Source organism: Pinus tabuliformis, chromosome J (genome assembly GCF_031772625.1).
Source record: "Pinus tabuliformis cultivar Carrire ecotype Pingquan chromosome J, CPIR1, whole genome shotgun sequence".
In the NCBI taxonomy this organism is placed as follows: Eukaryota; Viridiplantae; Streptophyta; class Pinopsida; order Pinales; family Pinaceae; genus Pinus; species Pinus tabuliformis.
This window is the reverse complement of record NC_142295.1, coordinates 1,546,063,496-1,546,135,584: the sequence shown is the minus strand read 5'-3', so window position 1 is coordinate 1,546,135,584 and position 72,089 is coordinate 1,546,063,496. Positions and strand designations below refer to the sequence as shown.

At 40.1% G+C, this 72,089-nt stretch overlaps 1 pseudogene; it reads left to right on the top strand.

Moving 5' to 3' along the window:
• Positions 1-20,308: 20,308 nt before the first annotated feature.
• LOC149233398 (putative acyl-CoA dehydrogenase IBR3 pseudogene) lies at positions 20,309-60,071 on the top strand (annotated as a pseudogene).
• Positions 60,072-72,089: the final 12,018 nt, after the last annotated feature.

Here is a 72,089-nt window from a genome sequence, read left to right as displayed (position 1 = left end):
ATGAAACCTTATGGTACTTAGAATTTGATGGCTCTGTAAACAAGCTAGGAGCTGGGGCAGGAGTCTGGATCCATAATATGCACAATGACCAAGCTGAGGGTCATGCATACAGGTTAAACTTTCGATGTACAAACAATATGGCTGAGTATGAGGCTCTTTTGTTAGGGCTCAAACTCATAAAAAATTTGAGGGCAACCAAAGTTTCAATCTTAGGAGATTCAGATCTAATCATACAACAGATCAAAGGAAACTTTACCACAAACGATCTAAGGTTGAGAGCATATAAGGCAGCAACTATTCAGGTACTTGATACCTTCTCACAATCACAGTTGACTAAAATTTCCAGAGAACTCAATCTACATGCTCACAGCTTGGCAACCTTTTCCAGCACTTGTAAGCTGCCTTTCAAACCCAATCATACTTTTACTGTTGAAATCAAACACAAACCTGCAGTTCCAGACAACATCAAAAACTGGAAAGTCTTTGAAAGTGACACTCAGATAAACATTTTCCTCACTCTAAAAGAGGAATTCTCTGGCATTAACATTGACTCAATCACTGGATATGATCAACAACAAGCACACACAAATACACAGAAAATATCAACTGAAACAGTTAATCTAGTTTTGCACCCTACCACCTTTAACAACGAAAGTATACAAAAGTTGAGGCAAATAGATGAAGATGAATTGGCTGAAACAGAAGCAGAGGTAATTGAGCTAAAAGATAATTTTCTGCCCACAGGTTTAACCCCTTTGGAGGATCTATTTGATTCAAATGATATCTCAGGAAAACCAAAAATGAAACCTCTGAGTGCCGAAATTGAAGATTGTAACATTGTAACTACAGAAAATCCCAAAATGATAAATTTATCCAAAGCATTACCACCTGAGGAGAAACTGAAATACATCGAGTTGCTTAAAGAGTTCCAAGATGTTTTTTCCTGGAGCTATGAGGACCTCAAATCTTATGATACCTCAGTCATCCAGCACACTATACCTTTAAAAGAAAACCAAAAGCCTTTTAAACAAAAACTTAGAAGAGTGAACCCGGTGCTCCTTCCCCTCATTGAAAAAGAGGTGAAACATATGTATCAAGCAGGAATCATTGCTCCAATCAGATTCTCAGAATGGATTTCAAACCTAGTGCCTACTAGGAAAAAGACGGGAGAAATCAGACTGTGTGTTGACCTAAGAAATTTAAACAAAGTCTCTCTCAAATACCATTACCCCTTACCAAAAATGGATCATATCCTGCAAAGGGTAGTAGGAGCCTCTAGGATCTCATTATTAGATGGTTTCTCAGGATTCAATCAGATTCTAGTACACCCGGATGATCAAGACAAAACTGCCTTCACAACACCGTGGGGAACTTTCAAATATGTCAAAATGCCTTTTGGGCTTAAGAATGCAGGAGCCACCTTCCAAAGAGCAATGGATATTGCCTTTGCCAAAGAAATCCATGATTTCCTGGTGGTCTACCTGGATGATCTTACTGCCTTCTCAAAATCAGACCAAGAACATTTAGAACACTTGAGGCAAGTTTTCACAATCTGTAGAAAATATGGCATATCTTTAAACCCAAAGAAATCACTGTTTGGGCTAGAGGAAGGTAAACTCCTAGGACATATAATCTCAAAAGATGGTATTAGGATCGATCCAGACAGAATTCAAGCCATCCTACAAGTACCACATCCAAGAAACATTAAAGAACTACAAAGCTTTCTAGGAAAAATCAACTTCTTGAGAAGGTTCATTCCAAATTTGGTTGAGCTCACAAGACTGTTAAACAACATGCTGAAAAAGGACTCCAAGGTCAAATGGACCATGGAAGCTAGACAAGCCTTTGAGGATATTAAAAGAGCATTGAAAAATACACCAGTCCTAACAAGCCCTAGGTTTGATAGAGATTTCATCATTTTTTCTTTTGCTTCTGAGCATACAATTGCTGTTGTTCTGCTACAAAAAGATGACCAAGGCTGTGAAAAACCTATTGCATATTTTAGCAGAGCCCTTAGGAATGCCCCCTTGAAATATCAGATTATGGAAAAACAAGCCTATGCACTGGTAAAATCAATCAAAGACTTTAGAATCTATATCTTGTACTCCCATATCATTTCTTATGTCCCAAATGCAGTAGTGAAGGACATTTTAACCCAAGAAGGAATTGAAGGTAGGAGGGGCAAATGGATTGCCAAAATCTTAGAATATGACATGGAAATCAAGCCTACCAAACTAATAAAAGGACAGGGTCTAGCCAAGTTGATGGCTGAAACCAATTTCCAAGCCCTTGACATTAATGAACTGGACAATGAACAGGAGATGGCGACTCCACAGATCAACCAAGCCTTTATGCAATCCCCCTGGTATACTGATATATGTTTTGTATTGTTAAACCTGCAAGCTCCTCCAGGGTTGTCCAGAACTAAGAGAAGGTTCTTGAAAATGAAAGCATCAAAATTTTGTATTATTGACAGTGTTTTGTTTTGAAGAAATCATGAAGGAATCTTACTTAATTGCTTAACGTTGGATGCAACTGACAATGTCCTCAAATAATTTCATGCAGGTGACTGTGGAGGACACTTATACTGGAAATCCACAGCTGATAAAATCCTAAGGGTTGGTTTTTGTTGGCCCTCCTTGTTTACTGATGTAAGAAAATTTGTAATGTCTTGTCACAAATGTCAAATCTTTGAAGGGAAGAGAAAGCTGTTGCCTTTACCACTCAAACATGTTTCAACTAAGAGACCATTCCAGCAATGGGGTTTGGACTTTATTGGTGAAATTCACCCCCCATCCTCTGGCCAACATAGGTGGATTCTGACTGCTACAGATTATTTCACCAAATGGATAGAAGTTGTCCCCTGTAGGCAGGCCAATGACTCCATTATTATACAATTTCTAGAGACCAACATCTTGTCCAGGTTTGGCTGTCTAGACAAAATTATCACAGACAATGTTGCCGCTTTCAAGTCCAAAAAAATGATCAACTTTTGCCACAAATATCATATGACCTTAGGTCATTCCACAGCTTATTATCCTCAAGGCAATGGCCTAGCTGAGTCTTCCAATAAAAGCCTAATCAACATCATCAAAAAAGTTTTGGAGGAAAACAAAAAGAATTGGCATAAGAAGTTAGTGAATGCTCTATGGGCAGATAGACTAACCACCAAAAGATCCATTGGTACAAGCCCATATGAACTGGTTTATGGAATGGAAGCAAGGTTTCCTTCATCTTTAGGTGTTCCTGTAATCAAGTTACTGCAAGAAATACAAGCCGAGCCAAATGACATTCAAAGAAGAATCAATCAAACAATTCACCTACAGTAGATGAGAGAGGAAGTTTATGAAAGAACCCAAGTACTGCAAGAAAAGATCAAAAGAATATTTGACAAAAGAACCAAAGCTGAAGACTTCTCTATAGGAAACAAAGTGCTGAGATGGGATTCCAGGAGGGAGGACAAAGGAAAACATGGGAAATTTGACTTCTTATGGAAGGGACCTTATGTAATTTATGTTGTACAAGGTAATAACACTTATTTTCTAAAAAGCTTGGATGGCTCAAACACTGAGGAAGGCCCAGTCAATGGGAGGATGCTTAAGCATTACTTTGATCACCTCTGATCAAGCACTGCTCAATTGTATATTGTACATAAATTTGTATTTTCAGTATGTTTATTTTCAGCGGATAGATAGAGGTCCAAATGAAGCAGATTTTGAGAAAAACTAAGGTGCTGCACCATTTTGATGAATATTATTCACCTTGTCATGGGAAAATAAGAGAAGGTACTTGGGAACTATCTGGGAGATGAGAAACAATCAGAGAAGCAAGGCAAAAACAAGGCTGTAATTTCACAGCAGATCAGCTTAATGAGTATTGCATGCAAGTTTCATGGATTCAGATGTATAGTCTTCAATAAAAAGGAAAGGTTAAACTGCAGAAGGGTGAAAAAAGAAGGCAATCTGACCTGCTGATGTTGACTTTTCATCTGGAAAAGTCATCCCCAAGTGGAGCCACTGTTAGCCTCCTATACCAATAGGGTTTCATATTTCATGATTGACAATGGAAATGCTAAAACTGATCATCTTTGGTGATACAAAGGTTCCACTTTTGTGGACAAAGCAAAAAGTTAAAAAATGTAAAGAGGGTATGCCTTAAAAGAATAATCAAAAGGCAAGAAAATGAAATGGTCAAAAGAAAAAAGAATTGAAATGAACCCCAAAGAAAGACCAGGAAAGTGGCCAATCAAAATGCCACTGCTATCTTGATGTATGGCTCGACAGTTCAAGCTGGGCCATGCCATGTTTTAAATTGCTTGTTTTAGAGTAGGTAATGAGTACCTGTTCAAACAGTTTAAGCTTGACAGATGACTAGATGGAGAGAGAAAGGAAGGAGCCCACTAGCTTAATCTGGGCCCTTGGAAGATATAAGGGTAGATTTAGATAGGAGGGCAGCAAAAAGAAAAGAGCATATGAGGGTTTGCAAATCTAAGTGCACCCTCCCTGAAGTAATAAAAAATGCTAGGTTCTAAGTTGGGTAGGTAGCCATAAGTTGCAGAATCCTGATCCTATTCAGTTTTGGCCTTGATCAAGAAGGCATATGTTAGTAGTTGCAAAGGTATCTATGCAGCATTTTGAAGGCAAAATATAGAAGCATGTCTAACTCCCCCTGTTTTCCCCCAAAGACTCTCTTTCTAACATCCCATGGAGGACCTCAGGATTTTCCTAAACAATCCTCCTTGTATTTCTTCTTGGAAATTTCATGACAAGTTCTCACTTTCTTCTCCGAAAAGAAGCCACATTTCTTGTGTAAAATCATTCCCCATCTACTTCTAAAAATCTAAGTTTAATCACTAAACTTAGTTTTCTATTCCTCACTTCCAATCTCTCATATCCCCAATTCACATTGACTTCTAACCCTATTATCTAAATCCCTATGTTCCCCTTTTCCCCTACTACTATAACACTATTGTGAAAAAAGCCCACAAAATATGTAAATACCCCCCATTTTTGGCAGTATAGCCATATTTTCAAAGTTTGGAGAATGCTATAGAATCAAAGGGTTCTGATATCTGGGTCACTTTGAAAGATTGGGGATTGGATTAACACTTGGTTAATTTAATAACCCGTTCCCACCCTTCTCCGTTTTGCAAACCTTCAACATTGTATTATTCCCGCCATGGTATAAATCTTGCAAAAACCCACTTTTGTTCGATTTTCCAAAGTATATATTTCGGCGCGCCGCACCGCAAAAAACAAAAAATATTATTAAAATCCCCGCCGGGACCTGCCGTATCCACCCATCACCTCCGCAGCCTGTCGACCGTCGGATCCGGGCCCTCCCATCTGACGGCCCACAGCAATATCGGACTACCCCCGATGCCTGGACGTTAGCGCCCGAAATTTGTCAGAGGGTGACGTCAGGGCTCGGACGCGTGTCGCTTCTGGATTTCGTCGGGCGGCCTCCTGCCAAAACCACACCCATACCATGAGCGGTCCGATATTACCGCTTACCGCCCTCCTATTTCCGCCATACGTCACTCCCACGTCACCCCCACGTCATTGTCGCTTCAGCATTACATTACCGCCCCATCCGCCATTGCTCCGAGCTGTCTGCCATGTCACCTGTCCACGTAGAGCCGCTCACTGGCCACCACGTCATCATTTCGTACCCGACCCCACCTATGACGTCATGCTGACGTCATCCAACAAAAGGCGCCAAAGGCCAAATTTTCCCTATTTTGCCCAAAAAGTCATTTTTTCGCGTTATTTGCAAAAATACTCACTGTACTCCTGCATGAGCGGTTACGTTGCTTGTCCGCCAACTCTGAAGACTGCTCCCTTGCTGCTGGCGCCGTGAATTCACCTGTATATCAACACCATTGTCATATTGTACCCAGGTATTTATCGGTTTCCCTCTGTGTGCCTTGGTTTTTGTATAATTCCCTGAAACAAGCAAGAAAAGAGAGAAAACACAGGAATTGCTAGGAATCCTCAGTAACCAGTGTTTCTTTTCCACACTGTAATCCCAAGTTCACCCACAGAGGTCCCCCATTGTGCCAAACTACCACAAATTCACAGCTTATGGCACATTTGCGAAACTAAACCATTGCCAGACAAACTCACCGAAAAAGCATTTCTCAATCCCAGCATTTGCTCATTGAATCTCCCCCAGGAGCATTTCAACTCAGTTTCACCCTAATTTACCTTGTTCTCTCTGCAAATAATTGCCCTGCTCATTGAAATCCACTGCTCTGTATTGTTGTGCCCAAGAAGCAAGTTCAAATATAATTCCAAGTATCAGTTAACCATGGAGACCCCTGTGGCATTAAACATTGCACCATTGAATGCCCCACACAAGAACCTAGAATGGTTGGCCCTTGCTGACAGAGATTATCAGATGAGAGAAACTGTAGAGAGGGGCATCACATACCACATAGAAATAGTTTGTGAGTTAAGAAAGAAGCACAGAGATGGTACGGACCTTCTGGGAATCTGGAAGTCCCATTTGCCAATCTACTATCTCCCTCAGGTCAATGAGTTCCCTGACTTGATTCACCAATGCTGCACAAACTATGACCCCAATAAAAGAGTTGTTCTAAGTCCTTCAGGCTCTGTCTTATTCCATATTACTCCTGAGGTCATCAACCAAATGTTACAATTTAAGCCTACAAAGCCACTGGTTCCTCTTTCTATGCAGCTTTTATTAGAGCAGGGTGCCAAGCTCTCCAACTCACAAATTACAAGAATTGGCCAATTATTTATGCGTCCAGAGTACCAGCCCGACAGCCTCCCCCTTATCTGCATGACGGGTTCAATGACATAGGGAGACTACTGGTAGACATCATATCTTCCATCCTAGGGTTCAAGACCAGTGAGTTTGTGGATGAGACAACACTGGTAGTGCTATCCATTTTTACCCCAGGACAGCCCCCTGTTGTCCAGTATGACTATGCTACATTTATAGCCAACAAAATTCATGAATAGTTCATGAACTTGGAGAGAGAGAGAGAGAGTATTCAAATACACCTCCTATATATATCATCTGCTATTGTACAATCAGCCTAACAGCTTCCTTGTCTTCCTCAAGAAGTTAGATGCAAAGGGAAACCGAAGATCTGTGATGTTCTGGACATTAGTCTGTCATCATATTCATTATTCACCATACAACTACTGTGAGTTTATTGACCTATTCATTCATCCAGCCTTGTCACTGCTGCAGAGTTCCCCTCCTCCTAGATTCACTGATGATATGCAGAAAATCCTCCAGCTCTCTAAGAACTATAGCATTGGGGATTGGTACTTTTACCAAGACCATACAGTGATCAGGATATATGGTTGTGAGTTAACACCATACAGGCTACCAAAGTATGTTCCCATGAGACTCTTTTCACTAGAATACTTCAGGCAGTTCGACAATGCAGTTATGATTCACTTCCATAGTAGAAACAAGAAGGCACAGCTGAAAATTAAGCATCAATTGGGTCCATTCATCCTTAGTAAGAGAGAAGAAGCTTGGGATGAGGCAGACCAAATGCTAAAAGCCCTCCACCTCAAGACAAGCTTCTATTGGACACCCTATGACCCTAACCATTTCATAAGCCTCAGAAGAATCAAGCATAGGCTTGCTACATATGACCACATTAGCATTCCAGAAGTTGAAAAATATGCTAACCAATTAGAGTGGAAAGAAGGCACATTAGTGGAAGATTATACTGAAGAAGAAATAGCAGAGAAGGCTATTAAAAGTTTGGAAAAGGCAGTTGACTTGGAATATTTTGGACAGGTTTGGTCTTCAGGCCCTCGGCATCTTGGAGAAGTTGCCTCTTCATCCACCGTTCCCCAGCAGCCTGCCAAAACAACTGATCCAGCAGCAGACATGGCTAAAGGCAAAACAGTGCAGGAAGAAGAATCACCTCCAAATGTGGAACATCAAGTAGAGTAGCAGGAAGGTACAGCCAAGGAACTTGCCTCCACAGAATAGCAAACACAAGAGAAAATCCCTCCAAGGCAGGAGGTAACAGTTGAGTCCTCAGTTTTACAAACACCTGCTAATGAGGAAAGAACAAGGAAAATGGATAGGCAAGAGGACACTCCTCTTACTACTTCAACGGACCAACAAGGAGAAAAAATACAGAGGCTAAACCCCTTTTCAGAGGAGGAATTACCAGAGAGACCAATTGATAATATGCCCCCTCCTAGCATTGAAACATCGGCCAGTTCCTTACAGCAAGGACAGGACATGCCACATGGTGCAGAGGTGAGCTCTTCAAGGCAGCGATCTAAGGCGGACTCTAACATCAAGCAGCAGTTCATAGATATCAAGAAAAGGAATGAGCCCCTCAAACACCAAATCTACAACCATATCTTGAAAATGGCACCAACTAATCAGTGGAGATTAATGTCTGCTTATGACATTCAAGAACAAAAAATGACTCTTAGTCATTTTAGGCCTAATATGCAGCAACCTCAAACAGCTGCCGATTATATCAGAACTAATATGGAAATTTTTGCTAAAGACATCCACCCCTTGGATCAGATTGAGCTACACAGGTAAACCGGGGAAACGATATATTCCACATTAGCTGATAAGACCCTACTGCCACACCAATTACAAAATTCTTTGCACAACACTGCTGCTCAACTGGAATTGGAGAAGGCATCATCTCAAGCCAAGGACAACAGAATCAAGTCCTTGGAAGAGATCATTATAGAGTTGGGTCGTGATCCAAAGGACCCCAGGGGTGTGCAGGCACTATTAAAGAAAAGAGATGAAGACATAGCAGCTATGAGAAAGCATATCAAGCTGCCAGCTACCCTTCACCCTCAAACTGGAGAGGTGGCAGAGCAAAAGAAGGATCAGGATGTAGTTGCTTTTACAAGAGATTGATGGAAACAGAGAGTGCATTAGAGGTAGCACTAAAATCAAGACAAGGTGAGGCGCCAATGCAGCCAGCACAGACATCTGGATCCACTGAAGGTGTGCAACTTTCTACTACTGTAGCAGGTCCTCCCACAGGACAAATATCAAAGGCAGGCCCTTCAACATCAGCACCAACTACAGGAGTATCAGTGCCAGCAACAACACCAGATCAGGGACCCAGCCTAAGCATGAAGAACATGATGAAGGAGCTGGAAGCTTTAGAATCACAGATGGCTGAACTGCAAGAGACCAAGGATAAATTGGCTGCCATTGAAGAAAAGTATGATAAATCCAAGCAAAGTGTAGCTGAAAAAACAAGAGAGGTAAGGGCTCTTGAGAAGAGAATAAAGAAATTGGAGAAAGAGCTCTCTCTTGATAAGGTTGTAGTTGAAATCAAGAAAATCCTGTGGGCCAACATTGGCCAATCTATTACAGACCAGTGGCAACATATTGAAACTATCCATGAGCATATGGATCTCATAGGCAGGGCGCAAAAATAAAGTCAAAGAGCAAGGGCATCTCTAGGCAATATGCCTGAAATAGCCATTAGGATGATCAATGTCCTTAACAACCACACTGGCCCTCAGCTGGCAGCAATGGGTATCACTAACAGAACTGATACCATTTTGCTAGTGAAGAGAGTGCTCACTTTGAGAAATCATGTACAAACATTGGACAGAAGGTGTCAAGAAATGCAGCAGAGGTGAACAAATTCATTGAGAAAATTACAACATTACATAATAGAGGTCTTCCCAGCTTGGTAACCAGTGCAGGAAGGTTACTATCTCATGAAAACTATGCCAAGAGGGTCAATACATATGCCACAAATCAGATCACTGCAGCAGTAAGTGCCCCAGAGGAAACAGGGCCTCCATCTTGGCAGAGTCTCTATGACAAACTAGAGAATTTGTTTTTTATTGTGAATGAGATCAGACATCTTTTTGAAGTGCCTCCAAACTATTACAAATATACTGAGGCAGATGAAACCTTAGGCATAATCCTAAGACACCAATTGCCTACACAGGAATGGTGGACGGGCATGATACAAACACTGCTGTGAAGAAACAGGTTGCTCACCATATTTTTGTATTTCTATCACAAGTTAGCATTTTCAGAAAATTGATATATTTGCTCTGATTGGGAAAGCAATGGAAAAGGCCAACTCAGCAATCAAGTTTGACCACCAAACCAGATGCCTACAGATGCAAATGACGAGGCTGAGATAGCCGCACCACGACAAAGCAGTAAAGGGCGTATTACTCAGAATCAATACGAAGCACCCGACAGACCCAGTTGCCTCCAAAAGTCAAAGAATTTCTGACAGAACTGAACAGTCATTCATTGTCCATTTAAAGTAGCAATAACTATTGTATCTGCTATTTTTGAAAGTTGGTAAAGACAGTTATTGAGAAAATGACTCATCGTTAAGATATTTTGTTAAACGATTGTATATATATCCCCACGCATAAACTTATTGGGGTTGTTGATTTTCCTTCTGGAGAAGCTATGCTGTAATTTCAGACTTTTAATACAAGAAGCGAATGGAATTTCTAAAGTTCTGAGTTGTTTGAAGTGTTGTGGTGTGCTTGCTTGCTGCTACAGGATTCCTACGCTATTTCATGTCACAATAAGTTTTTTGAACCATATTGTTATGTATTTCGTTCTTTCATAATCCACTTATGCTGTATGTTTCATAGGTTTAGCAGTAGAGAAAAAGAATAGTTAAGGATTTGTTCACTGAACACCCGAAACTCAATCTATGCTGTTATGAATGTTTTCTTCAGAATTAGTTATGAATGTGTAATTCTTAATTGCTCACCTTCATACTAAATCTTTCATAGTAAATACTGTTCAGGAATTCTAATCTGCTCCTGATTAATATTTCATTCCTCCACATCACCAGCTTAGTGAAAGATTCTTAGTTGCCTCTCGCTGGCTGGAAATAGTCCATATACCACAAATTGAAGATTGTTTCATGAGTACCCATATGGCCCTGCAGTTTCATCACTCTTACTCAATACCTCAAACAACACATAATCACAGACTCCATTGCCCAATGGACTGAAGCTCCTGAAGATTACATTTTAGCTGCTAGAAGACATCATTCAACCAAAACTTTAAACAAAATTTAGTACATCATAACTAGCCTAAACATTACTTAAACAAAGCTAAATTCTAAAGAGAGAGCCCTCTTTGATTGCAGGTAGGCTAGGACCTGTGATCCAAAGATTGGTCTGTAGTTACCTCGGTCGTATTCCCTTAGGAGTCAAAGGGAACAACCTGAGTGATAACACGAACAACTACGTGTAGTCTACTATTGCATTCTCCACAACTGCTACTGCCTCTATGACAGTGGTTTCTCATTGTTCCTTCACTTTTGGTGGTGTTCAAGGTTGGGCCCTCAACTGTAACTCTGTAATTTGCAGGTTCAACTCCAATTGAACCCGCACCATCTCAATCTGAGTGTCGGGCACCCCTGTGGCCAATTTGTGGATGTGTACCTTGACTGGCTCCTCCTTCGGAATGTCCAACTCTGGGACCATTCAACATGCCTCCTTAATGACCTGTATAATCCTCTTTCTCTGATTGGTCACTTTAGTCTCAGCGATGATGGCAACATTTCTCTGTTGGGCTATCTACTCATTGTTGATCCGTTGTTCGGTGATCACCTGAAGGGCACAGTGCTCTTGGGCCCTTAGGTTTGCAATTACTCCATCCTACAAGAGGTGGAGTGCTTCGCGTGGAAGTGCTACTAGGTTCAACCAAACTCCCTTTAGGGCTCTAACAGTGGGCCTGTTAGCCTCATTTTCTATGGTCAGTGCTCCATCTGGCAGCACTATCGCACTGGAAGCCTTTGTGCGCAACATATCGACAGCCTCTGAAGTGCCAATAGCTGAGCTGGTAAAAACCGTACTAGCTTAAGATGCACGGGTCTGCAACTCCTGCAACCCTGTCTGGATAGCCCCTAGGATGATTTTTTGTTGTTGTTCAAATTGATGCAGGGCCTCCGTGGTGACATCCCTGACTGTGTCATCGATATCATGTAAATTGCCCTCTGTCAATGTGATAGGGTCCAATGAGGTCTTGGTCACCTTTGATTTCTTCTTGGACCCTCCCTTCTCCAGCTCTCTTAGGCGCTTAATGCGGGCGAATGTCTCCTAAGGGTCCGCATTGTGCTGTTATGTTTCTTCCTCTACTGTCTCAGGCGAAGGCAACCTCACTCCTTTGTCAGAGCCATGCTCTGTTCCACCTGTTGGCTTCCCTACCTGGTCCACCTAGGCCTTATCAGTGGCCTCCTTTTCCCTCTTCTCGACCAGCTGTGCCATCTTCAGCTTGGCCTCCTCCTTCTTCTTCTGTGTGGTGGACTTGTTTCTGCCCACTGCCAAGTCCATGGTAGTGCCCCACTCTGCCAGCCATTGATCAAGCACCGCATCAATGGCATCATCTGTGGCCAGATACGGCAAGTCATACCAGTTCTGCACAGCGTCCTTCAATGCCTTGATGGGTACTCGATGGAAATCCTCTTTGAACTCGATGTAGCCCTGCAGGTTGGTGTACATTGTGGGCGACAATCATGGGTTGCAATTGATGGCGATCTTGATGTTCATCCCCTTCAAGATCTAGAAGATCTTGTTATCCCGGACTCACTGCGTATCCTTGGTCACCCACAACGAAGCGTACTTCACTGCTTCAGGGAGGTCTGGAATGACTGAAGAGAAATGGTTGTCCTCTGGTAGCTCCCATGCTACCAGCACAATCGAAAGCAAGAGCCACACATAGTGGAATTTCTTGCTAAGCTCTTGTGCTTCGCAGCAGTTTGCCAAGAGCTCTCTGTGAAGGTAGTTTGACTAGTTAAATTGGACTCCTTAAGAGCATTGCTATGTGAGCGTGATGACAGCCGCCGACACCTCATTAGCACGAAAATTCCTCATTACCTTCCCCACGAGGATCTGTGTGGCTACCTTCATTGTGGGGTCACATATGCTGGATATGGCGTACTTGCATGGCTTCTTCACCCATTTAAATTTTACCCTCATTGATTCTGCGAGAGCCTACTCACCACACTTTCTACCAAAGAGCATGACTGGATTCTCACCTGTATACAATAGGCATGTTATTCGGTGAATCAACCTATCTGTGATGGGTATCGGATCCTCCAGCCACAAAAACCCATCATGCACCAAGCACAACAGTTTCTTGATGACCAAAACTGTCACCGTGGTGCGGTTATAGTGCGGCACCTATAGAAGGTTGAGCAACCCTACCTTTTATACCCCCTTGAGCCACGTTTGCAGCTTCAATGTGGTCATTCTCACATTAATGTCAATGATGTGGTGCATCAGCTGCTTGATCGCCAGGTGTGGGAACTTCTAGTGGTCTGCCAAGTCCCAGTCTTTAAGCTTCAGTAATGAAACTCGGGCCAAGCGTGGACCATCAAAAAAAATTCATCCAGCAGCAGAGGGATTTGCAAGGGAGTCTTACTATCATTGATGTCCTTTGGTACCTTGGACTTAGGCTTGCACGGAGGGACATAATCTGACAATCAAGTAATAGGGTCCACACCCTGGGCTTCAACCTCCTCCAGTTTAGCTCCCACATCCTCATCGTTCATCGAGATGTCTTGAATATTTCCCTCTTCTGGTTCTAAGTTTATGGCTTTACCTTTCTCCTTGGTGATGCGTGCACCAGTATGGAAGGCTGCATGCCCTTCTTATCCTTCACAATCTCCTTAGTTGGGGTTGGCTTTGGTCTCGGCATTCTTAGCGATTTAGGGACCTCTGCCTATACTTCGGCCACTTTCGGAGCAGCTACTTTTGCCTTTCTTTCCATTTCCTGTGCCCGCTCCTCTACTACTTGTTCGGTAGTTATAATTTCTATGAGCACTGACATAACACTTTCTAACAATGATTGCGACATATTTGGAAATCTCACAAATGCGGGAGTCTCTTTAAAAACCTCAAAGAATTCTCGGTCCATAAGTGTCTGAGAGGTCAACAACTCAATACTCAAAATGATAAGTGTTTCTTACTAGATAACCACTTGTAATTTATAGGGCATTTTGAATTCAAATCCGATCATTCCCCCTAATTTAGCTCATTAATGCCTAATTAGTGGTAGATTTTTGAGAATCTAAGCCATAAATTTTGTCCTAAATGTCAGCCGCCTACTCCATTTGGCCTCACTACTGCTGTCAAATCATGAATAGTGACTTTAACTGTCACTTTCCGGCCGACCTGCGTGATTTCTCCTAGCAAAGCTCCCTTCGCGCTACCGCGAACCCTGTGATACTTCCTTTCTTTGCACCATCCTCCAATCACGCAACTCCCTAACCCGGGTAGTGTATTTTATAGTCCTATGCCTCCTTTTAGCTGCCTAGAGCATTAAGGCTGTGGTACCTTCATTTAGTCACATGGCAAAAGCGTTGGTGTATGGATTCAAGTGACTGCCATTCACCTTTCCTAGGAAAGGTTCTCGATTCAATTTGTCTAGCTATACCGATCCTCCATCAGTAATTTCCTTAATGAAACAGGGCCCTAACCAGTGCATTCTGAATTTCCCTGGAAATTTATCAAACTTACTATCATATAGCAAAACTAGGTCATTTACCTTAAATGTGCGTAGCTTAATGTGTCGATCATGCCATGCCTTTTCGCTCTGCTTTTGGACCTATTGGTGAAATCTAGTGAAAAATATCTCTTCCTCAAGTTCATCTAGCTGTGTAGGATTTTCCTCCAGGGCTCCATTATCCATCATAGTTGTGAGCTCCACTATGTGCAGACTAGGCACAATATATTCCATAGGTGTTACCGCTTCAACACCATAGACAAGCCTAAAGGGGGTTTGTCCAGTTAGCTTCTTGCATGTCGTTTGATAAGCCCATAGTATTGTAGGTATGCATAGGTCCCAATCACTTCATTAAGCATTGCAAACCTTAGCCAGTGCATTTTCAAGCACTTTATTGAATGCTTCCGCCATCCTGTTAGCCTGAAGGTCATAAGGCATGCTCTTTTGGTGATATACCTGAAATTCCTCCATCAACGCGCTGATCATCTTGTTGATGAAGTGCATACCGCGATCATTCATCAAGATATTTGGACATCCAAATCACGTCAGTACGTACTCAAAGAGGAAATTTGCAGTGGTCATGCTTGTGCAATCCTTCACGAGCTGTGCCTCTACCCAATGATTCAAATACTCTATCGTAGTGATAACGTACCTTTCTCCTGTCTTTCCTTCGGGCTAAATGGGTCCCACAAAATATATCGCCCATTTTTCAAAGGTTTGCAATGTCATCTGTGGATTCAAAGGAATCTCATCCCTCCCCGATGGCCTGCTAGTCCTTTGACACACATCACATGCCTTGCAATATGATTTTGAGTCCTGATGGAGGGTTGGCCACCACAACCCTCCGCGTAGAATCTTCTGTGTGGTTTCTCTTCCTACATAATGTCCTCCTGCGGCACCCCATGAGCGGCTGCAAGGATGTTACTTCTTTTGAACTTAGGTACATACCATCGTAATATCTCATCAGTCCCCATCTTGTACAGATGCCCAGTAATGATAGAGAAATCTGCTACGCGAACTACTAATTCCTTCTTCTGCTAGCCAGTGTATCCCTTTGGTGCAATGCCTATCATTAGGAAATGTATTATATCCTCAAAATGACCATCTGCGATGCACACTGCAAATACCTACACGTTAGTCAAACCTTCTTCCAAGTTAGTGGGTTTCTCCCCCGTTTCGATTTACAACATATGGTATGGTCCCGCATTCATTCGTCCATGCTTCACAATAACTTCAATCATACTCATGGGACAATAAGAGCCACCTATAGATTCTCTCCCCCAACACAGGCTTAGTGACCAGTTACTTCAGTGTGGAGTGATCCGTATACATCTTAAAATGGCCTCCCAACAAGTAGTGCTGAAATGTCTGGAGAGCATACACCATGGCTAACCCTTCGTGCTCAATGGTGGAATAGTTCTTTTCTACTTTGGATAATTTTCAGCTCATGAATGCAATAGGATGGTCCAAGCCTTCTCTGCCATCCTGTGTTAGTACTGCTCCCACCACTATACATGATGCATCTACATGTACATGAAACTGTTTCTTCCAATCCGGGAAGACTAGAATCGATGCAATGACTATGATGCAGGAAAGTGTTCCCTCTATGGATAGAGGCAACCCCTCTATCCCTAGAGTGGGCCTAGTCACAGCAAGGACAAAACAACAATTAATTCCCTTAAATAGTCATCGTTGGAGGCCTACCTCAAACCGGTGGTTGATGAAGTTCCATTGCACTGCTCCAGCTTCCATTTCCTTCTCCTTAATGAGCAATCAACCTGAAACATCATAAAGAAACAACAGAGCACGTAATCGAGGAACAATAATTATCTATTTACTGACAAATTCAAGAAGTCATGAACTATCAATTAAATTGCATACAATACATAGGAAATCATCATTTATTGTATTAATAATAAATCAAGAGCAAAGCTTAGACCCAAGTCTTGATGTTGCAAGCCTTCTTAGAGGGTCCAACCAGTGTGTTTCTTCAATCATTCACTCTCAAAGATGGGTCTCCCAAATAGCAATATATCTCTCTTTCTTATTCACAAGCTTTAACACAAGGTTAAGGGCACTCCACACCTTCTTGCAAACTATAAAGCAATCCCACACTTGTCACACTCACACCAAAACTATCTACCAAACTCTAAAGCAGCAGTAGTACTGTACAACCAAATGAACTAGCCAATGATAGTAATGGTGAGTGATTTTATAGGAGAAGGAGTCTCCATGAAATGAGGGAGAGGGAGCTTATCCTCAAGGCAAGCAGCACAAAATATGGAACTACCATGCCAGAGGGGGAAGGGCGACCCAAATTGACCCAACAACTAGGTCTAGAGACATACAGAAGGTCAACTGTTGGAACGAATTCGCCCAATCTGGATCGTCACTGGTCGTTAACTAAGATTTAGCGCCAACATCGCTAGGAAGAAATGTATTCAGACCGATCTTCACTAAAGATAGCTAATAGCCTCGACCCGAGGCATGAAATCCAATCGCTGCTACAAACAGATCTACTCCCATGACAGGGTCGCGATACGACTATTTATGATAGGGGTCCATCGCGTATATTAAGTGTATTATCGCAACAAGTCTAAAAACATAGGAAAAGAGGGTCAATTGGCAACATAAGAGAGAATTTGTTTAATATGAGCATGTTTCACTAGACACATGACACAATAGAAGGACTGGGGTGAAGGCAGTGACAAATTACTGTGTAACAGATGCCCCCTAAAGTATGAAGCCCAAGAGAGTGGGAGGGGTGAAATGCTTTACGAAACTGTATGAATCAGAACACCACCTGGAAGAACCTATAGCCGCAAGTACAACTAATACCTCTGATATTGAAATACATGAAGTCGAGGCATGGGCGCAGCCATCCAAAAGACATATGAACTTGGTCTGTGGTATGGACGCAACCACCCACCTAGTAAGACCATGATAATGATAAAGGTATGGTCGCAGCCATCCATCAAAGAGTCATGCATGTGATCATGAACCAATCCATGCAGTCCGAACATGTGTGATCTTAGTCTGGGGTCTCGAAACCCAACCGATCATAGTACAAATTCTAACATGCGAACAGATGTGCTTTGGTCGAGCATGATAGAAAGTTGCTTGACTTACCAGTTAATGATGAAAACCATTAAAAAGCATGAGAGAAACCACCAATAATGCTAACGGCTCTCAAGGTACTGTCTAGTACAATCCACAAAGTGTGAAGAATGAGCTGAAGCTGAACACTTGTGTAATCACCCAATCGACGACCAATGATGAAAGTATATCATCAAGCTCAAAGAACTTGCCATTGAGGTGTGCAAGCTCCAAGGTACCAAAGGGGATCTCTAGATTAGTCTCTTGGATAATGAGCTGGCATCGACAAGAGACGATCCATCGCGGAAGGGCCATAATGTTTCCCCCATCAACGACACGAAATAAGGAACGATGGTGAAGCAGAGTATCAGAGGAGGAGGTAAGGATGTGAACTTCAGAAGGATTATACTCTTGAACATGTCAGCGACATGACTCCTGAGGGTGGCAGCATTCAGGTACGAAGGGATCAGAGGCTTGATGGAGAGACCATGGATCAGATGGAATGAGGCTAAATGGTAACCCAAAACCCTAGAAGGCCAAATGACGATGTATGGATATCCCAACCCGACAAGAAGCAAAAGTTTCGATGTTCAAGAGTGACTAGCTGCCCCAGGTAACCAATGACAACTTCCAAATTTTCCCCCACCATTGCTGCTGAGTACCCCAATTATTTTTGAAAACAAGCTTGAAGGGGATAACATATGTTTGTAATATATGTTCGACCTTCAGTCGAATCCAACCAAGTAATAGTTTAACGAGCCCTAGGGAGGAGAAGCTCGAATCTCGTCATGGTGATGAGTCCGATGTTGTCAGGGTTTAACGAGTCCGACATAGGTAAAACTCTGAGTCTTTTTCATGTTTAGAGAGTTTGAAAAAGACATGGAAAAGAAAACTCCAAGGGGGTCCTTTTTCATAGATTTGTGTCTCTCGAGCCTGAAAAAGTATAAAAAGATACTTGAGAGAACCACCTGACCATTACGATCAAGGAGTACTTTTCATAATTAGTGGCCTTGATCTGAAAAAGTAGAAAAGCAATCGAAGACATGTCGTTTCGTAACCAATATCGAACTCGAAATGAAAAAATTTCGGCAATCTTTTCGTGTTTATACGGTCAGAAAATAGCTCAAAGTGGACCACCTCTTATTTCATTTAACGAGTCAAAAGGAATAACTTGGCAATATTTTCGTCTTTTAAGTCGGAAAAGAGCTTAAAGAGGACTTTGCAAAAAATATGGACCAAGTGTATACAAAGTATGACATAATCCCGCCACTTGTAGTTCTGCACAAAACATGTCAAACATAAGGCTCGTTCGACATAAATAGATTATATATGTGGAAATATGGTCAAAATCCCAAAAAAACCCTAATTAAAAATGCGATAAAAATAAAAAACACACACCCTAAAGTGTAATTACTAATTTTTTTAAAAAAAAATATAAAAAGGGTGTGGTAATTTCTATTTTTTACCATTTACATTGTGCATTTTAACCTTTGGCATTTTGGAGCACCAACCTCAGCGAACTTCCCAAGTCGATTCTGGCATCATCTGTCCACAGTTCCGCCTGAAGCTTTCTCCAAGTAAGTACATCCTTCCTTGTGCTGCATTTGAGTGGATTTTTTTTGCAATTTGGTGTTAGTTAGGTGGTTTTAGGCGGATTTTCAAATCGGAGTCCGCCTCTCGGTCGTTGTGGAAAAGTCGCTCGGGTTAGCGACGATCGAGCATGGTGACATGCACCACCTCCGTGGTCATCACGAGAGATAGATGTACTCTCATGAAGATCGTGGGAAAAATGAACTTTTGAGCTTGAGCCATCACCGCTATTTGGAAAATAGCCGCGACAGTGCCATGAAGTTGAATTTTTTTATAATTTATGGATTTAAACTTATGAAAAGAGTTCTAATGCATTTTTCTTTCAATGCAAGGCAACATGACATTTGTGTGGCAAGAAAGAACTCACTATATCAATGATGAAGAAGTGTTCAATGATCCTAGGTGCCAAAATTCTTTACGTGCTTGTGGATTACTAAAATGTTTTCTCACTCCGCATCTTCGGGCCCAACCCGACTTGTTAGAGTTGCTAATTCGTGCTTGGAACCCAATGGACAGAAAGTTCGTTATTCAGGGAAAAGACATTGAGTTCGATGCTATGGATATATATTTCCTAACTGGATTGTCCCGTCGCGGCGAGAGGCTGATTCTAGAGGGTCAACGAACCAACGGCGAATCACTCAACATGTTGATAGCACGGGTGTTCCCAGGGGCACGTAAATCAAGATCTAGCAGGAAATTGGCGATTCCTACGATAGAAGACCTGGTTCTTCACTCGGTTCTATTTATGATGACAAGGGTAGTGGCCTCCCAAGCCCAACATGAGGCAATAAAGACCCACCTTCAGTTGACTCTTAATTTCCTTAACCCGACCATGTACAACTGGGCTGAAGCAGTGACCAGTAACATGAAGAGGCAGATCACCAAATGTCATCACGGGGAGGAAAACGAGTTTGGTTACGGGTCTATTTTGATCTCACTCATGGTAGATTGAGTGCCGCCACTTCAGTTATAGGACATGGACTTAGACACACCTAGAGAGCGGGAGACCCAGATCACTCGCTGGGCGCATGTCATGCCATGAGCAGGTGGCAGACGACCAGTGTCATGGGGGACACTATTCCAAGAGTGGCTGGATCGCTAGACGATCTTTGTTGAGGACTGGCCATAAGCAAGTATGGATTTTCATGGAGACCCTGACATGCAGTTTCCTGCTAGCAAGAAGTGGGACGATGGAGGTAAAACACTTGATCACACTATTTTTATATTTTTCTTTTATGATGTTTTTGGAATTTTTCATACATATGTCTTAATGTATCTTATGTTACTTGCATATGTAGGACCAGAGAGGCCTGTGGGACTAGCTCTAGAGCCACGGAGGGATCTGTTATCAAAAACCCAACTCTGGTAGGCTGCTGATCAGGAAGAATTTGAGTAACTATTTCAAACCAAACTTTTGGCTGAGGCTTAGCGTCCTCAACCTGAGAGGGCTCTCTCACTGGGTTAAAGATTTTGATAATGAATAAGATTAGATGGCTAACTCTATGGAAAATTCGAACAACAGTGTATAAATGGTTGAAATACCAATTAACAAACTTCCATTGGGCTATGGAGTCAAAGTGTATTTCAATACAACAGTAAGATCAATTTCACATGGAAGTCAGGGCATAGAGGGTTTTAACATAAAAGAAAAACAGAGATATAATGTAAGGAACACAACCTACAAACACATGAAGGAAGTTAGAGCATCATCAAATGAATTCTATGTAACATGTGTGTATACCACTGCAAGTAAGTATATGAAGGAAGCCATGAGGAAAATCAAACATTGAAACCCTTTTTGAATCATGAGTAGTGAAAGAAACTCTTTGTATTAACCTGAAAACATACAGTCACATACAATAGCACAATGTGGTTGTTTCTTTGAAAATTGCCAACCTTTAGTGCATTACATCTCTTGTCATATATAGAGTTCATTACAAGCTTGGATTCCTTCCTCCATCATGAGGGGAATTCGAATTTCACTTGACCTAACACCTATTGATACTTAAACAAACTATTAATTACAACTAGCTATTAACTAACGGTCCTAGAGACCTAATACAACTAGGAGTGTAACTCATTATGACTAAACCACCTTAACTAGACATTGAATGCATTCTTTGACAGCTACAACCTCATGAGGTAGAATTTGATGAATCCTCCACGTTGTCACCTACTACTGATGATAAACCCTAGAAATTAGGGAACATGTTTCCCTGTTTTTAGGTTTAGGATCCTTGAAAATTGGCACACGGGACAGAGCATTTACCTTCTCATCCATGACATATTTTATGAAACTGAAGGAGTATATTTTATTCCATGCTATCTAGAAAAAAAAACTCTCTTGGTTTTTTAAAACACTTCTCCAGCTGTCCAGAATTTGTCCTTGAAAAACACGTGTAAAACAAGAAAAACGTGTTCTCTGAAATTAGGGTTTCAAATAAAGCTTAATATCTCCCAAGTGATAACACTTGTGGACAAACTGAGATAGGTTATCGTAGCTGGAGACATTATGAAGAGAAACCTCCCTCAAAATTCCAAAATACCTTTTCTTGTGACCAGAAATGGATCTTGAAAAAGATTGCTAACACCAGAAGACAAAGCTTGACTTTCAATAGTTTCGTAGTGCAAGTTTAACCATAAATTCCTCCCACCTCAGAACGAATTTGAAGAAACTGAAAGAGGTTTTTTTATTTAAGTATATTAGGAAGAAAATTCTCTTTCATTTGTCAAAATTGAGCTCTCAGCTACTCAAGAAACCTTTTGGAAGTTGACTATTAAAAGCAGAAAACAGAGTCTTTTATGCTGAAACGAGCTTTTTTAGGGGTTTTGTAGTGCGCTACAAAAACTCCATTTCAGTGAAAATTATGGGTTTTGCGCTACGAAAACTCCTAGGCAGTTTTGTAGTGCATGAAAACCTTGACACAAGTTTGACACATGGAATTTATGTGTGATGTGGGACCAGTGATGGGCAAGAATGGAGTGTTGACCCTATTTAACCATACCAACAAGACTCTTTTCTAGATCTTAGACACTAAAGCAACCATGGAAAGACTAGACCAAGACTAACACCAATCCTTTGGAATAGAATTGATGCTCGGAATTTAGAAATCATTTCTTAAGTGATAACAGTGGCTCCAATTGGGATAGTGTGCCCTTGTGGTACACTAAGAACTCGTAGGTCCAGTGCTTTATCCTCTTATGATAGACATAAATTTATTTGACAAGCATCCCCTTTAAGTTTCTTGGGCCTTCACCTCAGGCTTAAGCTTGATGATCATTGTAGGAGAAAGAAATCTATATCTACTTAAAAATGCTCAGTCAACCTTGTGCTTATTTGCATTTTCCTACCTACCTACCCTATCAATTTCAAACTTCTTTCAGCTCAATCAATATGAAATTTCCAATATAGCCAATCCTTTGTCTTATCTGATATTTGAGTTTTTTGACTGTATCGGAGTTCAAAGCAGCTATGATATTGTGATGACCACTGCCACTAGAATTGCCTCTGATCTTCATAGAAAAACTGAAACACTGGAGAGTAAAACTCTTCCATGTATCTAGCTATAGGATCCTAGAATACATGATTAGCTTGATGATCCTCATAACATCATGTTACTTCTAACCATTGATCTTTAGTCATACAACATTTATTTGATATGCTATCCAAATACTTTTCTAAATGATTCCCACAAACAATGTAATTTTCCTCATTATTATGATCATTCTTTGATGTAAGCTGCTGCAAGGAATTACAAAAATGAACAACCTTTTCCTCTACCTGAGGGTTATAAAAAATTTCTTCCAACATTTCTTCTTGGTGTTTGTAATCATTTTCATACTCTTTATGATAAAAATATTGGCAAGTTTGTTGCATCTTCACATTAATCTCAGAGGATGTAACATGGTTTTCATAAGTAAAACCTTGCTGATTTTCATGCTGCATTTCATGGGCTGTTATCCTTTCTTCTCGTTGTTGAAATGTATTGTTATGAAGAGCCTCTAAAATTTCTTCATCCATAAATTCATCATCATCATAACAATCCTCCAAATATGAATAAAACTCACAGAATGTTTACAACAATCTTTGACCAGAAATAAGGAGGGATGACACTCTTTATACATGTCATAGAATACATCATGAAAATTAGCAAGCGAATATATTGAACCATTTTCCAAGCTTTTATATCAAGACCATGCTTTTCCTTCTAAAGTGGTCATAAACATCTTCATGAGACAATCTTCAGGGAACTGAACCTTAATACTGCATACATGCATATGGAACCTAACCAAATGAAGAGCAACATTGTCTTTCTTTTCATCTTTTAACATGGGAAGATCATCTAACCAATCAACCTTTGGCATAGGATTTGGAAAACCAGGGATATGAGACCGATTCATAGGGGCATACCTAGCATTCATTATTGCAGTGGAACTCATCTCGAAAATTCATCAAGCTACTGATCTTCTAGCAGTGAAGTCACCCTCTAATTTGTTATTCAATGTGTGGAGTCACCAAGGTAGGTTTGGAGCCTTGAAAAGATGTCTGAGTTGCTGCTACCTTCAGAAGATAAGCTTTTAATTTTGGGAATAAATAGACTTCAGGCTCCCAGCAGATGAACCAAAATGATATCACAAAACCCAACTCTGATAGGCTGCTGATCAAGAAGACTTTGAGTAACTATTTCAAACCAAACTTTTGGCTGAGGCTTAGCCTCCTCAACCTAAGAGGGCTCTCTCATTGGGTTAAAGATTTTGATAATGAATAAGATTATATGGCTAACTCTATGGAAAATTCGAACAACAATGTATAAATGGTTGAAATACCAATTAACAAACTTCCATTGGGCTATGGAGTCAAAGTGTATTTCAATACAACAGTAAGATCAATTTCACATGGAAGTCAGGGCATAGAGGGTTTTAACATAGAAGAAAAACAGAGATATAATGTAAGGAACACAGCCTACAAGCACATGAGGGAAGTTAGAGCATCATCAAATGAATTCTAAGTAACATGTGTCTATACCACTACAAGTAAGTATATGAAGGAAGCCATGAGGAAAATCAAACATTAAAACCCTTTCTGAATCCTGAGTAGTGAAAGCAACTCTTTGTATTAACCTGAAAACATACAGTCACATACAATAGCACAATGTGCTTGTTTCTTTGAAAATTGTCAACCTTTAATGCATTACATCTCTTGTCATATATAGAGTTCATTACAATCTTGGATTCCTTCCTTCATCATGAGGGGAATTCGAATTTAACTTGACCTGACACCTATTGGTACTTAAACAAACTATTAATTACAACTAGTTGTTACCTAACAGTCCTAGAGACCTAATACAACTAGGATTGTAACTCCTTATTATGACTAAACCACCTTAAATAGACATTGAATGCATTCTTTGACAGTTGCAACCTCATGAGGTAGAATTTGATGAAGCCTCCACGTTGTCACCTTACTGTTGATGATAAACCCTAGAAATTAGGGAACATGTTTCCCTGTTTTTAGGTTTAGGATCCTTGAAACTTTGCACGTGCGACAGAGGCTTTATCTTCTCATCCATGACATATTTTATGAAACTGAAGGAGGTTTTAGTATTCCATGCTGTCTAGAACAAAAAAATCTCTTGGATTTTTAAAACACTTCTCCAGCTGTCCAGAGTCTGTCCTTGAAAAACACGTGTAAAACAAGAAAAACCTGTTCTCTGAAATTAGGGTTTCAAATAAAGCTTAGTATCTCCCAACTGATAAAACTTGTGAAGAAAGTGAGATAGGTTATTGTAGCTGGAGAGTTTTTGAAGATAAAAATCCCTCAGAATTCCAAAATACCTTTTCCTGTGACCAGAAACGGATCTTGAAAAAGACTGCTAAAACCAGAAGAGAAAACTTGACTTTCAGCAGTTTCGTAGCGCAAGTTCAACCATAAATTCCTCCCACCTCAGAACTAATTTGAAGAAACTAAAAGAGGCTTTTGTAGCTAGGTATGTCAGGAAGAAAATCCTCTTTCATGTTTCAAAATTGAACTCTTAGCTGCTCAGGAAACCTTCTGGAAGTTGACTAGTAAAAGTAGAAAACAAAGTCTTTTACTCTGAAATAGTGCTTTCCAGGGGTTTCGTAGCGGGCTACGAAAACTCCTAGTTCAGTGAAAATTCTAGGTTTTGTGAAAATTATAGGTTTTGTGAAAATTCTGGGTTTTATGAAAATTATGGGTTTTTTAACACACTTCTCCAGTTGTCCAGAATCTATCCCTGAAAAACACGTCTAAAACAGGAAAAATCTGTTCTCTGAAATTAGGGTTTCAAAGAAAGCTTACTACCTCCCAACTAATAATACTTGTGAATAAAGTGAGATATTTTATTGTATATAGAGATTTTATGAAGAGAAACCTCCCTCATAATTCCAAAATACCTTTTCCTATGACCAGAAATGGATCTTGAAAAACACTGCTAAAACCAAAAGACAAAGCTTGACTTTCAGCAGTTTCATAGCGCAAGTTTAACCATAAATTCCTCCCACCTCACAACGAATTTGAAGAAACTGAAAGACATTTTTATATCTCGGTATGTTAGGAAGAAAAGCCTCTTTCAGTTTTCAAATTTGAGCTCTCAACTGCTCAGGAAACCTTCTGGAAGTTGACTAGTAAAAGCAAAAAATAGAGTCTTTTATGTTGAAACAGGCTTTTTCAGGGTTTCGTAGCGTGCTACGAAAACTCCTAGTTTACTCAAAATTCGGGGTTTTGCGCTACGAAAACTCCTAGGCAGTTTTGTAGTGCATGAAATCCTTGACACAAGTTTGACACATGGAATTTATGTGTGATGTCGGACCAGTGATGGGAAAGAATGGAGTGTTGACCCTATTTGACCATACCAACAAGACTCTTTTCTAGATTTTAGACACTAAAGCAACCATGGAAAGACTAGACCAAGACTAACACCAATCCTTTGGAATAGAATTGATGCTCAGAATTTAGAAATCATTTCTTAAGTGATAATAATGGCTCCACTTGGGATAGTGTGCCCTTGTGGTACACTAAGAACTCGTAGGTCTAGTGCTTTATCCTCTTATGATAAACATAAATTTATTTGACAAGCATCCCCTTTAAGCTTCTTGGGCCTTCACCTTAGGCTTAAGCTTGATGATCACTGTAGGAGAAATAAATCTATATCTACTTAAAAATGCTCAGTCAACCTTGAGCTTATTTGCATTTTCCTACCTACCTACCCTATCAATTTCAAACTTCTTTTAGCTCAATCAATATGAAATTTCCAATGTATCCAATCCTTTGTCTTATCTGATATTTGAGTTTTTTCACTGTATCAGAGTTCAAAGCAACTTTGATATTGTGATGACTACTGCCACTAGAATTGCCTCTGATCTTCATAGAAAAACTGAAACACTGGAGAGTAAAACTCTTCCATGTATCTAGCTATAGGATCCCAGAATACATAATCAGCTTGATGATCCTCATAACATCGTGTTACTTCTAACCACTGATATTTAGTCAGAAAACATTTATTTGATATGCTATCCAACTGCTTTTCTGAATGGTTCCCACAAACAATGTAATTTTCCTCATTATTATGATCATTCTTTGATGTAAGCTACTGCAAGGAATTACAAAAATGAACAACCTTTTCCTCTACCTGAGGGCTATAAAAAATTTCTTCCAGCATTTCTTCTTGGTGATTGTACTAATTTTCATACTCTTTATGATCAAAAGACTGTCAAGTTTGCTGCATCTTCACATTAATCTTAGAGGATGCAACATGGTTTTCATAAGTAAAACCCTGCTGATTTTCATGCTGTATTTCATGCGCTGTTATCCTTTCTTCTAATTGTTGAAATGTATTGTTATGAAGAGCCTCTAAAATTTCTTCATCCATAAATTCATCATCATCATAACAATCCTCCAAATATTTAATAAAACTCGTAGAATGTTTACAACAATCTTTGACCAGGAATATGGAGGGATGACACTCTTTATACATGTCATAGAATACATCATGAAAATTAGCAAGCGAATATATTGAACCATTTTCCAATCTTTTATACCAAGACCATGCTTTTCCTTCTAAAGTGGTCATAAACATATTCATGAGACAATCTTCAGGTAATTGAACCTTAAGACTGCATACATGCATATGGAACCTAACCAAATGAAGAGCAACATTGTCTTTCTTTAAATCTTTGAACATGGGAAGATCATATAACCAATCAACCTTTGGCATAGGATTTGGAAAACCAGGGATATGAGACCGATTCATAGGGGCATACCTGGAATTCATTCTTGCAGTGGAACTCATCTTCAAACTTCATCAAGCTACTGATCTTCTAGCAGTGGAGTCACCTCCCAATTTGTTATTCGATGTCTGGAGTCACCAAGGTAGTTTTTCAGCCTCGAAAAGACATCTGAGCTGCTGCTACCTTCAGAAGTTCAACTTCAGGAAAATGTTATCACAAAATGAAACTCTGATAGGCTGCTGATCAGGAAGACTTTGAGTAACTATTTCAAACCAAACTTTTGGCTGAGGCTTAGCCTCCTCAACCTGAGGGGGCTCTCTCACTGGGTTAAATATTTTGATAATGAAGAAGATTAGATGGCTAACTCTATGGAAAATTCGAACAAAAATGTATAAATGGTTGAAATACCAATTAACAAACTTCCATTGGGCTATGGAGTCAAAGCCTATTTCAGTACAACAGTAAGATCAATTTCACATGGAAGTCAAGGCATAGAGGGTTTTAACATAAAAGAAAAACAGAGATATACTGTAAGGAACACAGCCTACAAACACATGAAGGAAGTTAGAGCATCATCAAATGAATTCTAAGTAACATGTGTCTATACCATTGCAAGTAAGTATATGAAGGAAGCCATGAGTAAAATCAAGCATTGAAACCCTTTCTGAATCCTGAGTAGTGAAAGCAACTCTTTGTATTAACCTGAAAACATACAGTCACATGCAATAGCACAATGTGCTTGTTTCTTTGAAAATTGCCAACCTTTAGTGCATTACATATCTTGTCATATATAGAGTTCATTACAAGCTTGGATTCCTTCCTCCATCATGAGGGGAATTCGAATTTCACTTGACCTAACACCTATTGATACTTAAACGAACTATTAATTACAACTAGTTGTTAACTAACAATCCTAGAGACCTAATACAACTAGGAGTGTAACACCTTATTATGACTAAACCACCCTAACTAGACATCGAATTAATTCTTTGATAGCTGGAACCTCATGAGGTCGAATTTGATGAAGCCTCCACGTTGTCACCTTACTGCTGATGATAAACCCTAGAAATTAGGGAACATGTTTCCCTGTTTTTAGCTTTAGGATCCTTGAAAATTGGCACGTGGGACAGAGCCTTTATCTTCTCATCCATGACATATTTTATGAAACTGAAGGACATTTTTGTAGTCCATGCTCTCTAGAACAAAGACCTCTCTTGGTTTTTTAAAACACTTCTCTAGCTCTCCAGAATCTGTCCTTGAAAAACACATGTAAAACAGGAAAAATCTATTCTCTGAAATTAAGGTTTCAAAGAAATCTTAGTATCTCCCAACTGATAACACTTGTGAAGAAGTGAGATAGGTTATTTTATTTGGAGATTTTATGAAGAGAAACCTCGATCATAATTCCAAAATACCTTTTCCTATGACCAGAAATGGATCTTGAAAAAGATTGCTAAGACCAGAAGACAAAGCTTGACTTTCAGCAGTTTCGTAGCGCAAGTATAACCATAAATGCCTCCCACCTCAGAATGAATTTGAAGAAACTCAAAGAGGTTCTTCTAGTTCAGTACTTTAGGAAGAAGCTCCTCCTTCATTTTTCAAAATTGAGCTCTCAGCTGCTCAGGAAACCTTCTGGAAGTTGACTAGTAAAAGGAGAAAACAAAGTCTTTTATGTTGAAACAGGCTTTTTCAGGGGTTTCGTAGCATGCTACAAAAACTCCTAGTTCAGTGAAAAATCTGGGTTTTGTGTTATGAAAAACCCTAGGCGATTTGGTAGTGCATGAAAACCTTGACAAAAGTTTGACACATGGAATTTATGTGTGATGTCGGACCAGTGATGGGCAAGAACAGAGTGTTGACCCCATTTGACCATACCAACAAGACTCCTTTCTAGATCTTAGACACTAAAGCAACCATGGAAAGACTAGACCAAGACTAACACCAATCCTTTGGAATAGAATTGATGCTCAGAATTTAGAAATCATTTCTTAAGTGATAACAGTGGCTCCACCTGGGATAGTGTGCCCTTGTGGTACACTAAGAACTCGTAGGTCTAGTGCTTTATCCTCTTATGATAAACATAAATTTATTTGACAAGCATCCCCTTTAAGCTTCTTGGGCCTTCACCTTGGGCTTAAGCTTGATGATCACTATAGGAAAAATAAATCTATATCTACTTAAAAATGCTCAATCAACCTTGAGCTTATTTGCATTTTCCTACCTACCTACCCTATCAATTTCAAACTTCTTTCAGCTCAATCAATATGAAATTTCCAATGTAGCCAATCCTTTGTCTTATCTGATATTTGAGTTTTTTACTATATCGAAATTCAAAGCAACTACGATATTGTGATGACCACTTCCACTGGAAATGCCTCTGATCTTCATAGAAAAACTGAAACACTGGAGAGTAAAACTCTTCCATGTATCTAGTTATAGGATCCCATAATACATGATTAGCTTGATGATCCTCATAACATCGTGTTACTTCTAACCACTGATCTTTAGTCACACAACATTTATTTGATATCCTATCCAACTGCTTTTATGAATGATTCCCACAAAAAATGTAATTTTCCTCATTATTATGATCATTCTTTGATGTAAGTTGCTGCAAAGGAATTACAAAAATGAACAACCTTTTCCTTTGCCTGAGTGTTATAAAAAATTTCTTCCAGCATTTCTTCTTGGTGTTTGTAACCATTTTCATACTCTTTATGATCAAAAGACTGGCAATTTTGCTGCATATTCACATTAATCTCAGAGGATGTAACATGGTTTTCATAAGTAAAACCCTGCTGACTTTCATGCTGCATTTCATGGGCTGTTATCCTTTCTTCTAGTTGTTGAAATGTATTGTTATGAAGAGCCTCTAAAATTTCTTCATCCATAAATTTATCATCATAATAAAAATTCTCCAAATATTGAATAAAACTTGCAGAATGTTTACAACAATCTTTGACAAGCAATAAGGAGGGATGACACTCTTTATACATGTCATAGAATACATCATGAAAATTAGAAAGCAAATATATTGAACCATTTTCCAAGCTTTTATACCAAGACCATGCTTTTCGTTCTAAAGTGGTCATAAACATCTTCATGATACAATCGTCAGGGAATTGAACCTTAAGACTGTGTACATGCATATGGAACCTAACCAAATGAAGAGCAGAATTGTATTTCTTTTCATCTTTGAACATGGGAAGATCATCTAACCAATCAACCTTTGGCATAGGATTTGGAAAACCTGGGATATGAGACCAATTCATAGGGGCATACCTAGCATTCATTCTTGCAGTGGAACTCTTCTTGAAACTTCATCAAGCTACTGATCTTCTAGCAGTGGAGTCACCTTCCAATTTGTTATTCAATGTGTGGAGTCGCCAAGGTAGTTTTACAGCCTCGAAAAGATGTTTGAGCTGCTGCTACCTTTAGAAGTTCAGCTTCTTAATTTCGGGAATGAATAGACTTCAGGCTCCTGGCAGATGCACTAAAATGTTATCACAAAACCCAACTTTGATAGGTTGCTGATCAGGAAGACTTTGAGTAACTATTTCAAACCAAACTTTTGGCTGAGGCTTAGCCTCCTCAACCTGAGAGGGCTCTCTCACTGGGTTAAAGATTTTGATAATGAATAAGATTAGATGGCTAACTCTATGGAAAATTCGAACAACAATGTATAAATGTTTGAAATACCAATTAACAAACTTCCATTGGGCTATGGAGTCAAAGCCTATTTCAGTACAATAGTAAGATCAATTTCACATGGAAGTCAAGGCATAGAGGGTTTTAACATAAAAGAAAAACAGAGATATACTGTAAGGAACACAACCTACAAACACATGAAGGAAGTTAGAGCATCATCAAATGAATTCTAAGTAACATGTGTCTATACCATTGCAAGTAAGTATATGAAGGAACCCATGAGTAAAATCACGCATTGAAACCCTTTCTGAATCCTGAGTAGTGAAAGCAACTCTTTGTATTAACCTGAAAACATACAGTCACATGCAATAGCACAATGTGCTTGTTTCTTTGAAAATTGCCAACCTTTAGTGCATTACATATCTTGTCATATATAGAGTTCATTACAAGCTTGGATTCCTTCCTCCATCATTAGGGGAATTTGAATTTCACTTGACCTAACACCTATTGATACTTAAACAAACTATTAATTACAACTAGATGTTAACTAACAATCCTAGAGACCTAATACAACTAGGAGTGTAACTCCTTATTATGACTAAACCACCCTAACTAGACATCAAATTAATTCTTTGATAGCTAGAACCTCATGAGGTCGAATTTGATGAAGCCTCCACGTTGTCACCTTACTGCTGATGATAAACCCTAGAAATTAGGGAACATGTTTCCCTGTTTTTAGCTTTAGGATCCTTGAAAATTGGCACGTGGGACAGAGTCTTTATCTTCTCATCCATGACATATTTTATGAAACTGAAGGACTTTTTTGTAGTCCATGCTCTCTAGAACAAAGACCTCTCTTGTTTTTTTAAAACACTTCTCTAGCTCTCCAGAATCTGTCCTTGAAAAACACATGTAAAACAGGAAAAATCTGTTCTCTGAAATTAAGGTTTCAAAGAAATCTTAGTATCTCCCAACTGATAACACTTGTGAAGAATTGAGATAGGTTATTTTATCTGGAGATTTTATGAAGGGAAACCTCGATCATAATTCCAAAATACCTTTTCCTATGACCAGAAATGGATCTTGAAAAAGATTGCTAAAACCAGAAGACAAAGCTTGACTTTCAGCAGTTTCGTAGCGCAAGTTTAACCATAAATGCCTCCCACCTCAGAATGAATTTGAAGAAACTCAAAGAGGTTCTTCTAGTTTAGTAGTTTAGGAAGAAGCTCCTCCTTCATTTTTCAAAATTGAGCTCTCAGTTGCTCAGGAAACCTTCTGGAAGTTGACTAGTAAAAGGAGAAAACAGAGTCTTTTATGTTGAAACAGGCTTTTTCAGGGGTTTCGTAGCATGCTACAAAAACTCCTAGTTCAGTGAAAAATCTTGGTTTTGTGCTATGAAAAACCCTAGGCAATTTGGTAGTGCATGAAAACCTTGACACAAGTTTGACACATGGAATTTATGTGTGATGTCGGACCAGTGATGGGCAAGAACAGAGTGTTGACCCCATTTGACCATACCAACAAGACTCTTTTCTAGATGTTAGACACTAAAGCAACCATGGAAAGACTAGACCAAGACTAACACCAATCCTTTGGAATAGAATTGATGCTCAGAATTTAGAAATCATTTCTTAAGTGATAACAGTGGCTCCACCTGGGATAGTTTGCCCTTGTGGTACACTAAGAACTCGTAGGTCTAGTGCTTTATCCTCTTATGATAAACATAAATTTATTTGACAAGCATCCCCTTTAAGCTTCTTGGGTCTTCACCTTGGGCTTAAGCTTGATGATCACTATAGGAAAAATAAATCTATATCTACTTAAAAATGCTCAGTCAACCTTGAGCTTATTTGCATTTTCCTACCTACCTACCCTATCAATTTCAAACTTCTTTCAGCTCAATCAATATGAAATTTCCAATGTAGCCAATCCTTTGTCTTATCTGATATTTGAGTTTTTTTACTATATCGAAGTTCAAAGCAACTACGATATTGTGATGACCACTTCCACTGGAAATGCCTCTGATCTTCATAGAAAAACTGAAACACTGGAGAGTAAAACTCTTCCATGTATCTAGTTATAGGATCCCAGAATACATGATTAGCTTGATGATCCTCATAACATCGTGTTACTTCTAACAACTGATCTTTAGTCAGACAACATTTATTTGATATCCTATCCAACTGCTTTTATGAATGATTCCCACAAAAAATGTAATTTTCCTCATTATTATGATCATTCTTTGATGTAAGCTGTTGCAAAGGAATTACAAAAATGAACAACCTTTTCCTTTGCCTGAGTGTTATAAAAAATTTCTTCCAGCATTTCTTCTTGGTGTTTGTAATCATTTTCATACTCTTTATGATCAAAAGACTGGCAATTTTGCTGCATATTCACATTAATCTCAGAGGATGTAACATGGTTTTCATAAGTAAAACCCTGCTGACTTTCATGCTGCATTTCATGGGCTGTTATCCTTTCTTCTAGTTGTTGAAATGTATTATTATGAAGAGCCTCTAAAATTTCTTCATCCATAAATTTATCATCATAATAAAAATCCTCCAAATATTGAATAAAACTTGCAGAATGTTTACAACAATCTTTGACAAGCAATAAGGAGGGATGACACTCTTTATACATGTCATAGAATACATCATGAAAATTAGCAAGCAAATATATTGAACCATTTTCCAAGCTTTTATACCAAGACCATGCTTTTCGTTCTAAAGTGGTCATAAACATCTTCATGATACAATCGTCAGGGAATTGAACCTTAAGACTGTGTACATGCATATGGAACCTAACCAAATGAAGAGCAGAATTGTATTTATTTTCATCTTTGAACATGGGAAGATCATCTAACCAATCAACCTTTGGCATAGGATTTGGAAAACCAGGGATATGAGACCAATTCATAGGGGCATACCTAGCATTCATTCTTGCAGTGGAACTCTTCTTGAAACTTCATCAAGCTACTGATCTTCTAGCAGTGGATTCACCTTCCAATTTGTTATTCGATGTGTGAAGTCGCCAAGGTAGTTTTGCAGCCTCGAAAAGATGTTTGAGCTACTGCTACCTTTAGAAGTTCAGCTTCTTAATTTCGGGAATGAATAGACTTCAAGCTCCCGGCAGACGCACTAAAATGTTATCACAAAACCCAAATTTGATAGGCTGCGGATCAGGAAGACTTTGAGTAACTATTTCAAACCAAACTTTTGGCTGAGGCTTAGCCTCCTCAACCTGAGAGGGCTCTCTCACTGGGTTAAAGATTTTGATAATGAATAAGATTAGATGGCTAACTCTATGGAAAATTCGAACAACAATGTATAAATGTTTGAAATACCAATTAAAAAACTTCCACTGGGCTATGGATTCAAAGTGTATTTCAGTACAACAGTAAGATCAACTTCACATTGAAGTCAGGGCATAGAGGGTTTTAACATAAAAGAAAAACAGAGATATAATGTAAGGAACACACCCTACAAACACATGAAGGAAGTTAGAGCATCATCAAATGAATTCTAAGTAACATGTGTCTATACCACTGCAAGTAAGTATATGAAGGAAGCCATGAGGAAAATCAAGCATTGAAACCCTTTCTGAATCCTGAGTAGTGAAAGCAACTCTTTGTATTAACCTGAAAACATAAAGTCACATACAATAGCACAATGTGCTTGTTTCTTTAAAAATTTCCAACCTTTAGTGCATTACATCTCTTGTCATATATAGATTTCATTACAAGCTTGGATTCCTTCCTCCATCATAAGGGGAATTCGAATTTCGCTTGACCTGACACCTATTGATACTTAAACAAACTATTAATTACAACTAGCTGTTAACTAACAGTCTTAGAGACCTAATACAACTAGGAGTGTAACTCCTTATTATGACTAAACCACCTTAACTAGAAATTGAATGCATTCTTTGACAGCTGCAAGCTCATGAGGTCGAATTTGATGAAGCCTCCACGTTGTCACCTTACTGCGGATGATAAACCCTAGAAATTAGGGAACATGTTTCCCTGTTTTTAGGTTTAGGATCCTTGAAAATTGGCACGTGGGACAGAGTCTTTATCTTCTCATCCATAACATATTTTATGAAACTGGAGGATTTTTTACTATTCCATGCTATCTAGAACAAAAAATTCTCTTGGTTTTTAAAAAAACTTCTCCAGCTGTCCAGAATCTGTCCTTGAAAAACACGTGTAAAACAGGAAAAATCTGTTCTCTGAAATTAGGGTTTCAAATAAAGCTTAGTATCTCCCAACTGATAACACTTGTGAAGAAAGTGAGATAGTTTGTTGTAGCTAGAGAGTTTATGAAGAGAAACCTCCCTCATAATTTCAAAATACTTTTTCCTATGACCAGAAGCGGATCTTGAAAAAGACTGCTAAAACTAGAAGACAAAGCTAGACTTTCAGCAGTTTCGTAGCACACGTTTAACTATAAATTTCTCCCACCTCAGAATGAATTTGAAGAAAATGAAAGAGGTTTTTGTTTTTCACTATGTTAGAAAGAAAAGACTCTTTCAGATTTTATAATTGAGCTCTCCGATGCTCAGGAAACCTTCCGGAAGTTGACTAGTAAAAGCAGAAAACAGAGTCTTTTATGCTAAAAGAGGCTTTTTCAGCGGTTTCCTAGCATGTTACAAAAACTCCTAGTTCAATGAAAATTCTAGGTTTTGTGCTACGAAAACTCCTAGCTAGTTTTGTATTGCATGAAAACCTTGACACAAGTTTGATACATGGAATTTATGTGTGATGTGGGACCAGTGATGGGCAAGAATGTAGTGTTGACCCTATTTGACCATACCAACAAGACTCGTTTCTAGATCTTAGACACTAAAGAAACCATGGAAAGACTAGACCAAGACTAACACCAATCATTTGGAATAGAATTGATGCTCATAATTTAGAAATCATTTCTTAAGTGATAACAGGATCCACAAGGCATCATGGAGCTGGCCTTGGTTCCCCCAGCTGGCAATTTAGTGGAGACAGTGGCCCATAATCTTGAGGGCCTAACAGAGGGCATCCCAAATTACAGGGGGATCAAAGAGGTTGCCATAGAGTATCAAATACATACAGCAGGGGTGATACCTAGGGTGCATAGACTCTTAATATAAGTCGCACGAGCAGTGGTGTGCTACAGAGAGCATAACCCACCGTAGTAGATGTCTAGGTTTTATTTTCTGCTGATTTTTTTAGAGACATGTGTCTTAGATGTATGGAGAGCACAGACTCTATTTTGACATATACACTTATTTTTTGAGTGCCTCGGTGCACCACACGAGATATATATATATACATATTTCTATGGTTCATTATTGTGTTTTAAATGCTTCTATATACTGTTTAGATTACACGTTGCATAGATGTTTGTCTAATACATGATTTGCTAATGCATCAGTTAATGTGTTTAATATTCTTGGAATGTGTTGATATGTAATAAAATCAAAATTTGTTTCCAGTAATTTAACATGTAAATACAATCTTAAAATGCGATAATCTCTGATGGAATAAGGCCCATTAAGTTAGTGGACAACAAGTAGAGAACCCAGATTCACAACCAGTGCATGAATATCGAGGTTGATAGCCTCGGTCAGTAATTCAATGACAACACTATATTCAGCGACATTGTTTGTGGTGCAACCCAGACAAACACCTTGAAGGTCTACTAACTCACCATGAGGATCGTAGATCACCCACACCATAGAAGAAAGGTTCTGGGTACTGCGGTAGGCACCATCACCAAAACCAGCGTAAGGTGTACCAGACATCTGCACAAGAAGCAAAAGACACAATAAGAAGAAATTATGCCTACACACCAAGCCAATCATGAAAACACACACTGACAACACACCTACTGAAAACACACTATGTAAAAATCAAATGCACGAGATTCATGCATAATATTTTTTCAGATAAAGCCCATTTTTGGGCTTATCTATAGGATTCGCTTCATAATCGATCAGCACATGGGCCTCTTTTTGCAAAACTTGTTTCACAATGTAAGGCCCATGCCACATAGGCTCGAATTTTCCTGCCCCCAACTTATCATTTGCTTGATCACATAGCAGGACTAGGTCTCTTTCAACGAAAGAACGCGGATTGATAGCTTGATCGAAGTGAGTTTTCACTCTCTTCTTTTGCTCTTCAATGGATAGAGAGGCTAGTCGACAAGTCTCGTCTAACTGCTCTACGTAAAGAAGATGTTCTTCTACTGAAGTAGTGTTAAGGAGTAATTCGATGGCTAATCTAAGAGAAGGGATCTCACACTCAATCGAAAGGGCAGCCTCCAGACCGTAAACTAATTAGAACGGGGTGAACTTGGTGGCATCCTTCACTGAAGTTCAATAGGCCCATAAGGTGGAAAAAAACATCAAATGCCAGTTGGACTTGTGCATGCCGATGGTGCGTTGAAGCATCGTGGCCAAAACTTTGTTGACAACTTCCACTTGGCCATTAGCCTGAGGATAGTACAGTGTTGAGTTATCATGCCGCAAGCCCAGCTGGGTTGTTAACTCAGTCATTATATGATTATGGAAATGTTTGTCGTGATCAGTGATGATAGCCTGAGGGACTTCGAATCATGAAATGACATGATTGAATAAAAATTGTGCCACTGTCTGACCGTCATCGGATAGTGTAGGCATCGCCTCAGCCCATTTCGTGAAATAATCAATAGCAATGATGATATACCCATGCCCCCCAACCGAGCGAGGGTTACAGGTCATATAATCAATGCCCCATTTGGAAAAAGGGCCGAAGGTAACGACAGGGTGCAAAGTAGGAGGTGTGAACATCTTCCATTGGTAGATTTGGCATTCATGACAAGAGCAAATAACAAGAATCCAATCCTTAAAAATAGAAGGCCAAAAATAACCAGCATAGAGGATCTTCTAAGCAGTAGCATACCTGGACATATGACCACCATAGGCACCAGAGTGGTAGTAATTTAGAACTCATTTGGCTTCCTCGAACGTTAAACATCGGCATAGAACAGAGTCGGTGTCGAGATGATACAGGGTGTCCCCAATAGTGAGATAAGGTTGAGAATGATGGCGAATCTATCGTCGAGCATCCGTGGACAAATATGGATGAAAGGAGGATGTCTAAAGATAGACAATAATATCCCCATACCAAGGATCGAAGCTACTAATCAAGAATAGAAATTCATCTAGAATATGGCCCTCTAACTAATAGGGCACAATAACAAATGGTAGGGAGCAAAGCAACTCAGCAAAGATGAGGGACTTCTTAGACTTGGCTGTAGTGAACTCCAAGTTGAACTCTTGAAGGATGAAAATCCGCTTTGAGTATTTGCCCCCCAGTAACTGACATGACAAGATGTACGTCATTGGGTTGCAATCAGAAATAACCATCGTGGTGCGCAATAATATATAGTGGTGTAAACATTGGACAGTGCAAACGGCGGCCAATGCCAACTTCTCGACGTAGGCATATCAAGTTTCCATATCATGTAAATTGAGGCTGAGATAGTAAATGACATGCTCAGTACCATCATCATTGTCTTGGACTAGAACCATGCCGATGGTGGTATCGACAACGACTAAATAAAGAGTGTAGTCACGGTGATAATCAGGAGGATGTAACAACGGAGCAAAAACAAGGAGGGCCTTGAGGTGCTCGAATGAATCTTGTGTAGCGGTATCCCAAAGAAAATGGATATCTCAGTTTAATAACCATGTATAGCCTTTGGCCACTTCAGCATAATTCAGAATGAATTGTCGTAGAAAATTTTCTTTACCCTGTAAACTCTGCAATTACTGCAAAGAAGTAGGGGGAGGGAGATTCAGGATGGCTTCGACTTTAAGGGGATCCAGACGGATACCCTCCCGAGAAACTATGAACCTGAGAAGTCTACCGGATTCCACGCAGAAGACACACTTATGTGGATCAAGACGGATACGATAGTGTCGAAAGCGAAGAAAATTTTCGTGAAGGTGGTTTGGATGGTCTTGGCATTTCACTGAATGAGCCGGAAGGTCATCCAGGTAAGGTTGCACAATGTGTCGAATATCATGAAATGCGTAAGACATTGTGTGTTGGAAGGTAGCACTGGCATTTTTTAAACCGAATGGGAGATTTTTATAAGTGAAAGTGCCCCACGAATAGATAAAGGTGGTTTTGTGTTGATCCACAGGCAAGATATTAATCTGGTTATAACCGAAAAAGTTGTCCATAAATGAATATATCTCACTCTCGGCATACTCATCAATGAGCTGGTCAATGAAAGGTGTAGGGTAGTTGCCTTTGGGACAGGCATGATTAATGTCACGATAATCAACACATACCCTAATAGTGCCCTATTTTTAGTCACAGGGATAATATTAGAAACCCAATCTGTGAGCGGGATAGGGTAAATGAAGCCAGCCTTAAGAAGCTTTTCGACTTCCGCTTTAATAGCTGCAGCCTTTCAGGGGTGCACGGGGCGTAGACGTTGTCGGATAGGTTTGGCACTCAGATATGTAGGTATTTCATGCACCATGATGCTAGGATCGATGCCGGGCATATCCTCGTAAGACCAAGCGAACACATCACAAAATTCATAAAAAATATTAGTATAAAGTTGAATCTCCTCCGGAGTACAAGTTACTCCAACATGAATGTGCTCAACAATCCCTTGTTTAATAGAGATGTCGATTGGTTGAGTTTGCATAATGTTCCCCATATTCCCTTCAGAAGACACTTGATGAATTTGGATGGGTGTCTAAAGGGGTTGGGAGGGGAGACAAGGAGCAAACTTGCTCAAGACAAGTAAGCATTTCCCGATGGGTAGGAAGAAACGAGGAACAATGGTGATGATCAAACCAAGGGGGTTCGTCAAAAGACATAGTCTCAGTAATCGCTTCATTAGAAGGAAAAATTTACTATAAAGGGTCTGAAGAAGTGCCATCTCCAAGCCAAGGGGATTGAATGTACGAGTCGAGAGCTCTGCTCGAAGGAGAAGGTTCAGGGGATGAAGCCGATATGGAAACAATTTCAACGTAGTTGAGCTCGGTAGGACTCAATGGCATCTCATCGCCCCAGGATTCTATCTGATCAATAGGAGGAAGAACCCAAGGATCAGAGCAAATAGAAATCATATTAACGGGAGTAATGTTGGGAGGTGGAAGTGAAAAATCACCCATAAGGGTAGGATCTTTAAAGAGTCTAGCTCCCACACTCTAACATGGAACCGAGGTATGCTCCACAAAAGGTACATTGCCATCAGAGGACGAAGAGGCGAAGAAGGACAACTAGTCTACCATGACAATTTTCCCTTGATGAGGAAAACGAATAACACGAAATAGAGATGAAGCCATGGCTCGCATGGCATATGTCCAGCTTCGTCCTAAAAGGAGGTTGTAAGTTAAATTGGCATCGACAACTTTGACCTCCACTTCGACCATCTTCCCCTCCAGAGTAATAGGCAAGTGCTAGAGTATACCATAAGGACGAGACTCTCTCCCATCAAAGGCTTCCAAGGTCATGGGAGACTGGCTCAGAGTCGGAGAACCGATAGCCTTCCAACAAGCAACAAACATAATGCAAGTAGAAGCGCCTTCATCAATGATCGTGCGGTGAATAGCTTTAGAATTGATGATGAACTGAATAAGGAAGGAAATTTGGTGAGGCAGTCTCTCTACATGATTTTCTAGGTCAAAAGTGATCAAATCTGAGTCGGCTAGTTCAATGCCACTGATGGCCAATAGCAAGGACTTCCTCTGAGAGGGGTAGCTCTGGAGGACCTCTAATGCGGACATAGCTGACAGAGCCTAGGCTAAGTCCTCAATGATGTTATAGTCTGAGTAGCATGAGAATTAGGGTTGTAAGAAGACTTCTAGAGTACCCCTTTAGGAGGAGGTCGGATGACCGCCTCAGTGCTAGGTCACTCGATATGGAGGGGACCAGAACTGGACAAAGGAGCACTAGAGGGGACTTCAATTTCCTTCCCGGCAGGAAAAGGGTACTCTTTTGACCGAGTACTAATATGGACGAGAATCTTCCCAGCTATAAACACCTAAGAACCAAAAGGAAAGGAGGATTGAGATGGATCAGCCACCATTTGAGTATGCTATGAGGGAAAAGGCTCTTTGAGCACAACAGGAGTCCCAGACGCACCTTTTAACAAACGACTAACTTCAGACCACTTGGGGCAGTGTTTAGTATAGTGATCCTCATCACAAATAAGGCAAGGATAGTTAGGCTTGTGTTTGGAACCTTCCTTGCATAAAATTTTAGGGGAATCTTACTTCGGTTGATGGGCCTTATTCTTTCCTTTTGCCTTCTTCTTTCCGTTCGAGGCTTTGTCTGCCATGGTGGACTGAATGGTGTTAATCTTGGAAGTGTTACCAAAATTGGATACGGCCTGAGAAGCATTTTCATTCAAAGCGTTCGACTTTTTCTTCCCAAGGTTCGCAGAAGATTTCTTAGAGGACGTATTGACAGAACTAATGACACCGTCAATAGATGGTGTTGATGGGCCTTTGGAAGTTCGAGCCTCAGAGCATCAGGAAAATAATCATATAGTGTACCAGACTGAGAGTAAACCAAGTCAGGTTACTGAGCACGAGTGATATCTTTCTCTTTAGTTACACATGCCCCCATAGCAATGTCCCGGGCTATTGGACTGACAAATGAGGTTGTGAACCAGTCAGTCAGAAGCTGATAGGGAATCCAGAACTTAATGAAATGGCGATGTCTCCTCCATTCATGGATATGATCAGTGATATGTGTGGTCGTGTTTTGTTTTAAGGATGTCAAGAGATGTGTTCCCATTTCATATCGAATCGGCAACTGAAAATGGGTTAAAAATGCCATTGCCAATGAGTTAAAGTCCTAAAAAGATCCACGAGCTGGCCCAATATACCATTTTTTGGCAGAGCCAGTGAGTATCCTTTGAAAAAGGCGGAGCCGGATTGAATCATCAAGCCATGAATTGGAAGAACACCATAGATGATAAGTCGTGACATGAGCTTGGGGATATTCTCCAGCTTTACCATCAAACTTGGGACAATCACCTGGAATTTTAGTTGGAACCGGTGGCTATTACGGATTATGAAGTGTTAGAAAATTATATATTACGGAGCAATGGAACACATAAAATATTGCAGAAATATAAACACAGAAAACGCACAAAACAAGAGAGACATAGATATACGTGGTTTTACCCAGTTTGGGCTACGTCCACCCCGAACAGCCAGCCCTTCCTTTCTATTATCCAGCAAAATGAAGAGACACAACCTACAGCAAATCTGCTGTAATATCCTCTATTTTCTCTCACAGTCTCACCTCTTTGTTTCTCGCTCACAGAATACACATCTATCACACAGCCTCAAATACAATGCCCTCATACAAAGAGAGGGGTTGCCTTCTAGGGAAAAAAACCCTAAACTAAACATAAGTTCTACCGTCAGATCATCTGCCTAATGAACGGCCCAGATTGACTAGAAATTACTATACTTTTACAAGGTAATTTTACATTTATTTTTGGCTTCGGGGGCGCTGCCCCCGAGCCCCCGCCGAGGGACTGCTGGCCCCCGGACCCCCGCAGGGGGGACAAGTCCCCCCCCCCCCGTGTGGAGGGGTGTACAAAACTTCCTTGGGTATACATCCGGCTGAAACAAAGACCTCTGAACAATCATGCTCCACACACAACAATCTCCCACTTGGAGAATGATTGTAGCAACTCCACCGCTACTTCATTTGCTGGACAATGACTCCTCTATGGACCTGGTTGTTTCTCATATTCATCGTCATCCTTGAAGACCAATTGAAACTGAGCATGTTCTCAGTTTCTCCCTGGTTACAACTTTTGTTAGCATATCTGCAGGATTCTGGCTAGTGTGTATCTTTTCCAGCTTCAACTCTCCATCTTCCAACACTGATCGTATGAAATGATACTTGAGTTGTATGTGTTTAGTCCTGGAATGAAATGATGAGTTCTTTGCAAGATGAATGGCACTTTGGCTATCACTGTATAACGTTCCCATATCATGCTTCTTACCCAACTCACCCATAAACCTTTGTAACCAAATCATTTCTTTACTAGCCTCTGTAGCAGCAACATACTCTGCTTCTGTTGTTGAAAGTGCAACAACACTTTGGACTTTTGAAACCCAACTGACAGTTATTCCTCCAACAGTAAATACATATCCTGTAGTGCTCCTCCTGTTATCTCTGTCACCTGCCATATCTGCATCAACATATCCTTGTAGGGAGATGTTTGAACCACCAAAGCATAATGCTTGATTTGTGGTACCTTTCAAATATCTGAGAATCCATTTCACTGCCATCCAATGTTCCCTTCCTGGATTGTTCATGTACCTGCTTACAACTCCCACTGCATGTGAAATATCGGGCCTTGTGCAGACCATTGCATACATTAAGCTTCCAACTGTTGATGCATATGGAAATTTAGACATATAATCCATGTCTTATTGGGTCTTTGGGCACATTTCCTTGCTAAGTTTGAAATGGCTAGCAAAAGGTGTAGTAACTGGTTTTGCATTGTGCATGTTAAATCTTTTCAACACCTTTTGTATGTACTCATTCTGAGACAATGTTAATTTACGATTTTTCCTGTCTCTAGTTATTCTCATACCAAGGATTTGTTTTGCAGCTCCCAAATCCTTCATTGCAAATGAATTTTCCAATTTTCTTTTGAGCACATTTATTTCCTACATGTTAGATCCTGCAACAAGCATGTCATCTACATACAATAACAATATAATATAGCTGCCATCATTTTGCTTTTTCAAATAAACACAATGATCAGAGTGACATCTAGTATAACCTTGTTCAGACATAAACTTGTCAAATTTTAGATACCACTGCCTTGGAGCCTGTTTTAAGCCATACAAGCTCTTCTTCAACCTGCACACTAGTTTCTCCTTCCCTTTCACCTCATATCCTTGTGGCTGCTGCATATATATCTCTTCCTCCAAATCCCCATGGAGAAAGGTTGTCTTTACATCTAACTGCTCAAGATGCAAATCTTCGGCTGCTACAAGACTTAAAATTGTTCTGATTGAAGTCATTTTAACAACAGGAGAAAAGATTTCATCAAAATCAATACCTTTCTTCTGTTCAAACCCCTTCACCACAAGTCTAGCTTTATACCTCTGTTTTCCTCCATCTTCTTCCTTCAGCCTGTAAACCCATTTATTCTGCAATGCTATTTTACCTGTAGGCAACCTGACTAAGTCCCAAGTCTGGTTATGTGCTAAGGAGTCCATCTCTTCTTTCATGGCTTGCTCCCACTTCTTCCTGGTTTCTACCTACACTGCTTCTTCATAACATTCAGGTTCACCAGAATCAGTCAACAATAAATAATATAATGAAGGAGAGTAACGTTCAGGGGGTCTACTTATCCTGGTAGATCTTCTAACACCACTTTCGAGTGTTTGGGGTGCCTGTTGCTGTTGTGGTGGTTGCTGTTGTTGTGGTTGTTGATTATTATTATTTTCAGGCACCTTTACTTTTTCAGTGATTTCGTCAAGAACTGTGTATTCCTTGTTTTCTTTTTCTTGCTTATTTTCCTGCAACTGATTTTTATACAAGACCTTTTCATTGAATATTACATCTCTGCTCCTAATGATTTTGTGATTTTCATAATCATATAAGCGATAACCAAAATCATTAACACCATATCCAATAAAGGTACATTTCTTTGACTTTGCCTCAAGCTTTGTTCTATTTTCTTTATCAATATGGACAAAGGCCTCACAACCAAAAGGCTTTAAAAAGGAGTAGTTTACCTTTTTACCTGTCCATGCTTCCTCCAGAACACCACCATCCAAGGAACTTGAAGGCCCTCTGTTTATTAGATAAACAACAGTATCTACAGCATCTGCCCAAAACTGTAAAGGCAATCCTGCATGCAATCTCATGCACCTTGCACGCTCCATGATTGTTCTGTTCATCCTTTCTAACACACCATTTTCTTGTGGTGTTCTTGGAACTGTCTTCTCTCTACGAATTCCATGCTCTGAACAGTACCTATCAAACTCTTTGCTGCAATATTCACCTCCATTGTCTGATCTAAGACACTTCAATTTCTTTCCTGTCTCAATCTCAACCAAAGCTTTCCATTTCTTGAAAGTATCAAATACATCAGATTTATTCTTAATACAATAAATCCAAGTTTTTCTAGTTGCATCATCAATAAAAGTAACATAATAATGAGAGCCACCGAGAGATGATACCTGAGCAGGTCCCCATACATCTGTATGCACAAGCTCTAATTTTTCATTCTTCTTTTCTTTCCCAACTCTGAGAAATCTGACTCTCTTCTGTTTTCCATAAATGCAATTCTCACAAAAGTCCAAATCAACATTCTTCAAATTCGGAAACAGATTCCTTGAGTGAAGAACCTTCATCCCCTTTTCACTCATGTGTCCGAGCCTATGATGCCATAATGCTGCATCTGCTCCTTTGGAAGTTAAAGCATTAACAGAGTTAGGAATACCATTGCATAAATACAATGTACCAACCTTTTCGCCTTTTGCTATTACCAGGGCTCCTTTGGTGACCTTCCAAGCTTTATTTGTGAATGTTGTCACACAACCTTTACCGCCTAACTGCCTTGTTGAAATCAGATTTTTCTTTAGATCTGGAACATGCCTTACCTCCATTAATAGCCATTGGTTTCCATTATGCTGTTTTACAAGAACCTTACCCATTCCAACGATTTTACAGGGTTTATCATCACCCAAATGAACTTGTCCAAAATCTCCTTGAACATAGTCATGGAAGTATTTCTTATCAGGTGTGGCATGGAATGAAGCCCCTGAATCTACCACCCAGGAATCAGTAATATTTTCGAAAGAAAGAACCAAAGCATGCTGTAACACCTCACCTGTCACATTTGCTTCATGATTGTTTTCTTGCTGTGCATCTCCTTCTTTTCCCTTCCAAGATCTACAGTCTTTCTTTAGGTGTCCTTTCTTTCCACATTTCCGATGCACTATCCCCGATCTGGACTTGGATCTGCCTTTCCTTGATTTACTGCGATATGCTGAGCTCTTTCCTCTTTCCATTTTTCTTCCTCTAGACTCTGCACTCAAAGCATTTCCCGATGTCTCACTGGAGCTTTTCCGTCACATTTCCTCGCTAAGGATAGCACCGACAACATCATCAAACTTTAAAGTACTAGATCCAGAAACAGAGTTACTAATGGCCATTACCAAACCATTCCAACTTTCTGGTAATGAGCACAAGAATAACAGAGCTCTAACTTCATCATCAAATTTTACCCCTACAGAACTTAACTGACTTGTAACTGTATTAAAATCATTTAAATGGTTTGCAATATATCCACTTTCCGACATATTCATATTAAATAACCGTTTCATAAGAAATACCTTGTTTGAGGTCGAGGGTTTTTCATATAGTTTCGACAACGTCTGCATCAAACCCTCTGTTGTGGTTTCCTTCGAAATGTTGAAGGCAACTGACGCAGCAAGGCACAACCATATTGTTCCGAGTGCCTTTATATCGAGAAGGTTCCATTCTTCGTCTTTCATACCCGTCGGCATCTTTGTTTTTCCGCCCAATGGTAGGTATAGATCTTTCTGATAAAGATAATCTTCCATCTGCATCTTCCACAGCGAGAAGTTTTGGCCGTTAAATTTCTCGACCCTAAACTTACCATCTTTCGCCATTGCTCCCACTCGAACCAGGAACCCTTCTTTCCTGCGAGTTTATCATGCAAATAGACCTTCGGCTCTGATACCAGTTGTTAGAAAATTATATATTATGGAGCAATGGAACACATAAAATATTGCAGAAATATAAACACAGAAAATGCACAAAACAAGAGAGACACAGATATACGTGGTTCACCCAGTTTGGGCTACGTCCACCCCGAACAGCCAGTCCTTCCTTTCTATTATCCAGCAAAATGAAGAGACACAACCTACAACAAATCTGCTGTAATATCCTTTGTTTTCTCTCACAGTCTCACCTCTTTGTTTCTCGCTCACAGAATACACATCTATCACACAGCCTCAAATACAATGCCCTCATACAAAGAGAGGGGTTGCCTTCTAGGGCAAAAAACCCTAAACTAAACATAAGTTCTACCGTCAGATCATTCGCCTAATGAACGGCCCAGATTGACTAGAAATTACTATACTTTTACAAGGCAATTTTACATTTATTTTTGGCTTCGGGGGCGCTGCCCCCGAGCCCCCGCCGGGGGACCACTGGCCCCCGGACCCCCCAGCCGGGGGGGATGGGCCCCCCCGGACCCCCGCGGGGGGAAAAGTCCCCCCCGCGTGGAGGGGTGTACAAAACTTCCTGGGGTATACATCCGGCTGAAACAAAGACCTCTGAACAATCATGCTCCACACACAACATGAAGAATGGGATCATTTATTAGTTTGGACACATCTGGTAATTCCAACATTGCTAAAAAGGGTAATTGAGGGTTAAAGGACATCTGAGGCCACGGGTAGGAAGTAGCACTAGAGTTCCTCCCAATTGCTTATTGCCCCCATTTATTTTGTCTGGATGGATTTGGCCCATAAGGGTTCTGTTTGTAGGGATTTTTTCCATAAGGATTATAACTATAACTGGATGGTTGACCCTGGATTTGTCCCCCAACATTCCAATGATTACCAACTTGGCTTGCAGGAGCAACATATGGTTGTTGGAAATTTTGATAAGGATTAACCTGCGGCTGTTGATAGTTTTGGTATGGGGCAAATTGGGTTTTCCCTTGGGATTACTAAAAACCATAAGGTGGCTAGGCTCCAAACTGAGCCTAAGGGACCAGACTACATTTGATAAGCAGATTGGGTTTGGGATCCAACCTGAATTTGGAGACCGGATTGGGTTTGGAGCCTAGACTGGGGCTGAAAACGGGGTGGAGCTTGAGAAGCAATGAGCGTTTGAGTGTCCGGTTGAGCAGGCCCAGACAAATGTCCTTGGGGAAACAGAGGTTGAGCCATCTGGCTAGAAGGTTGGCCGTTGTTGAGGTTGAGGTTGGCCCATCTTCCCAGAAGTTTGAACTTGCTGGGTATTGGGTTGACCTTGCGCAACCAAAGGTTGTCGAAACTGACAAGATGGTTGAATAGGCTGAAAAATTGGTTGGCCTTGTTGAATTTGAGGCTAACCAACTTGTCCAGAAGGGTGGCCTTGTTGGGTACCAGGCTGGCCTTGTTGAATGTAAGGTTGTCCGGGGTTACCAGAAGGTTGCTCGAAGCATGTGAAAGAAGATCCACTGAAGGCCGAAGGTTGTCCCTGAATGGGTTGTCCTTGTGGGCCGACAGTTTCCCCTGAATAAGGTTGCCCATAGTACAATTTTCCGTAAGACTATTGTCCGTGTTGACCTTGATAGGGTTGTCCTTGAAAATTTGAAGACTGCGCTTGGCCACCATGATAAGCCGTGTACCCCAAGCAACAAATAATGGAATCGAGACCTCAACCATAGGTTGGGATGCTATGGGTCCCAGGTCGTAAATATGGGCTCCTCGAGAATCATATTAATTAAAAGGATTTTGTGGATCCGGATTCTGAAGAGCTTGGAGATATTGATCATATGCCCCCCCTGCTGGAATGTAACCAGAAGAAAGTGGGGCACTAAGGCTAGGGTCAACAACCCTAGATATGGGTGCTGAGGGGCCACTATTTGAAGGACCTGTCGAAGGTTCAAAAAAGTGGTAACAACTGAAGATGTAGTGACGACACTAACAACGGGGGCTAAGGAAGCCACACAAACAGTTGGAATAGTCGGGACAGATGTGACAGTGACATTGTGAATCTGAGGAGTGAAAGATCACGATGTCGAAGTGACAGTACGAGACCACATGGAACTTGTAAGGGGAGACCTAGAACCTATGATATTAGCTAGAGCATTATAGCGTAGAGGCAGCATGATACCAAGAGAGGTGACACAAAAGGGTGAAGTTTCCGTAGGTATAGGAATTTCACCACTTGCCATAAAGGACTCTTCACTCGTGACGGGGGTCATCTCATCCATGTCAGAAGAAGACATTGGGACCAAAACACTAGGAGGAGTAAGGGGAAAGTCTTCTTCGGAAGGCTCCCAAACAGGGTTCTAATGAATATCATAAGACTCATCTTCCGTAGTGAGAGAGTTAAGCGATTGGATACTTGGAATAACAGGAAGAGTATCACTAGCAACCGGTACCTCACGAGTGACAGAAGATGGGGATCCTTGGTCGCTTGGAACGGGAGATGGGATCGATGATTCCACCAGGATGATTTAACTCAAAAGACCTAGGGATAACTAATCAAGTAAGGAGAAATAACCGTATGCAAACTAAAATGCAACAATATCTAACAGGGTAGGTGTGAACATGGCCGAATAAATTTTAAGGCACATGAATAGAACTTGACCTTTTCATCTTTAAAGAGTCGAGAAAAGGACGAAACGATGACTCTAGTCACCTTCGATTATTTAATGAGCTTGAAAGGACAAGTGCTTAGATGGACCTTTTCTTTTAAGGATTCTGAAGAGGAACAAAAGTGACTGCTCTGGAGAAACTAGGAAAAAGGTTTACCAAACATCCTGTAAAACTACATATACACCTTGGCGGTCATATGAAAACCAAGGACTTTCCGTACAATATTCAATCTTCCCAAATGCTGTGTTCGGTGTGCTACAGTTAATAAGGTGGTAGACACAAATTCCTAGGGATATAGGATGATAACCTAGTTGGGTCTCCGAACATATACTCGACAGTACTGGGAGCACAATTCTGTACTAGACCGCTATTGAGTCACAGAAGGACGAACCACCCAACCTTAAGTGAAAACAATAGTGCCTAGGTTTAACGACGCTGGAGCATGTCTCTAGCCTAGACCTCTAAATAATGTGCGTTATGTTCCAATGCATTGTTAAGTTCATTTTAGATTTGATCTTGAATTATGTTTCAGTTTCCAGGCCTTACCATATGTATACAAAAACCTACGATGCAGCTAGAATGAGTAAAACATCTTTCACTTCAATGAACACGTACCTACAGGAGGGTAGAGAGATCATTCCCAAACCAAGAAAACCAAGATAAGTGAAGAGACACAATGCATAAACATATCAACCCTATAGTGCATGGATACTACTAATGATAGATTTTATCATTTGCTTTCGAATATGAAAACTTGAAATGAAAATACACTTTCACTTTCGTATACTAAATGAATGCAATATTTTGATTTTGATTGTTTTGAATTTAAAAGAAACAAACAAGCAAGTGTGAAACCTGGTTGATCCAAAAAATTGTGATCTATGTTTGGTAGTGAAAAGAAAGCGAATCAATACCAAAGATTGGTCCAATAATTGTCACTAAAAATCAACCAAAAAGAAACAAGCAATGGAGAAGGCTCAAACAAATCGACAAGAAGGTTGCAAATGGACCTTGGGTAAACAAGCAACCAAGCCAAGTGTTTCAAGAACTTGAAAGAACAAACTAGGTCACACAACCAAAAATGCAATATTCATTCAATAAAACCAATGAGAGAGTACCTTAACCATAAGTAATAAAAAAAAGCTAATGGGAAATAAAAAAAGAATAGGCGATCAACAGGACTGGTGAATTCAGGAGGTAGAATTGAAAAAACAACTCTACAAGAATCGTCGCGGGCATAACACCAGCAACTAGGGATGATCAGCCACTAGTTGTAGCAATAGAGCGATGTCGTCGCGAGAGTACACATCTCTTCCACGACGGGCTGATTTTAGGAGCTGTCGCGACTGTACGACGGGATTCAACAACACACAGAACTTTGCAACAGAGACAAAGCGACGTCAGCACGACTATTAAACTATTTTCAGTGATGATCTTAAAAACAATGACAGATGAACAAGAAACTCCCAAACAAAAACCAGTCAATCCTATAGACAATAGAGGGATTTCCTAGATTGACCCAGGTAACCAAAAACACTGATATTTTATCCCCAAAATTCAAGAGACACTAAATCAAAACCAAAACAATAGCAAACAAGAGAAGAAACATGCAAAGGACTCCCCAGTAGAGTCACCAACTTGTGATGCAGGAAAGTCTTCCCTCTTCTGATAGATGCAACCCCTCTAGCCCTAGAGTGGGTCCAGTCAAAGCAAGGACAAAACAACAATTAATTCCCTTAAATAGTCATCGTTGTAGGGCTACCTCAAACCGGTGGTTGATGAACTTCTGTTGCATTGCTCCAGCGTCCGTTTCCTTCTCCTTAATGAGCGATCAACCTGAAACACCACAAAGAAACAATAGAGCACGTAACCGAGGAACAATAATAATCTATTTACTCACAAATTCAAGAAGTCATGAGCTATCAAGTAAATTGCATACAAGACATAGGAAATCATCATTGATTGTATTAATAATAAATCAAGAGCAAAGCTTACAACCAAGTCTTGACGTCGCAAGCCTTCTCAGAGGGTCCAACCAGTGTGTTTCTTCAAGCATTCACTCTCAAAGATGGGTCTCCCAAATAGCAATATATCTCTCTCTATTATTCACAAGCTTTAACACAAGGTTAAGGGCACTCCACACCTTCTTGCAAACTATAAAGCAATCCCACACTTGTCACACTCACACCAAAACTATTTACCAAACTCTAAAGCAGCGTAGTACTGTACAACCAAAAGAACTAGCCAATGATAGCAATGGTGAGTGATTTTATAAGTGAAGGAGTCTCCATGAAATGAGGGAGAGGGAGCTTATCCTCAAGGCAAGCAACACAAAAGACGGAACTACCATGCCAGAGGGGGAAGGGAGACCCAAATTGACCCAACAACTAGGTCTAGAGACATCTAGAAGGCCGACTGTTGGAACGAATTCACCCAATCTAGATTGTCATTGGTCATTAACTAAGCTTTAGCATCGAAATCACTAGGAAGCAATGTATTCAGACTGATTGTCGCTAAAGATAGCTAATAGCCTCACGTCGGGACATGAAATCCAACCGTTGCTAGAAAGGGATGTACTCCCGCGACGGGGTCACGATAGGACTGTTTATGACAGGCGTCCATCGCGTATATTAAGTGTATTATCATGACGAGGCCAAAAACTTAGGAAAAGAGGGTCAATTGGCAACATAAGAGAGCATTTGTTTAATATGAGCATGTTTCATTGGACACATGACACAGTAGAAGGACTGGGGTGAAGGCAGTGACAAATTACTGTGTAACAGTGACCGTCGTCCCTTTCAATACATCCAAGCTCTTTTTACATTCCTCATTCCAGCAGAATGTGACATCCTTCTTCAACAATTTCTCCATAGGCATGGTGATATGGGCATAGCCTTTGATAAAATTTCTGTAATATCCCATATGTCGCAGAGTAGCGCACAACTTCTTTACACTCATCAGTGCTTCCAAGTTCAATATCACCTCTATCTTTGCAGGATCTACCATCAATCCCTGTATGAAAACCACATGCCCCAATAGGTTCCCAAAAGGGTCCCAAACGGAACACCAAACAGACACTTCTTTAGATTGAGCGCAATTTGGTATCTTCGACAGGCATACAGCATCAGGTGCAAGCTTACTAGCTAGCACTTTACTAGCCCAAACACAGTCTATTCATCAAAATATACCTCTAGGAACGTATGAATAAATTCCTTTAACGTAGGAATGACTACGCACGAGAAGATCACATGCACATTCTTCAATCTAAATAGCATTACCATGTACTAAAAGCAACCCCACTTAGTCGCGAAGGTCATTTTTCTCCTATCCTCCGACACGATTTTGATATGGTGGTACCCCGAGAACCCATCAATGAAGGAATATGCTTCCTAGCCACCTACATTGTCCAACACTTCATCTGTGAACGAAGTCGAGAAAGGATCATGTACGTAAGCATCATTCAGCTTTCTGAGATCCATGCATATCCTTATTTCGTCCTTCTGCTTTTTCTCTTGTACCATGATTGGGCTTACCTAGTCAGATTCTTCAACAGGTTCAATGATTCTTGCCGCGAGCCTCTTATCTAGCTGTAAGTGGACCTTCTCCTTATATTTTGGATTGAGACGGCAAGGCCTTTTCTTAACTAGCTTCGCGTCAAGCTTGAATGTAATCTTCATCATTCCTAGGTCCCCAATTATCCCCTTTAGATCCATAAATTTGTTAAGGAATAAATCTTGGTATTCATGGAGCAATTCAATGACCTTATTCACTGTTGTGTCATGCCAGTAGTCTCCAATATTCACAAATTTGGGTTCTCCCTCCGTACCAATGTTTACTTGTTTCATTTTCAATGGCATGGTTATATCAGGGTTCTCAATCTGCGGTCCTTAAACCTCACAGTGCCCTTCTATTTCTGGAATGTTAATCTTCCATAGATCCTCATATTCTTCTTCAATAGTCACGTTATAGCATTCTAGTGTGTGACTTAGCTGAGTGGCCCACTCAGGCTGAATCAGGTCCAAACGATCCTATGGTATCCTAAAGATTGTTGCTTTCACTTCTTGTAGCACCTCATCAATACAGTCAAACCCATCTTCAAAAGTAAATGTCATTATGAATCCCTCGCGCAGAATATCCCATTCACTTGTACCATGGCAGAGATCTGTTTCTATGTACCAATTTATTGAGACAACATCCAAAGTGTGACAGAACAAGTGCACCCATTCAGGTTGGGGATTTTCTCCATAAGCTTGGGCCCATTTGGGCAGATGCATGCACGGATCATCCTACCCATCATACATGTTTGTCATTCGCATCTTAGGTTTCCTGAATCATGTTCTCATCATCCTCCTACATTCGCGAGAATCATAAAAGCTTCCTTTATGTGTACCCCACCATCTTGCGGGTGTGGCATGCAGTGCCCAGTCCAACGTCTGGAAGTGTTGCTTTTCTGGTACCTCCCTTTGAAATGCGTCCAAAAAGATATCTACCTAATTCAAGCCATCATAAGTAGGCAAATTTCTTACCTCTTAGGATACACAATGTAGCGATTGGGTCATCATGTTGCAGTTCAGCGTAATCACTTCATGTAACCAATTCTGCCAACACTCTAACTCTTCATCGGAATCTAAAGTTCAGGAACTCACGCGAATCCCATGTATTTCATCCATCCACGGTGGGATTCACCCAATCTTGGTCTCACGTTTTTATCTTATAGATACAGTCCAAATCTTCATCACTCTCATAATCGTGGACTGGTTCTGTATAGTGTGATCCTTCAGCAGGATCTAGAGGTACTATTATGCATTGCGATTTCTTCTCAAATATCATCTTTCACTTCTTTAGGTTGATTACACTGTTCATATCAGTAGCCTAGTTAATTCCCAAGAGCGCAGGATAGGGATTGTTGTCATCCACTATCTCTATTACTTCAAAGTCATCGAGCGCACTCACACCTTCAATATCCACAGTCACCCCCTGCAGCCACCCCATGGGGATGATCTTCTGTTGATTTTCATCCTTAGTTGAATCGGAGACCATTGCAACGTGGGTCTCCCCATTTGTTCCCAAGTCTGCTTTGGTAGGACGTTCGCATCTGATCCTAGGTCCAAAATAACCTGATCCATTTCATACTCTCATATCTATGCGGTCAATATCATCTCTCATCTTGTCCTTGTTTTATGCTTGCCAATCTTTCTTACTACGCGCGGCTTACCCTGAGTGGTTCCAACACATCTATTGATGAGCTCTTGTAACCCCTTCACAACCTTACTATTGCGCAGTAACTTGATGCAGGTCTCCAGAAAAGTTGTGAGCATTGAAAGGTCCATCTCCTGATCAGGCTTATCCATGCTTCCTGAGGTGGAGGCCTCAGTGAAGCTCTTCTTAGCTTCCATGAAGGTTTCACATGCACGCTCCAAATCGAACTCAGCCTCCTTTGTTAGAGCTTTGTGAACCCATGTACTGTCTCCTAGCTATTTCCCCTTGTCATCTCCTATCACGATTCCACTTTTGAGCACTATATTTACATTTGGATCCTCTTCATGTGGCTTGGACCTTATCATCTGTATGTTCTAAGTCGACAAAGGTGGTAGCACCCCTTTTTCACGTATCCTTACTATCAATGTAGGAAATTCTTTCGTTTCATGATCAAACAACGTGAAATAGTTGCACAATGAACAAATTGGGTTAGTACAATCACAGACATAGTGTCTTGGTCCCCCGCAATTGTAGCAAATCAACTGTCCTCGACCTCTACCGGGTCCTCCTTCGCCTTGGCCTCATCCACACCCATGAAATCCTATCCACGCCATCCCTGCGCTCTGGTTAGGGGATGTGTTTCTGCTTGAACCCTATAAGCGGGATTTCTATCCATCATCAATTCATAATTCCCGCAATTGTGCTCATCATGCCCTACTGACCTACAAAAGTTGAAAAACAGTTTTTATGGTGTCTGTACAAACTTTTGCAGCAAATTATAGTTATGCATGGCATGTTTTCCTAATACTTTAGATATAGCGCACCATAATGTAGGACCCGCACTCGGTCCTTATTGAGCTTCCAGCCTCAAAGGCATCGTTCCTCCTCTAGCAATGTAGTTCACAAAGACCGGGCAATGGTCCTTGCCCTGTCCCTAACACTTTCATTTCAGGCACCATACTTCTTTGTGCACCTCTAGTCGAACTGTTCTGTCCTACTTCTGACTTTGCATCTCAAGGCACATATTCTTCAAATGTGCATGGATTTGCTGAACCCCCAAATTTGGATCTTGCATCAGTGTTTCATGTAGTCTCATGGAAATATCCAAGGCCTCCGCCTGAGTTATTATCTTCTGCTCTGACAATGCAACCCTTAAGTGTGACAATAGCGAAGCCACAAACCACTCACGATGTTGTACGTCTGTCAAATTCATGTTGGCTTCATGGATCGTACACTTCAACCTCTTATCTAGTTCCTAAGGTGTCTTGCCTGGTTGCTTTCACGATTTCTTTGAATCCCACAATTGACTGTGATTCAGATTTAGGCCTACTAAATTCTCTATTTAGTATTGTATAGATGTCTGCCACTCCATCATTCGGGCTATCATTAGAGTACTTGACATACCAGGTTAGTGCGTGATCTTGCAGAGCACCAACCAAGGTCACCTTCTTTATATGATCATCTGTAACACCTTGAGCTTCCCATACAGCTTTCACAACGAACTAGAATTGGTCCAGGTCCTCATTCCCGAAGCCTTTGAACAAAGGCAGCTTCACTGAATTTGCCATAATGAACTGTGGTGGAGGTGGAGGTGGTACGGGTGAAGTTGCAGGTGATGGTGGTGAAATTGGAAGTGGTGTGGGTAGAGGTGGTATTTGCAGGAATCCTTGTCTTATTAACTGAATAGCACTTTATGGAGAAACCTTCACTATCCCTTCTTCGTCACCTCATGGAGGTGAAATCAAGGGACTATACTCCGAACCCTTTCTTCCTTTGTTCTTGTAAGTTTTTTCGCTTCGCGTAGTTCCGAAAATCAAGGTAGATGCATAATTCGTCTTTCACACAATAGCATTTTAATCCAGGTATTCAAAGATTTTACGTACTTACCTCGTGGTCCTTTGAAAAAGCGTTACTCTGCCTTGCTGTAGCTGACTGAGGTGTTGATCGTGAATTCAGTCATAAATCCTCCTATGACGCGATTGAGAAAATTATTAACAATGCGAGCGATCTTGTCCTCCGATGCTTCCAATTTCTGTACTAGCTCCGGGGTCAAAACAATAGGACTGTCAAGTTTCCACCTTCCTTGGCTATCTGTTAGCTTCACGATCCACTTGGATAGCTCAACCGAAAAGGAGCAGAAAAAGATCTCATGGATCTCTGTATACAGATACATGTCCAGCTGCTGTTCTTTTGTCAGTGACGGGTGTTAGCGCTTGAGATTTCACCCTAGGCTGAGAAAAGTAAATCTTCAAGGCTACATCAAACCATTTCACCTCGTAGTTAGCCCTACGAGGTAAAATGGTTTGATGTAGCCTTGAAGATTTACTTTTCTCAGCCTAGGGTGAAATCTCAAGCGCTAACATATTGGCGACCATACTGGGGAGAACAAACTTGTTTGTGGATTGATGTGTTTGTTTCATAAGTCTTAGACGGAGCCTGAAGTTACGCCAAAAGCCTTCGAAAACGCTCTTGTTTTACATCAGCGTTAGTAGATAAACACTGCTTCAGTCAATCTCCGTGAGCTTGTGAAAACAACACTTCGGTTGCATTTTACCCCAGTACATGCGATCAAGGTGCAGATCTGATGCTGATGGTGGACAGCAGTCAGACACTTATGCAGGCTGAACCATTCACCTGGCGACTCCAACTCGATCCAGACATTCCAGTGCCTGTTGATATGTTCATGCAATGGTAGGGTATGTGGCAAACCCTGCACTGTGTGAAGCTCTAAACGAATTTAGAGAAAGCTTAGTGGATATTGAAATTAATGAAGAAGTTTTAAGTTTTTTCCTTCAATGTTTGAAATCTCTGAATTATCATCCTAGCGTCTGTGAGTTACTTGTTGAAATAATCGAGAAGGAGATTCAAGATTTAGATGAGCAGATCCAGTCTTATGATTTCCAAGACCCTAAAAAGTTCTGGGAAATCCTTCCTCCTGCGCAACAAGAAACAACAGACTTGCCTATAGAGGTACACATTGACAATGTGCAGCTGGAAATTTGCATTGCAGAGTTGGGGCAGCCAACAGAGTCCGGTGTCCGTGATCCTATTGCAGCATACATGGACACATTTTTCAGGTTGATTGACAGATCAGGCTGTCTTTTCTGTGACCAGGGTCATTACTTGCATGAAGGGCTGCCAGCAATTGCATCTGTGATTTCGTGGCAGCGTTCTCAAATGGCTTCATTTCCAGGTTTACTCGAGTGGTTAATTTGGCATTTTAGCATTACCTGATCTATTGTTTGTACAGCAGATTAGAATAAGTTATGTACATAAATAAGCAGCTATAAGGGCAGCATCTTGTTTCAGTTGGCTTTTAGTTTGTTTGAGTTCAGTTTCAGTGTGAAAATAAGTCTTCAGTTGTGTTGATTTATGTAAAATGGACTCCATTGCCCAATGGTGGAGGCACGGTCTGCTCTCCCAAAGTTCTGCGGTTCTTGGCACCTCCACGGAGTGGCAGATGCCATCCCAAATGGAGCCGATGTTAGACTCCGTCTCATGTCAGAGATTGATTCTTCTTCAAAACCCTGTTTTGAAGAAGAAATCATTAATATGTTGCTTTTTTATGTAATTTGTTTTTTAGCTCTTCAACTGGCAGCGACTTCAAAAGCCCCTATCCCTGCACAAGCACAATTCAGAATATCATTAGCAATCAGAGGCAAAAAGCTATGTGGAGAAAATACCAATTGCAGCAGTATCAATTGCACAAGTTCATGGTGGTATTTTGAAAGATGGTACACGGATGGTCGTAAAGATGCAACACTTGCAAATAGGGACAATGATGCGTTATGGTCTTCGTAATCTTGCTTGGATAGTTTATGGAGACAATAAAAGGGAACCTTGAAAAGAATAATTCAGACATATTGTAAGCCCCTGCCTACAAAATAAGCAGTGGAACCCTCCTTCATCAGGAACGTGTCATTGGTGTTTTAGATTGGGAATTGTTAACATTGGGGGACCCAATGTCTGATGTTGCTTACAACTGCATGTGTTTTCTCATCAACAACGAGTTTCCAGTTCCTCAATATGGCTTTGATAATGGGATAATGCCAGAAGGAGTTCCTTCTCTGGAAGAGTATTTGGCGAATTATTGTGCTGCAGCTGGTGTCCAGTGGCCTGCTAAAGATTGGAAGTTTTATATTGCATTCTCTCTTTTTCGTTCAGCATCTATTTTTGCGGGGGTTTATCATAGGTGGTTGAAGGGAAATGCCTCAGGGGGGAACGTGCCAAGTCTGTTGGACGCTTAGCTATATATTTTATTGATACAGCTTGGAAGTTTATAAGTAGGGATTCAGTACTTCCAGACAGGCCACCATCTTCTGCTTTTGGAAATGTACCATTGGAAACAGATGTCTCTTTATCCCATATTCCAGCATACTCTCAAGATATGACCATCAAAGGAAATGGGTTTGTTCCTAGTGCAAGAGTACAGGAATTAAGAAAGAAGCTGATGAAAGAAAATTCGATATTCATATCAAGGATAGGCATGAGAGCTTGTTGCTTGGGGCTGGTCTTTCCAATCTTGAATATTCGTATCTTTGTGAAATCATGGGTCGCTCAGCTTGGGCTCCTCAAATTTTTCAACTCCTGGTAGAAAGAGCCTTGACTGTTTTTGGTTTCGATGATGCTCCTCATGGCCATGCAGAGATTGTCTTTGAGAATGTGTAGGTTCCTATCAAAAATGTCATTCTGGGAGAAGGCCGTGGTTTTGAGATTGCACAAGGACGGTTGGGTTCAGATCGATTACATCATTGTATGAGATTAGTTGGTGCTGCCGAACGTGGCATTGAAATGATGGTAAAAAGAGCACTCCAAAGAAAAGCCTTTGGCAAGTTGATCGCACATCATGGATCATTCTTATATGATCTTGCCAAGTGTCGTTTAAAAATAGAGAAAACAAGATTTTTGGTACTGGAAGCTGCAAATCAATTGGACTTGTTTGGCAATAAAGTTGCCAGAGGAACAATTGCCATGGCTAAGGTTGCAGCTCCAAACATGGCTTTGAAAGTACTTGATACAGCAATCCAAGTTCATGGTGCCGCGGGTGTAAGCACAGACTTTGCACTTTCCTACCTCTGGGCTTCTGCTCGAACTTTGCGATTAGCGGATGGCCCTGATGAGGTCCATCTTGGGACTATAGCAAAGCTTGAATTGTCTAGAGCAAGGCTCTGAGATCAAGTTAGTATGTTTTATCTAAAAAAATCCATCGAAAGCATTCATCTCAACTAGATAACATTCTCAGAAAAAACAAAATTTGGGGAAGGATACTTACAGGAGGACATGAAGAATGTTAAATTCTATATTTTGGTATGTTCCAACTTGTAAGTTTATTTGAGAACTACCGTAGGGTGAAGCAGAGCATAAAGTTTCCATGATCCAAAGGGAACTATAATTTGTAAATAAAAAAAACTATCTTTCGAAAGTCACCAGCTGTGTTTCTAGAAGACAGACATACAAACCAATGATCCGAATTCTGTTCCGTTTCCATTAATAAAGATTGGAAAAGGGTGAACGTGTCTCAACACAGAGATAACTTAGAACCAGCATTGACATGCGGAAATTTTGTGGCCGAAATAATATGATGACAGCTGGCTCATGAGCGCTATTCACACGGTGCCAGAACAACAGAATAGGATTCTATTCCTATTTCCCCAGATTTTAATTAATGTTTCAAACTGGATTTGCGCCCCATGTGTCAGTCATTAGAGGATTTCAGGGAAATGTTGTTCTATGTTTAGCATAGAAGAAACGCCTATTTCTAATTTTTGTAATTGTAATTGTAACAGCGCAGAGGATTTTTGGGGTCAATTTGTTTTGCCTGGGCAGCATGTATTTGATATATTAAAAAAAATTTATTTGTAAAGAGAGTGAGGGAGGGGAGTTTTTCTGAGCGCTGGGAGCTGCTGGAGAAGCAGAGAGCTTTTTTTTTTTTTGTACAGTTTTATGACAGAGAATTGAATGGAATTTCACAGCTCTGTTTGCTGAGATTCATGTGGTATGTTGATTTAGCATAAGTTTTTCCCTTTGTCTCATATGTAAACTGTTTTGTTTCATTCACCTCATGATCATATCTATTTGAGCAAATGAAGTGATTAGGTAGGAATTCATAGTATTATATGCTCCTCCTATAAGTTTGTTCAATTCAATGTTTTCTTCTGTTTAAGGAGGATTCGAAGTATTATTTGCCCTCCTTAGCTCCTCACCAGTCTTGCCATCCCATTTGAAACCAGATTTGGTGTTAAATTGCATGCCTACCTTGCCTCAGTTGATAACCTGTGTAGTCATTATATTTCTCTGTTTCAAGCTGTGATTTTGCCCATGCAGCCCAGAAAAGCCCCGTCATTCCATTAAAAAACCCCAAAAATCATTAAATCCAACCCCCTATCAATTTACTAGCCTAAAATCTTTATTCTTAATTGGTCAGCCTAATCATATTGAAAGATCTACCGAATCTGACCCGAGAGAGCCTTCTCATACCTCGTAGGGCTAGCTACGAGGTGAAATGGTTTGATGTAGCCTTGAAGATTTACTTTTCTCAGCCTAGGGTGAAATCTCAAGCGCTAACAACGGGTTTCTATTCTCATGTGCCATGAATTCGTGAATCTTCCTATCCAACCAGTCTCTGATCTCCTTCTTAGTTGGATTCCAGTGATAGGACATCACACATCTCTTATGCAGATTCTGGTCCCAGCAATGGAACCATTTGTTGGCTTGAGTGGTCCTGACCCAGGTTCAGTGTTAATTAGCCAAACAAATCCCTACACTACTTTCCCTTTCGGCATTAGCCCATAGAGTGTGGACCGAAGTCTCACCTAAAGCAGTATGGGGGGATGCTCGAACCAAGTTTCTGCACCCTGAGATGGTTGTGATGTCATTTGATTCCCTCTATCCCTACCTTCACACAGGTCACTTCGCTCTAGGGCTTACAAGACAAGCCCTCTATTTTGTCCTTCAATACCCCCACGAAAGGGTATGATCGACCTTCGCACAGCCCTAGCCTGCTGTTCAGGTACTTTCGCGTTGTTATGGTAACGTGTCATGCAGATTCCCCAATTTATCTAAACGACTTGCTTGTCTTATCAAACACTTATAGTTAACCCTGTGTAAATAGATAACCATAATTGCATTCAGTTATACAATGTAATTGCTTCATTCATGCATCATATAATCATAATAAAGGACATTCATACATAATAGATCAAGATGCATAAACAGAACAAAGACACTGAAATAGTAGAATATTTATCTTTATTGATATCTTCCAAGTGTTTACAAACTTTATCCACCCCACGCACACAGCTGCAGGGGTCTACGTACTCATCTACGAACTTCTACCCTAGGCCTTTGCGCACTCAGATGCATAGCCTCTACCTACGCTACGGCCAAGACTTAGACTTCTTACTTCAGAGCTATGACTTTCTTACATCCTTTGACCTTTTAAGCACTTAGATCTTAGCTCTTTTTATACAATCCCATGGTCCGCGGAGCATGGGTAGATCTCTTACAGCCAACTTTACTTTACAACACTAAGGGTGGACAACCCTTGATGACTTATGACACCTTCGCACTGCACAACCACAAAATGTAGAGTCTCTACAATTTTATTACAAAATTTGACTCAAACATGGGCTTTTAGCCCCAAAACTGTCCTTGGGGGATCCCACTCCTAATAATGAAACTCTCTTAGATTCCATGGTAATAATGAATACTAGAGATATTCTCAACAACTGTTATGCTTGTCAGACATAAAGGCCATTCATGGCAAGCAAATGCCAATTTTAAGCAAAACAACTTACAAGGAAAGTTCAAGCAACAAACTAGGAACTAGATGGGGAGGATTGCACATTTTTTTTTATAGGGAAGATGGTTGCTTGTGGGAACTACGCATTGTGCAGTCCCAACAACCAAGGTGGAAGCCTGCTGGTTAAAACTGTGCAATGCGCAGTTCAGCCTAGATAGAGGCCTAGGAGAGACTGCAGATTATGCAGTCTGAGTGACCAAGCTGAGAGGCTTGCTCCCGAAACTATGTAATGCACAGTTGGAACCATATTGATTTATGCATTGTACAATTCCATAGGCTAAGCTTGTGGCTCAAGCCTCCAAATTGCACAGTGCCAACTGTGCAAAGTGAAATTTGGCCAAGGGAAACCGATATCTGCCCAAGGGAAGTGTGAAAAAACAAGAAAATATAAGAGATAATGTGAAATGAGTGTAGATATGACTAATTGTAGATTAGTGCATCTGAATCAAGTGTATAAATTAATCAAATGAAAGGAAAACGAAGTAAGTGAGGAGAGTCACCTCAATGTTGACCATTAGTGCAAAAATAGGAAACATAATGCGACACTTGGGAAATACAATATAAAAATTAAAACAACACTTTTTCAAGTTAAAAAATTTCAAAATGACAGCAACCATAAAGAGAAACAAGTGAAACATCACTCACACAAGCCAAACGAAAAAAAGTGACAGAAAAAGTGAAAAGAGATGCCAAAAGCAAAACTCACCTAGAAAAGTGACGACTATCACATCGAAGGTTCCTTGTTCTCCTTATATATTCTAAAGCTCCAAGATAAAGTGCACAATTGGGTTTTAGAAGTGTTGATTAATAGATTTGAAAAAAAATAGGTTTCATGATACGCGTGTCTAAAATGAAGGAAAAGGCGACAATTGGCAGAAATTTCTAAAAATAAGGCAAGTGCCTCCTGCGGGATACTAAAAATAGATCCCTATTTTTTAGGGATGCATTTTTCTCTTTGCTTTTTGATTTTTTGGGAAAACATTCCATGAGCACTACCGGGAAAGACTACACAATTTTGGGGAGCTCAATAACTTTCCGGCTCAGAGCACTGCATAGTTTCTGAGCTTAGTGAGGATTGCACAATTTTTGGGCTCAATGCTGGGCTACCTCCCATGACTGCACATTTTTTGAGCTCAAGGCTCACTGGTAATTAGGACTGTACAGTTCCCATAATCAAGGCTACTTGCCCTCAAGGATTGTGCAGTGTATGGAGGCAAGCCCATAACTACAGTATGATCAATATCGGAGATCAGCTTGGACTTAGAAAAATCAACTAAGAAAGAAAAAAAAAGCAAAAAATGAAAAGATAAGTCTCAATTGAAGCACGAATACCTGGGCCAGTTCGAGATGAGTTGCTATGGATAGTAAGGAAGGCTCCAAAATCAAAGTATAGAAAACATTTTGGAGGGTGGTTGTAGCCGCTACAATAGGAACCAATTGACTTTTAACAGATGCACCTATTAATGATGAAATTCAGGCCATTGAATTGGAGAAGTAGCTACCTACAATACTAACAAATAAAATTAATTCATTATTGGACCAAAAATAGTTAAATGGAATAAGGACAAGGAGTACTTTCAATACTTGATCATGTCAAAGAATCAACTACTTGAGAATACCACTTGGATGACAACAATAGAAATTTCCAAGTAAGCCACGAGTTACATTGAAAATATGTAGAAACAATGTTCATGAACGTGTTTTTTTTTCATTCCCTGAAAATCTTATGTAAGAGTATCACATCTTTTTCCTGAAAATAAGTTTTTTTCTTATGTTCTAGAATAAGGTTAAGAAGTTTCCTTTGTAATATCTCTAGAAAGTCTAGATTGCTGCATAGAAGGATTAGTGTGTAATAAAAAATACTTGCATTATTTTCACATATAGTTAGAGAAAATCCCTCTATTCGTTCAAATTTTCTCCAAAATTGAAAGAAATCAATCGATCCTATGAGGATTAAAAACATTTCCTTCCTCATGAACAAATAAAGATCTAAAAAGCATGACGGGGATAGGTGAGTGTGAATGAGTAACAAAAGTTGTATGTTACTTATATTCACAACATCATAATTTAAAATAAAATATTTAATGTATAATAATTTATTTAATGTTATTATTTTACATATGTTAATGATGATGCTAGAGGTGTATTGATGATGCTAGAGGTTCAAATACACCGGGAATAAATTTGATTTATTACATTTAAAAAAAATAAGAGAATTATTATTTTTTCTTTAGAATTTTAGTTATGTATTGATTTTGTAAAGAAAAGTGTTCATAGATCATTATAGTTTTAGTGAATGAAAATGTTAGGAAGTTTTATTTTGTTATAAATATTTTCAAAATATGATTAAATGTGGGTGTATCTAAGAAAATTTAAAAGAAAATGTGTTTTATATTCAACCTATTTACATGGATTTTTTCAATGCATAACATTTTAGGAATTGATCAATGATATGTTTCACTATGAAAACAAGGAGATATTCTAAAATAAGGTTTATCACCTCTTTATAATATCTTAATTTTCTTTTATCTTCTAAAATTCCACCACAATATCTCAATTTTTTTTGTAAGTTTGGTAGGACTACATCTTCATCATGTCCAATATATCAATTGAACCAATGACTTCACATCAAAGAGTGTCTTAACAAAACCCCCGATCATCATCTATCCAAGACCCTATAGACACAATATCTCTTTAATTTAAATACAATGATATACTTATTATTATTATGCAAAACAATATCCTTTTTCACATCTCAATAATTTATTTAACACTTTTGTCGTCTTTGTGCCCACCTTACTTGAGCCAAAGACAAGTTTAACTAAAATTTAAGTGTATTATATGTTGTTTACCTTAGTTTTGTATATTAAATATGTAATCATAACCCTACTTCCATATTAAAATAACTCATTTTTTTATTTAAAAAAAATATATAAAACACTTTTAAATTTATGCTATATTTGTACACTATTAATTTATCTACACCTATCGAATTTTATACAAAACATCACCATCTAACTTTGCTTTACTAGACATTATTGAATTAGCGTCTTCAATCTTTTATACGTAAACTATATCCTATGAAGAGGACTTTGATATATTATTTTCCGAGCAATTCGTGATAATTCGGTAACCCAATGCAATTTGTCGCGCAAAATAAATCGTTGCATCAGAGTCGATCCGATCGGATATCCCATTCATATCTATTATATCAAATAACGTACCGATTCATAAATTTATTGACTTTGAAAGCAATATTTCATATGCTTATTTGGACGCAATAATTTTAGTTTCATTTACCAAAGTCAATATTTTACATTTCATTAGTTTATTGACTTTGCATAATGACGATTTTAATTTATTTTCTCTAAAATTAATATTAATTTTATAATTTTAAGAAAGTGATATTAAGATCAAATCCAACCTGTCTTGCCTAGTCAAATAAATGCACTACCCATAGCTATGAAACACATACTATTTAAAATTCACTACCGAGAGCTATGAAACACACTATTTAATTACATTTGTTCACATTTCAACATGTTAGTGTTATCTCATGCAACAACCTTCGTGAATTCCACTAAAACAACTATATGTAATGCACATTTTAAAGTGTTTTTTTGATTTCCAATGGGCATGGAGTAATCGTAAACAAATTGAAAGTAGAAAGGAGATGAACTTACATTAGCTAGTGCTTTTTTGTTGATTCAATGCATAATTTTGTTTTGTAAGCTTGTTAGGACTCTCCAATTTTCGTGTTTACATGTCCATTATTCACCCCACTACGGGGGAGAGTAGCACAAGATTCGAACCCAAGATCTCTGGTTTGATGAGACTTAATTTCGACGACCATCGCCACTTGAGCTACCCGAGGTGGACGACTCAATACATAATTTAGGTCGAAGTAGATAATGTAATTAAATTCCTAATTTGTTATTACTTTTTTCTTTGCTTTTGGACATATAATATGCAAATGCCTATCAAATATTTTAGTGCATTAGAGTATTTAGATGAACATTTGTCTCACTATCATAGTGTACTCATGTTGCTTATATGCAACATTCATATAGTAGAGAACACACATTAGAGATATGAGATTGTGTTTTTAGATATATAATATGCCATGCTTATTAAATACTTTAGTGCATTAGAGTATTTAGATGAACACTTGTCTCCATATCATAGTGTACTCATGTTACTTATATGTACCATTTGTATGGTAGAGAATACATTAGAGATATGACATTGCACTATACTTCTATTGTAGCCACTACAATAACCCTAATTTTTTTAGCTTGTATACTTAAATTTTGGTTCTCACTTGCTTTTCAAGGTTTTGTCTGCTTGGGATAGTTCAATTGGCAATAGTCGTGGAAATGAAGTCTCACCGATCTAAAAGTCTTGGGTTCAAATCTTGTGCTATCCCCTCGATCGGGGTGAGAAGTTGGACATGATGAAGATGTAATCCTATCAAACTTACAAAAAAAGGAATTAATGATCATTCCCATTTCTTGACTTGGTCAAAATCCTTAAATAACCTAACTATCATCAAAGGCTATGGTTGATTCTACTTTCACGAAGCACATTGTCCATGCTTGTTTTCATTTCTTCATCCCCATTCTCATTATATGAGCACATTATAGTGTGTGGCATTTGTAAGCATCAAAGTTGCAACAAATCTTTTATCCCTCCTCCTAGGGCTTATGCATTTACTGTTTATAATAGGTGAAAGGTGCTTTATTTTAGGAGGTTGTGAGAAATGTATTTACACATGCCTTTACATGCACAAGGTTTAGGGGAGGTTGTGATAAATCCAGAGAATATTCCCTTATTAGTGATGTTATCAAGAAAAAGTTGATCAACATGCATTGCAATAGAGAAAAATCCTCCATCAACAACTTACCAAGTTACAACTACGAGTGGAAATCATCAAGTAATTAAGTATATGGGAAATTCAATAGCCATTGGCAGGGCATATGTAAACCAATTTGTTTCTGCTGAACATCATCCTAATCAAAACAGGAAAAGGAGTCAGAATGTAGATAGACAAGTTTGAAAGTGCAAGAGTTGAAGCATACTTACACCGATATATGTACTTTGCATTCTTTGTTTTATCACACAAAATGAAAGGAGTTTTCTGTTTAAACACGTTTGGCAATTCAAGTAAGCCAAGGCTAGAGTCAACATTGGAATAAAGCTCCCACTTACCTAGAACTAGATTTTTGAAGCATCATTCAGCCTGTAGGGACATCATACCCCTGTGACTATGACCCATGATATAAGGGCTAAGTCAAGAGCATGAATAACACACAAGGATATCTTCTTGTACCCTTTCAGATCATCATCCCTTAAATACTTTTGTGAAAACATAAATGTACATCACTTGTAGTAGTGAAATACTATAACAGCCAGGTTTTTCAAGATTCTAAACCAGTGTTTAGGGAAGACTCCAAGGGTAATCAACTTTAAACTTACCTTTGTGACAACAACCTTAATGACCTACTGTTATCACAGCAATAGAAAAAATAGGCGGAGCTGAGAGTGATGTTAATATATTTTCAAGAAATACACCTATCATCTAAAATATAAAGCAAGAAAGACTGACCATCACTGACCACAACACTCCTAGGAATTCACCATCAATAGATGAGGAATTTAGCACATACTCTATGTTGGCTTGTTGGGGCTTGACCCAGGTTCGAAGTTAATTAGCTAAACAAATCCTGGTACTACTGGCCCTTTCGACAACAATCTGTAAAGTGCGGACTGAGGTCTCACTCGAAGTAGTATGGGAGGGTGCTAGAACCAGGTTTCCGCACCCTTGAGATGTCTGAGACGCTCAACTGGTCCATTGTTTGTTCCTGCACATAGGTCGCTTCGCGCACTTCCCTGTTCCTCATGGGCTAATGAACTGCCTTCGTGCAGCCCTAACCAGGGGCTATGGAGCTCCCGCGCTGCTAGAGCCACACTCTGTGCTCTTACCTGTGATCCTACTTATCTTCCAGTACTAGTTGCTTCCATTCGCCTACTTGAATATCTTATGTTAATTAGTTATACAAAACATTCATACAAGTTCACGTAGTAAATAAACAGTATACTTGCAAATTATATCCAATCTTGCATTAAACCAGGAAAGGATACACATAAATATAGTATAACTTCTCTTTATTGATTCTCCCAATGGTTACAGACTCAACCTGCCTTGTGCACTCAGCTGTAGTGGTTCACGCACTCAGCTGTGGACTACTAGGCCTCTGTACACTCAGCTGCAGAGCCTTTTCCTCCTCTACAACCCATAGACACACTTTACACTTCCACTCAATCACTTATACTTGTTCTCTTTTCTCTATTCTATCTTCTCTATTAGTTATCTTATACACTTACAACCTCGCTCTATTTATACAATCCCATGGTCTGCGGACCATGAGTAGGTCTATCTGGCTGACATTAAATTACAAAAACTAGGGCGGACAACCCTATGACTCTATTATATTTTCACACCCTGTGCTCGCAATTCATGGAGCTTTTACAAAAAGATTGAGTCAAAACTTAGGCTTTAAGCCCCAAAACCTGCCTTAGGGGGATTCCTTGCCCAACAGGCCCCTAATAGAAACATCGTGACTCACCCTCAAGTCACTCTCTTAGTGCATAGATATTTGCGCGGAGTCCCTGCAATTGTGCTCGAACTACTGCAAAGTTAACAATGCACTGAGCTGCTGCCTACTAGATCTGTTGCATGCATTGTTTCGAGATCACTGTGTCGGAAGTGCTTCTCTACATCTGTGCATGTATCCCTTGCATGTTTGCAAGCTTGCCTTCAATTTCTATTGTGATGGTGAAGGCCTCATCGATCCAAGGCTAAACGCGTGCCTTCAGGATTGCTTCCTTGTGTCGTGCCGCATCCACCTGTTCTTTCAGCGCTTTGGCCTGTTGCATCTGTGTGCGCCTCTGAGTGAGGGCCACTGTCTGCATAGTTCCTTTGATGCTATTATACTGCTATTGGAGTTCTTTCACCTCTATCTCTAAGTGTTGGATGTTGTGGTCCTCCTGCAGATTCGTGAGGACCTCAAATGATAACATGCTGGTGCAATGTTGGCTTAGTAGGACCTAGCCTAGGTTCTGAAGTGATTTAGCCAAGAAAATCCTAGTACTACTGGCCCTTTCGGCAACAGTCCAAGGAGTGCCAACTGAGGTCTCACCAAAATTAGTATGGGAGGGTGTTGGAACCAAGTTTTCGCACCCTAGGGATGTTTGGATGAAGTTTCTAGAGGTTCGCAATCCGAACCTAAGCGCTTGCACTACTCTGTGCAGTTGTCTGTCCTTCGCAACCTGTGTCACTACCTTCACACACCTCTATAAGGGCATGAAGAAAGTACTACCCTCATCTCTATTTTTACTACACTATTATATTAGTGCTTAACTTAACTTGTGAGGGCCCAATATTCTTATTACTTCATTCAAAATTCAGGTAAATGTGCATAGTCATAAATAGTATAAATGCATAAAGATAAATAGAAACATAGATGCACAATATTTTGAATCAAACTTATCTTTATTAGTATTCGTTTTCAAGTACAATCCCACTTACAAACCTGACTCTGCCCTGTGCACTCAGCTGCAGAGCCTCCTCCTACTACTATGACCCAATGCACTTCAACTTTTCTCTTGTGCTTTTACCATGCCTTCGCATCTATCTATTACTTGCTTGACTACTAACTATCTTTACACTTAGAGCCTTGCTCTATTTATACAATCCCATGGTATGTGACCATGGGTAGGCCAACACAATTTTACATTAAATTACAATTCTTAGGGCGGACAACCCTATGACTCGATTATACAATTCGTGCTCTGCACCTACACTTTGCGGAGTCTTATAATACAATTGACCAAAACTCAGGCTTTAAGCCCCAAAACCTACTACGAGGGATCCCATGCCCAACATGTAGTCTCGCATTGCATTGCCAATTTCGTCCAGTCCCGCTGTAATAACACTAGTGCGCTATTCTCTGATTTCCAGAGAGGTGGACATCTATGCCTTTAACTGCACCTTAGAGATCTGAAGGTTTAGCTCTAGATGAACCTTTGTCATTTCCTCCCTTGCCTCGCGTAACCCTGCTGCTAACCTATGCATCCACGCCTCTGTTGGTGTGTCTTCTAGGATGGCCAGCTCTGGGACGCTTTGACAAGCTTCGTCTATTATCTACACCAGCTGTCGATTATATGACACCACTTAGTCGTGTTGCAAGCTCAACTATTCCATATTGATTTTATGCTCACTAAGGACTTGTAGTGCATGGCTCTCCCTAGCTCGTAGCTCTGTAGTTATCCCATCTTGTAGAATGTATAAGGTCTCCCGCGGGAGTGTAGCCATATTGATACTGAGACCCTTCAGCACACTAATCGTAGGCCTGTCGGCCTAATTTGTTGTCACTAGTGCCCCTTCTAGCAGCACTATGGTATTCCTCACCCGAACATGCAACATATGTTCTGCTACCATTGTTCTGACTACGAGGCTGGTCAAAAGGGTACCATCCTGAGGAGGGCGCACCTGCAACTCTTACAGCTGCGCTCTGAGGGCCCCCAACAAAATCTGGTTCTCCTGTATGAAATTTTGGAGGGCCTTGGAGGTGACATCGCGCACTATCTCACCGACGTCGTGCAGATCACCCTTGGTTAGGGTGATTAAGTCAATAGGCAACTTCGATGCCTTAACCTTCTTGCGCGACCTTGTCCACTCGGTTTGGTGTTGTCGCTTCAACTGTGTTGATGTGGTTTGTGGGTTCGCACCTCCCTCTTCTTCCTCTACTTCCTGCCCATGCGAAGGCAACGTTTGTCCCTCGCGCATCTTTGTGGTTGCCTCCTGCACTGTTGCTGTTGTTGTTGCTACTATGACCTTTTCTTGCTCAGTTGTTGTCTATGCAGCATCCCGAGCAGAATAGTTTATAGTCACACACTTCCCTTCAACTGGTTGGAGCGCTAAGACTATACTTCCCATGGTTAGTCAGGTGGTCGCACCACCTATGTAAAGTTTCATCCTATCATCCATCACAGTTCCTAAAAAATAGCCACCTTTTATTGTTACGGGTGGCATCATGCACTTTATCGTCTGCAATGCGCTACCTTGGTCGATTCACTTAGTAATGTGCAGTCCAAGCCATGGCTTTAGATTGATCAGTTTGCGGCGATATGCCTCAATCCTATCATCGTGATCGTGTGCATCCTGTCTTATCACCCTAGTGTTTTTACCAAGAAAAGCTTCCTTTATCTCATTCTCCAGCTTCTTGACTTCCACGTCCACCAGAGTGCTTTTCTTCCTTAATCATACCCTTTCTTCTTCAAGTTCTTGGAGCCTAGAATTTCCCTGTTGGAGTTCTTCTTCCAAGATTCCACGAACCGTCGTATCTACTGGTGCTATCATGCATGGTCTAATATTTTCATGTATTATAGGGCTTACAATGTTTTCTTTATACTCCAGCCTTGGCGGTGCGTGCGTGGTGAGGTTCTTGCACACGGTCCTATAATCCCATAGAACCACTGGTACGCGCAGGTCACAGTTAGTTTGCTTCACATTTTGGACCTTGTTCAATGCTTTACACACTTTTTTAAAGGCTTCTACATGGATATCCTTCCACGTGCTTGG